Genomic DNA, 72089 nt, shown 5'->3' on the forward strand with positions numbered 1-72089 from the left:
TTTGCGGGACGAGTTGTACTTTTGAACGACATCATTGGTTTTAGCATGTCGTGTACTAGAAAACGGGAAAAAAATTCCAAGTGCGGTGAAATTGCAAAAAAAGTGCAATCCCACATTGGTTTTTTGTTTGGCTTTTTTGCTAGGTTCACTAAATGCTAAAAATGACCTGCCATTATGATTCTCCAGGTCATTACGAGTTCATAGACACCAAACATGACTAGGTTATTTTTTATCTAAGTGGTGAAAAAAAATTCCAAACTTTGCTAAAAAAAAAAAAATTGCGCCATTTTCCGATACTCGTAGCGTCTCCATTTTTCGTGATCTGGGGTCGGTTGAGGGCTTATTTTTTGCGTGCCGAGATGACGTTTTTAATGATAGCATTTCGGTGCAGATACGTTTTTTTGATCGCCCGTTATTGCATTTTAATGCAATGTCGCGGCGACCAAAAAAACGTAATTCTGGCGTTTCGAGTTTTTTTCCCGCTACGCTGTTTAGCGATCAGGTTAATACTTTTTTTTATTTGATAGATCGGGCAATTCTGAGCGCGGCGATACCAAATATGCATAGATTTGATATTTTTTTTATTGATTTATTTTGATTGGGGCGAAAGGGGGGTGATTTAAACTTTTATGTTTTTTTTATTTTTTTCACATTTTTTTAAACTTTTTTTTTTAACTTTTGCCATGCTTCAATAGCCTCCATGGGAGGCTAGAAGCAGGGACAGCACGATCGGCTCTGCTACATAGCAGCGATCTGCTGATCGCTGCTATGTAGCAGAATTGCACGTGTGCTGTGAGCGCCGACCACAGGGTGGCGCTCACAGCGACGGGCAATCAGTAACCATAGAAGTCTCAAGGACCTCTATGGCTACAATGGAGACGCATCGCCGACCCCCGGACATGTGACGGGGGTCGGCGATGACGTCATTTCCGGCCGCCCGGCCGGAAGCGGTAGTTAAATGCCGCTGTCTGCGTTTGACAGCGGCATTTAACTAGTTAATAGGTGCGGGCAGATCGCGATTCTGCCCGCGCCTATTACGGGCACATGTCAGCTGTTCAAAACAGCTGACATGTCCCGGCTTTGGTGCGGGCTCACCGCGGAGCCCTGCATCAAAGCAGGGGAGCCGGCATCGGACGGTATAGTACGTCCGATGCCGGTAAGGGGTTAAAGTACTATTTTTTCTCAAACTTTAAGTATTCCTGACATAATGGCACTAGCATTCCTATTTTAGATGTGCTTCTACACTAGTGCAGCAATACAACACAATACAATATTGAACCTTTTTCATCCCTAAGTGAAATGAGATGTTCACTTTGGACTTTATCCCTGGATAAGCATAAAATGGTTCTTTTTGGCTTGATATCTATTGTATTGGCTGTAATAGTCCTCCCTAATCGACTGTGCTAAACCATGTGATGTCATAGCTGCATGACATCATGCGTAATCCCACTTGGCAGCAACTGACGTCACTAGAACATTCTGTGACTATTCACAAATGCCACTAATCAATTTTATTTTTTTGCTGATCTCTGCAAACAGTTCAAATTTGTAGAGAATTATTACATCTAGGTTACTTGGATTAGTTACAATACTGGCTCATGAAAAAAGCTAATACCTCTAAAAATATTTTTATTCAATATTTTTTTAAAAAGCAAAACAAAATCACAGATTATAATGAAAAACAACCAAGTAGATAAAACTGAAAAATCTATTGCCGATCTGTGACCGATAGATGATATTACTGCAGGGAACTGAGGCCTATATGACCCTAATTCACCCTGACTGAACCCCTGCCTGACAGCGAAGGTTGGCACCCTCTTGAAATGCAAATGGCACCCCCACTCAATGGTGGCTTGCTTTATATTCCCTGGAAATCCCTATGATAGAGTAAATCACAACAACCATAGCGCATAATGATTACCCAACCAGCAAAAAAACTTTTTTTATTTACACTCTAGGGAATAAAAATATTGGCCTACCAGGTAGAAAGCCCCGATGATAGAAAAAACAAAAGGTTCCAAATAAAAACGAAACACCAGATAGACTTCTTCATAATGGTTAATTTGTTGCCAATTATTAGGTGGAGCCAAATAGAGTGGGGAGGGGATATGTATACGTCTTACCCTCCACAATCTCTATTTACAAAGTCCCTTTTCTGGCTGCGGAGGTTGGCACCCTATTCAATTACACTCAATGGTGCCCCTGCTCAACGAAGACTCAACCTTTATTACCCTAAAACTTTCCCTTTATAACCTACCCACAATGCGGGGATGCAAGGAAGGAAAAAGTAGGGGTTTAAGTCAAAATATCCAGGGTATGTGTCTCTTCCCGGACTCTCGGTTGATAGACCCCTTAGTCTCACTTAACTATTATAAATCTTTTTCTATGCTGTCAGGCAGGGGTTCATTCAGGATGAATTTGGGTCATATAGGCCACAGTACCCCTGCAGTAATATCATCTATCGGTCACAAGAGATTTTTCAGTTTTTTCTACTTGGTTGTTTTTCATTATAATCTGCGATTTTGTTTTGTTTTTAAAAAAATATATTGAATAAAAATATTTTTAGAGGTATTATTTTTTTTGATGAGTCAAATTTGTAGAGACAAGCCAGCCACATTAGATTCAATTGAAAATTGATTCTCCTTCAATCAATCATCTCTACTCGACAACTATCTCTTATATATACTTACATGAGCACCTTACCTAATCACTAGGACCTTCCTTTGAAGTCTGACATCCTCGGCATCACCTACTAGGATTGCTGGGCATTTATCTGGCCAGGTTGCCTGCTCCACTTAATAGCCTTCTTTCCCTGCCTCCTCATTTGGTCACAGGAAGATCTGCACCCTCAACTTTAGCAACGTCAAGGGTTAACAACAGCAGGCTGTTCTCAAAATCCTTGTCTTTGGAGTGTGGGAGGAAACCCATGCAAACATGGGGAGGAGATAAAAACTCTTTGCAGATGTTGTCCTTGGTTAGATTTTAACCCAGAAACCAAGCATTGCAAAGCTGCCATGCTAACCACTTAGTCACTGTGCTGCCCTGCCTATTCCACCTATACCACCACTTCCTCTTCCACTTGGACTTGTCCCTCCTGGTTCAAGATTATTATTTTTTATTTCTGTTATGCTTAGTGTAGGGACAGGATGCATCTGTAGAGAGGGACAGTGTTAAGTTTTGCATGTGCGCAGTTTTGCAAATATACTCTCTATGTGTACTCAGCACCCATGGCTGTGACAGTACTGTGCATAACCAAAAGTTATAATAATCTTCAATTGTATAGGTGGGAGTGAACATATTTTTCTACTCTTATGCAAATATGGCCGAGATAGTACTTTACCAAAAGCCACTGTGTGTATTCTTTAACCCATATCTGTAGCAGTACTTTGCCCAAAGCCGCTGTGTGTATTTGATTAAACCATATTCGTGTGATTATTTTGCTTTTAAGCCACTGTGTGTACTCTGCAAACCTGCCTGTTGGAAAACTGTGCCCCGTTGCCTGGGTGTGGAATTTTTAATCTGCTTTCTCAGGAAAATGTGGAAACATGCTCTGTGGGTGAAAGTTGTTTATAACTTCTGTGGGGTACTGTGCCCATTAGCCTTTGTGTACTCTGCAGGTGTTTCTGTACGAGTAGTGTTTTCTAACCTTGTGGCCAGGCCTAATGCTCATTAAACGATTTACCTACAGATTCCAATTAGAGAGCCTATAATTTATCATGGATGGCTATTTAGTTTTACAATATCTACTGCTGACTCAGCTGAGAAATGGTTAATATGCTTGACTGCTGCCTTTCTTTGATGTGGTACCAGTGTGTTAGGCTGTCTCTCTGGAATAGAAACTCAATTCTTTGTTACCAGTGTGTGCCCGGCAACCCCATCTATGGATAGTTTGAGATTGAATGGCTGAGAGTGCCTCCAGTTCCTTCACTTTGTGTTCCACCAGGTCCCCTCTTAACTATGGCCCCAGTTTGAACAAGCAAGAAAATAGAAAGGGAGTACAATTCTATTATCCCTAGCTGAAGTATCCAGGTGTGGTTTTCTGCTTTGATCAGTAGATTTTTCAAGGTAAAGTCTTCGGGATTCGGGACCTACTATATTTTCTTCAGAGCATTTACAGTACACACAGTACTGTAGCATACACTTTTGAACATTTAAGCTATTGTGTCCCATGCTCTTTGGCTGAATTATTTAAAGCTTCTTCTGTGGATGTGTTGTGCACCATGAGGTGTGGGTTAAATTTTAAGGCCCCCACTGAAAAAATGCAATAATTGTCTTATCCAGACTAGTGCTAATGGCCCTAATTCAGGTATGGTTGCCTGCTTTAGTAATTTAATAATTTTAAACAGTATGTTTTTCAAGGTAAACTCTACAGGATTCAGGACCTACTATGTTTTCATCAGACTCATTTGCAGTACCCACTGTAGAAACATTTTTGAACATTTGGGGTATCGTGCCCCAGGCTTTGTGGCTGAAAATTAGTGTAATCTTATGCTGAAGTATTGTTACCCATACTCTGAGGCTTAAATTTTAAATTTCTGTGGGGTATTATGAACCTTGTTCTGTGGCTTAACTTTTTAATAATTTTCAGTGGAGTATTGTTCTTCAAGCCTTTCGGTTGAAATTTGAATCAGCTTCTGTGGGGGTACTGTGCCTCATAGTCTGAAGGGGAAGTCTGTAAGCTGCTTCTGTGAGGATTCTCTCCTCGATGCTCTGTGGGTGAAATTTTTACCTGGAATGGCAGCGGCTAGTTTTAGTTTTTGAGGAGGCACTGTTAAAATTTTTATTCTAATCATTTACTTCTTATTTTAACATGATTGCTATGGTAAAATAACCCATTTAAGTCTTTTTCCTATCCAAATTTGTTTGCAGAGCAATTTTCCTTATATAAGTATTTTTGCAACGGATTATGTGATGGAACCACTGTGCCATGATCTGAGGAAAGTCTGGAGGGCGTGACTTGGTGCCTCATCAAGTCTGACTTCGGATGCATGCCATGATCCGAGGAGAACTGAAGGAGGCAAGACTAGGTGCTACACCAAGACTGACCTCAGGTAGATGGCAGCTGACCCTCAAGGGACAGGAAGCAGGAATGGCCAGCGATGGTAGACTTGGCAAGAAAAGGTGGACATGGCTGATAGATAGGCAGGCTGGCATGGCTGCTGGACAAGCAGGCAGTCATGGCTGCTAGACAGGCAGGCAGGCCTAGCTGCTAGACAGGCAGGCATAACTGCAAGACAGGCAAGTCGGCACAGCTAATAGAAAGGCAGGCACGAGTGAAAGACAGTCAGGTACACTAAGCACAGTTTATAGCAGTGTTTCTCAACTCCGGTCCTCGAGACCCACCAACAGGTCATGTTTTCAGGATTTCCTTAACATTACATTGGTGATGGAATTAATGCTTGAGCAGGTGATGAAATTCTCATTTGTGCAATACTAAGGATATCCTGAAAACATGACCCGTTGGTGGTTCTTGAGGACTGGAGTTGAGAAGCACTGGTATATAGGGATCTGAGTTTTGTGCGCGCACCTTGGGGATCAGTAGCCAGAGCAGTGTGGGACAGGGACGGCAGAAGTGAGTGAGTTGGTATCTCTGCCGTGGGAGTGAGGCAGAAGGCAGACACCGGGTCTACAATTTTAAAGTGGTGACATGTGAAACAGGCAAACTGATGAGTGGATTAGTTTGATGTTCAATATTGTCAGCTGTTGAAGGACACGTGTCGACTACTGAAGTCTTTTGAAAATGTGACAAAATGCATTTGTAGGGACAATTGTGGAATCAACAAGTTAATCCCCCTAATTTTTAGACTGGAAAAAACACTCAACAGAATGCAAGATTGGATAAATGAAGAACAGCAACATGCACCTTTCTATCAATGCATTCTATCACCTGTGGATTTTCAAGGTTCCAGTTACATGCTGCAGGATATAGAGGAAGTGGTGGAAGAAGAGGGGGAGCAGCACCAGGTTGAGGGGGAGATAGACATGGATCAGTCAGAATATGGAGCTCAGAGACAGAGGGAAAATGTGGGTGATGATAAAGCCGGATATGACAACCGTGTATCACAACAAGGTGATGAAAATAAAACAATGAGGCCCTGGTTCATGTTGTCAAGCTTGACAATCTGTATGCTAGTCTTTGGGAAAAGTGATGTATTTTTAACTTTATTCAAACGAGTAACTAATAGTCTCCATTTTAGACTTTTACTACTAAAGAAAAAAGGGTAAGTTAATTCAGATTCTAAAAAGGAGTCCAAATGTCCTTATTATCAGCATTAGGTGTGTTACCTGTTCTACCAAACTTTTGCTGGATGGATGTATTTTGACCACAGGACTAACCAGCAGACACAATGCCATTGTGAAAGTTCACATCAATAAAAACAGATGCAGATCCATTTTCAGACAGATACTCAGATCTGGATCATGGACTTATAGGTCCGTAAATTAAACTATGCACATCAATTGGCCTAGATTGCTCAAGTGGAATGACAGAAAGGAAGTTATTATTATTATTATTATTATTTATTGTTATAGCACCATTTATTCCATGCTGCTTTACATGTGAGGAGGGGTATGCATAATAAAAGCAAATACAATAATCTTAAACAATACAAGTCATAACTGGTACAGGAGGAGAGAGGACCCTGCCCGCGAAGGCTCACAATCTACAAGGGATGGGTAAGAATACAGTAGGTGAGGATAGAGCTGGTCATGCAGCGGTTTGGTCGATCGGTTGTTACTGTTACTGTTGTAGGCTTGTCGGAAGAGGTGGGTCTTTAGGTTCTTTTTGAAGGTTTCGATGGTAGGTGAGAGTCTGATATGTTGTGGTAGAGAGTTCCAGAGTAGGGGTGATACGCGAGAGAAATCTTGTATGCGATTGTGGGAAGAGGAGATAAGAGGGGAGTAGAGTAGGAGATCTTGTGATGATCGGAGGTTGCGTGCAGGTAAGTACGCAGAGACGAGGTCACAGATGTATGGAGGAGACAGGTTGTGGATGGCCTTGTATGTTATGTTTAATAGAAATTTTATATTTTGTATGTTTCCATATACAGATAAAATGCCCTTAATCATTGTTTGATAACTGTGAACATTTTCTTTTGGCACAAAAGATTCCAATATAAGATCCAGACTCTGAGACATGTAGCAAGCACAGGTGCAGCCAGTTCCAAATGCACTGACTTAGGTTACATTCAGAGGGCATGTCCCCTTTCTCAAGCATCATGTATTATGTACACTCTTTGCGGTACAAAAACCTTAAACCATGTCAAAAAATGCAGCTAATTTTGGAAAGGCTTGGAAAGAAGCCATTGATTCTTCAATTTGAAAAAGGCTGAATGGTTCCTGCTTTCTAAAAGAAGGTATAATTTCAATATGGATTCATACAAAGCCTTTGCAATTGCTTAATCATTTGAATTGAACAGTAAATATGTTGAACAATGAACAAACTTTTGATAATCTGCAAAAAGTGATCATTTTTGCACTCCCAGGCTTCTTCCTTTTGCATTGCTTTTTTAAAATTATCAGCAAGGCAGGCATCTTCCTCCCAAAAATGGATATTTTTTTAATACTTTTTATACAATTTTATCCTCTTGCAAATTCATCGGTTATCACCATTCACTGTCCATTTTCTTTGACAGATAGTATTGGGTTTACTTGAAAATTATGATTCTTTCTTGCATTACAGAGCTCGAAACAGGTTCAAACCACAACTAGGAGACCTCAATATATTGTAGGCATATTTCCCATGCAATTAGAGGTTTTTCAGTAAGGCAATTTGTGGAAGATTTATTCACTCTGAATCTAAATTTTAAAAGCTCAGGTGAATTTAAATAAATCTGCTCATCTCTCTTATTTCTAGTATCAATCATGGAGTACTATTAATTTTGACTATTTTTCTATCTAATATGTATGCATGTACTATATTTGCAGGGAAACAAAAAGTTGGGTGCTTTAATCTAAATTGGCTGACCTTTATCTCCTCCTACATCATCAGTCCAGTGAGTGACTGATAACTCGCACATATGAAAAGCACCATAGACTTTAATATGTATAAGTTCTATCCTTCAAAAGCATGTATAGAACATTTGTGTGATAAATGGGTGCCTGAATGTGACCCTTCAGATAAATTTACATATAGACATAATGTGTGATGGAGTACTATTTATCGGTTCTCGCAAGTCTTTTATTTCCTGAAGTGGCACCAGCAGACCATACGGAGCTCTAGAAACGCAGTCTCAGTATGATTCAAATATCAATGAAGTAATACATTTTAAAGTGCATTATTATGGTTTATTGCAATTATTGTAGCTGTACTAGAAATTGCAAACAAGCAGCAGATATAAATAATTTTAACAAGCAGAAAATATTTCTCATACTGTCACATTTATATTGATAAGAGGGAAATCTAAATATTAGCTTTCATGCTTTCCTTTTTAGATGTTGCCAAACCACATACATGCAAAATGACAAGGCGAATAGCGTCAGTGAACCTATTTCAAAAGTGTCATAAATATATGACTTAATTATTCTTACCAACAAAGTTGATATTCTGTTCTGTGCTTGACACATTTTGACACCTGGTATGATCTAACTGATATAGGATATTTTACAGTATGTGATATACAGATTTAGAATGAATAGAAATATGTATGAAATAGATTATTTTAAATCACTTATTATAACCTTCCCTCTTAGGCTTTGGTCACAAGTTGCATTTTTGCCTTTTTTTAATGTGTTTTATTGCAAATTAAAAGCTGCTTTTTGTAGTGCCAGCAAAAGCTATGAGATTTCAGAAATGTCATGCATGTGACTGTTTTTTTTCCAGACTGAATAGGAAAACCACTTCCTTGAAATTGAACAATAGCTGGCCAACTCAAAGGCCTGACCAATGTGTGAAAGTAAATCGTTTCTGGCCAACGCCTTAGATCAATTGCATATGAAAACCTTTCTGCACAAAAAAAAGAGTAAAAGTGGAAGAAGCCTTTTTTAAAACTCTTATTTATTAGACCAGCAAATGAGAGACAATAAAATATGCAAACATTTCAGCCAATCTAGCCTTTCTCATGCTTATGTATAGATTTTAACAAAGGGGACATATATCAAGTAATTACTTAGTGATGGATCCCTAGGAGACCTGAAACAAAAATAAAATGTTTGAATGGAGATAAGCACAAGTACAGAGGAAACCCTAAACAAATGTCTAGAGAAATTGATGCAATCCTATTAATTAAAAAATCTCACATTTCCTGTTTAGACCATAAGGTTCTAATGTTTGTCATTTATAAATCCAAAAGGCATCTCTTTCGGTTTGAGAACCCTGTTGTCACCTTGTCTGGTTATAGATATTGTTTCTAAAACTGGAAATCAAAGTTGAGCAACATTATGTCATGCGGAAATGAAATTTGATGGAATGGGTAACCTAGATTTATTGTATCTGATAGTTGATTTATGCTGGGAAATGCAGGCTCGGATATGCTGGGTAGTCTCCCCAACATATCCAAGAGAATAAATCAAAGCAGTCTTAGAGTTCCACAAATATATTAACATGCAAAATACTTTATCTAATAATCACAGGTAAAAAAACAGCAAGCGGGAAATAGCCTGCGCCAAACTCAGCACACACAAAAAGGGACAGGTAGTGGCATATGTGGCAATGCTACTCATCAAATAGCCATGCTAAAGTACAAAAGATGCAAACATAGAAATATAATCATAAAGTTACCATGAACAAACAGCATGGCTACTCGTGGCATACTATTAGAGGCAAGTGCAGCAAGTATACATACCAGGCAGCAAGATGTCAGGCCACACATGAACACACTCCCATCCTCCCCGAACCACGTTTCAGCAAGTACCTTCCTCAGGGGGTGTGATTTGATTTATTCTTAGTGAATACGCAGTTAGTCTGTTATGGTCCTATTTCTTTTCTTCTACCTTCCGATAATTATCTATAGCATGAAAAATATCTTGATATCATTGTAGACTGGTTATGTATTCCATATCTTTTTTGTGGTTAAACATATCCAAGAGAGCACGGACATTTGATTAAATAAATTACAGGTGAAGAATCTCAAGTAAAGTAACTTCTGATAGGAAACCTTTTCCCATACCTGGAATGTGTGAAAGAGTCATGTTTGGTTTTGCTAGAGATTTGTAAACAATGGAGGTAAGGAAGGTGCCTTTACCTTTGGGTGGACAAAAATGTGTGCATACTACTATGCAAATTGCCTCTTCTGAGAAAAAGAGGACTTAACTCTATAGCACCACCTGTTGGAAGTAGCGATCCTACAAGTCACAATCAACTCTTTAACGAGTCGTGCAATATGACTTAGGATAAAGGCTAAATCAGTATCTCAATTCACAGACACGGTGTTTCGGGCTGTTGGCCCTCGTCAGTGCGAAGCATGAGAACTAATTTGGCTAGGTGAGAGGCTCTGGACTGGGATCTAAGGAGTATTGTTTCTCCTTATGGAGAGTGACATACCATCTCTGGCTTGTCAAGGTAAGGAGGCTTATTCGCCGTGCAATGCTCCTCTGGGAAATATAATATGCAAATTGCCTCTTCTTAAGAAAAAGAGGACGTAACTCTATAGCGCCACCTGTTGGAAGTAGCAATCCTACAAGTCACAATCAACCCTTTAACGAGTCGTGCAATATGACTTAGGATAAAAGACAAATAAGTATCTCAATTTAGTTAATGCTTTTTTTAATATGATTCGGTGATAGCTGAAATTATGTAAGAGACTATTTTGGTCCATTGGTGTAGTATATAAATAAGTCATTAAAGAGCAATCATTATCCAAGATGACACATTACCATCCAGGAAATGTATGTTCCGTGAATGATGATGCATGGTGATAGTCAAATTAAGGACACTTTGATTAATGGTATTGAAAAAAGTTTCAAGCGTCAGCATGGCAAATCAAAAAGATGTCATCTATGCACCTTTTCCGGAACACAGAGTATTTTTGGAATAAGGTATTGGTGTAAACAAATGTAGTCTCAAATTAGGCCATAAAAGTACAGTTATATGAAAAAGTTTGGGCACCCCTATTAATCTTAAGCTTACTGTTTTATAAAAATTGTTTTTTTTGCAACAGTTATTTCAGTTTCATATATCTAATAACTGTTGGACACAGTAATGTTTCTGCCTTGAAATGAGGTTTATTGAACTAACAGAAAATGTGCAATCTGCATTCAAACAAAATTTGACAGGTGCATAAGTATGGGCACCCTTATCATTTTCTTGTTTTAAATACTCCTACCTACTTTTTACTGACTTACTAAAGCACTTTTTTTGGTTTTCTAACCTCATTGAGCTTTGACCTTCATAGCCAGGTGTATGCAATCATGAGAAAAGCTACTTAAAGTGGCCACTTGCAAGTTGTTCTCCTGTTTGAGTGTTATCACACAGGTCTCCGGCCGAAGAACCTCCACTTTTTTACCCCCTACTGTTGGGGTGATTGATAGCCTGTCAGCTGACACAGAATTGGGCATGCCTGCTGTTTTTGACTTATCTTACATACCGAGCACACCCCATCATTTTCAATCAACCGTAACATCCCCATCTGCACCCTTCTCAGAGTCCAGCAGCTTGTCGTGTTTACCCTACTCCAACCTGTGTTGGCACAGCAGCAAAACCTTGTTTGTGCAGTTGTGCTCACATAAAAGATTCTTCACTCCTACACATGGCACAGATAACAGTTTGAATTTCACCATATTCAATCTACTAATAATAATAAACTTTATTTATATATCATAAACACATTGCTCATAGCTTTACGAGTCAGCAGTTCATATAAAACAGTCAAAAGTTACCAAGTTTAAAATAATCAAACAATTCAAGCACAAATAACGATGACCCTTCTCTTCAGAACATACAATCTCTAATAAGTTGGTAGTGACACCAATTACAAGTGCTTATTTACAATGATTGTACAACCATCTCGAGGAAATGGGAGGAACATAAGGGCTGCATGAGCCTTTTGGGTACAGTTGAATTGGAAGGTGAATTATGTTCAGAGAAGTAGAGAATAAGATATAAATGCAGGACAGACCAAAAGTTTGGACACATCTTCTCATTTAAAGATTTTTCTGTATTTTCATGACTATGAAAATTGTAAATTCACACAGAAGGCATCAAAACTATGAATTAACACATGTGGAATTATATACTTAACAAGAAAGTGTGAAACAACTGAAATTATGTCTTATATTCTAGGTTCTTCAAAGTAGCCACCTTTTGCTTTGATGACTGCTTTGCGCACTCTTGGCATTCTCTTGATGAGATTAAACAGGTGTGCCCTGTCAGGTTTAATAAGTGTTGGGACCATCAGTTGTGTTGTGCAGAAGTATGGTGGATACACAGCTGATAGTCCTACTGAATAGACTTAGAATTTGTATTATGGCAAGAAAAAAGCAGCTAAGTAAAGAAAAACGAGTGGCCATCATTACATTAAGAAATGAAGGTCAGTCAGTCCGAAAAATTGGGAAAACTTTGAAAGTGTCCCCAAGTGCAGTGGCAAAAACCATCAAGCGCTACGAAAAAAACTGGCTCACATGAGGACCGCCCCAGGAAAGGAAGACCAAGAGTCACCTCTGCTTCTGAGGATAAGTTTATCCGAGTCACCAGCCTCAGAAATCGTAGGTTCAGATTAGAGACCAGGTCAATGCCACACAGAGTTCTAGCAGCAGACACATCTCTACAACAACTGTTAAGAGGAGATTTTGTACAGCAGGCCTTCATGGTAAAATAGCTGCTAGGAAACCACTGCTAAGGACAGGTAACAAGCAGAAGAGACTTGTTTGGGCTAAAGAACACAAGGAATGGACATTAGACCAGTGGAAATCTGTGCTTGGGTCTGATGAGTCCAAATTTGAGATCTTTGGTTCCAATCACTGTGTCTTTGTGTCTTTGTGCGACGCAGAAAAGGTGAACGGATGGACTCTATATGCCTGTTCCCATCGTGAAGCATGGAGGAGGAGGTGTGATGGTGTGGGGGTGCTTTGCTGGTGACACTGTTGGGGATTTATTCAAAATTGAAGGCATACTGAACCAGCATGGCTACCACAGCATCTTGCAGCGGCATGCTATTCCATCCTGTTTGCATTTAGTTGGACCATCATTTATTTTTCAACAGGAAAATGACCCCAAACACACCTCCAGGCTGTGTAAGGGCTATTAGACCAAGAAGGAGAGTGATGGGGTGCTACGCCAGATGACCTGGCCTCCACTGTCACCAGACCTGAACCCAATCGAGATGGTTTGGGGTGAGCTGGACCGCAGAGTGGAGGCAAAAAGGCCAACAAGTGCTAAGCATCTCTGGGAACTCCTTCAAGATTGATGGAAGACCATTCCCGGTGACTACCTCTTGAAGCTCATCAAGAGAATGCCAAGTGTGTGTAAAGCAGTCATCAAAGCAAAAGGTGGCTTCTTTGAAGAACCTAGAATATAAGACATATTTTCAGTTGCTTCACACATTTTTTTTAAGTATATAATTCCTCATGTGTTAATTCATTGTTTTGATGCCTTCAGTGTGAATGTACAATTTTCATAGTCATGAAAATACAGAAAAATCTTTAAATGAGAAGGTGTGTCCTAACTTTTGGTCTGTACTGTATACATATATAAAGGGCTTTGATTAGGGAACACGATAGGCTGCCCTAAACATATGTGTTTTTAGGGAGCACCTAAAAATGTCTAAGTTGTGGTTATACTCCTAATTTCATGGGGGACAAAGGGTAAGATGTGAGTCTCCTGGGTAGGAGATTGAGCTGGAACAGACAAAGCCCAGATTAGGGGCTTTCAGCCCAGGATGATGCTATAGCTCGAGCGGAGTGCGCTTTCACGCCTTCCGGTGGGTTCACCCCTTTCAATGAGTAAGCCAGACAAATTGAATCTCAAATCCACTGAGATAGCGTACCTTTTGTGATTCCAGATCCCTTCTTGTGGCCCTGGAAGGAGACAGAGAGCCCTGCTCTTCCTCCAGGGGCTAGTCTTATCTAAATAAGTTATTATAGCCCTTCTCATATTTAGTGTATGATATCTTTCTTCTACCTGATTTGTGGGGTTATTATATAAAGAACGAAGGAAACTTTCTTGTGATGAAAGGAATCTACTGGATACATTGGGCAAGTAAGAAAGTAAGAAGGGTCTATTTTGGGGACTATTTTATCTTGAAGCATTGTCATAAAGGGGTATCTATTGACAATGCCTGAATGTCACTTACCCTTCTTGCTGATACTAGGGCCACCAATAGGGCCTTTTTGAGGGAAACATATGTAGTGGCTGAAAGGGGACTTTTGTCAAAGCTTCAAAGACCAAGCTGAGATCCCAAGGAGGTATCTGGGGAATCTGTACTGGCTCTGCCCTTTGACATGCTGAAATGAAACGAGCTACCCATTTGTCCCCTGCAACATTGTGACTATATAAGGCCCCTAAAGCAGATATTTGCACTTTCAAGGTATTGACCTAAAGGCCTAATTCACGCCCCTTCTGTAGGAACTCTAAAAAAGCAAGAATCAGAACTTCTTTGGAAAGACCTGCTGAATGGAAACTAAGAAATTTCCTCCATACCCTTACGTAAATTTTTTTGGTGGCCGTTTTTCTGCTTTTTTAAAAGGGTATCAATAAGTTTCACTGAGAACCCTCTTAGTCTTAGCAATTGCCTCTCAAATTCCAGGCTGTCAGCTGCAAGCCATTCATGTGAGGGTGGTAGAAGGACCCCTGAGACAGCAGATCCTGATCTCTTCGGAGAATCCACCGTTCTGAGATTGACATGGCTCTAAGCCAGGATAACCATGGTCTCTTTTGCCAAAATGGTGCTATTAGAACCACATTCGCCCTTTCCTCCCTTATATTCCTGATGACTACTGGCGGGATTATCATTGGATGGAATGCATACGCCCGGTGAAATGTCCATGAGACTTGGAGGGAGTTGAGAATATCCGGGTTGTCTGTCATATATAATGAGGCAAACTTTTCGACTTGTCTGTTGTTCCTCATCGCAAAAAGATCTATTTCTGGTGTGTCCCACCTTTCTGTTATCATTTTGAAAATGCGACAGTTGAGTACCCATTCTAATTGGTGCAAGGTCGCATGGCTGAGGAAATCTGTGTTGGAGTTGTCTACTCCCCTGACATGCAGAGCTGACAAGGATAGTAGATGTTTCTCGGCTAATGTTAGGATTTTGTCCGCAATAGACATGAGAGCTCCTGATCTTGTTCCTCCTTGAGGATTTCTATATGCCACCGATGTCATGTTGTCTGATATTACTCTTGTGTGTGTTCTTTGCAACTGCGGAAGAAATTTACATATGGCATGATAGATGGCCTTCAACTCCCTTACATTTGAAGAATCATTTGCTTTGCTAATAGACCATTGCCCCTGAACTATCTGTTCTCCCATCTGGGCTCCCAAACCTCTAGGACTGGCATCTGCGAAAATTATCTTTGAAGGTTTAGTAACCCAAGGAATCCCTCCTAAGAGATGGTCTGGCTCTAGCCACCAGGTTAGAGGTTCAGTTACTTCTGCTGATAGGGACAAAAAACCTCCAGAACAACCCTGTAGTCTCTCTTCTTCCTGCAGTATGGTATACTGTAGCTGTCTTGTATGGAACTGAGCCCATGTTGTTGACCACTGACCGTACTTTTTTAAGTATTGTTAGTTGTTTTGCTTCTGGAAGGAGGCACCTCTGACTTACAGAGTTTAGAAGAAGGCCCAGGAATGTTCGGCAGGTTACCGGGCACAGTTTGGACTTTTCACAATTGACTAACCATCCCAACTCCTGTAAAGATGAGATTACATTAACTAGATGTTGCTGAAACTGTGAAGCAGAATTTCCAACCACCTGTAGGTCGCCTAGGTATGGGATCATAAGAGTGTCCTTTAACTTCAAAAATGACATAACCTCTGACATGAATTTGGTGAAGACTCTGGGAGCCACGGACAGCCCGAAGGGCATTGCTGTATACTGGAAGTGACAAACTTGACCTTCCATCATGACCGCCACGTGAAGGTATTGTTGATGCTCGATACATATTCGTAGATGGTATTACACATCTTTGAGGTCAAGGACCGACATAAAGCACCTGGGAAACATAAGTTGTATAGTTGATCAGATGGACTCCATCTTGAAGATCTGGTTTTCAAAAAAGACATTCAATTTCTTCAGATTTATTATGGTCCTATATGAACCATCTGGTTTAGATACCAGAAATAGAGGGGAGTAGAAAACCTTCCCCCTTTGATGTGCCGGAACTTCTATTAGAACCCGTTTGGACAATAGATTTCTTATTTCCAGCTCCAAAACCCCTTGTTGAGATTGGAATTTTAGAGAAGTCAATAGGAAGGTATCTGGGGGAACCTGGGCAAATTGTAACTTTAAGCCTGATGTTACAAGGCTAATGGCCCATGAGTTGGATGTTATCTCCCTTCATTGTTGGCAGAAAAAGGATAGTCTACCACCCACCGGCAGGTCAGATTTAACTTGGCTTATCTTCCATTCTGAATGGACGTTTGCTGAACAAGGCACCTTTTTGTTTTGTTTCTCTGTGGGCCCAACGGTCCTGGTTTCTAAAGTCCTTCCTCCTGTTAAATGCGGGTTTCCGGAAGGCTTTCCTATAGGTTGGAATGTAATTATTAGGAAACTCCTTCTTCCTTTCACCCCCTTTGGTGAGAATCTCATCCAGTTTTTTACCAAACAAGTATTCACCCTGGCATGGTAGGCTGCAGAGCTTGGATTTGGTCGGCGCATCTCCTTTCCAACCCTTTAACCATAGAGCCCGACATACTGCATTGGTCAGCCCTGCTGACTTGGCCACTAAGCGTATAGAATCGACTGAGGCATGCGCCAAGAAGGATGTGGTGCCTCTAATCAGAGGGATGGAAGACATTAATTTATCTCTGGATAGGCCGCCTTTTATGCCCTCTTCCAGATCGTTTAACCATACTAACATGGATCTTGCCGTACATGTAGCCGATATTGCCACTTAAATGCTCCTGTACATTATTCCCAAGATCTTTTTAGAAGGGAATCTGCTTTACCTAGGAAGTCCTGTAAGGTACCTGAGTCCTCTACTGGTAACAAGGATCATCTTGATGTGGACGCTACAGCCGCATCCACCTTTCAGGCTTTTGCCCATGTAGACAGATCTTCATCATCGAAGGGATAACGTGTTTTGGATGTTGAAGGAAGACCTTTTTGTCCTTGTTTCTCCCATTCCTTTTTGACTAACTCTTTAATTGCTGGAATCACAGGAAATGTTTGTCTCTTTCTCTCGGATAGACAGGCGAACATAATGTCCTGAGGGGTTTTGGGATCTCTAGTGTCCGTAAGACCCATGGTCCCTCGAACTGACCTGACAAGATTGTCAATACTTTCAGTTGGAAAACATGTATCTTGTTCTCCTTCTGAGGAGATTGATTCTCTGGCGAAATCTGAGCCTTTATCATCAATATCAAAGGAATGATCTGATCTCGGTGAGTCATATTTCTTATTGGATTTTGTTCTCGTAATGCTACCTGAACCCTTTTAAGGCCTGCAATTCCTTCCTAATCATTAGTCTGATATCCTCTGTTCTTATAGAGCACTCTTCTTGTAGGGTATTTTCAATGCATGTATGACATATCCTTTTGGGATAGCTGTCTGGAAGGGGCTGGGAACACAGGGTGCATTGTTTATGCTTAGACTTTTCTGCTCTTTTTGACTAGGTTATATAGAAGAAAAAAGGGGCTATCAGCTTAATAGGTGGGAATAACACTCACTCAATGAAGCTTCTGTCAATATGGTACCGCTTGTGGAGGAGAGGGCACAGTCTGTGATGTGGACTGGCCAGATCCTTTGTCTTTTACACTCTTAGTTGAGGACCTGCTCTGTTTGGAGCATCCACTGCTGCTTCTGTGGCTGCTGTGTACTGCAATTGCTGTATCTTCCAGGGGAAGTACAGAGGGGTTTTCAGGGGATGCCATTTTGCACACCAGTAGCCTTTTCGCCGGTGTTTTTATGCTGAAACTCCGGAAATAATCTCAATATTTTTTTCATTCCCTCCCGGAAATACTCACTACTTCCTTCTTCTTTGACATCAACTTCTTCTTCACCTTATTCATCTTCTTCTTCATCTTCTACCTATTATTTTTTTTGTTACATTCTTGATATTCTTTTTATTCAACTATTCTTCTTCTTCATATTCTACTTCTTCATCATATTCTTATTTGTGACAGGCATTCCTGTAGTTGTTATCTATAAAAGTTTGAAGATTACACCTTCCGTTCTGCCTGTCACAAATGAGTTACATTTGTCGGCGTTCTGTTTGGCCTGCAGCATCAGGCTTTATCCAGGGGCACCACGAGGAGGAACGGACTCACCCTCATACACTGCTTAGTCTTCTTCTGCTTATAATTTAGATAATATCTTTTGCTCTGAAATTTAGTGTTATGCTTAATGTTCTTCTGCTCTTTGTTCTGCAGCCTCTTGTTCTTCTGCTTCTCGGTATTCCAGTCAGTCCCGCTTCCACCCCCTACATTCGACAAAAACTGCACTCATCAAAGTGACCAATGACCTTCTGGCAGAAAAATGTAATAGTGACCACTCTATGCTCACTCTTCTCAACCTTTCTGCAGCTTTCGATACTGTTGATCACCATCTCCTACTCTCTTGGCTCCAGTCACTAGGTATTAATGCCACTGATCTCTCCTGGTTCACTTCCTATCTTTCTGACTGCTCCTTCATTGTTTTGTTTGCAGACTCCACTTCATCTCCTCTTCCTCTTGCTGTTGGGGTACCTCAGGGCTCAGTCCTTGGCCCCCTTCTCTTCTCCCTCTACACAGCCCCAATTGGACAGACCATCAGCAGATTTGGCTTTAAGTACCACCTTTATGCTGATGACACACAACAATACACGTCATCACCTGACCTTACCCCCGCTATACTACAGAACACTAGTGACTGTCTGTCTGCAGTCTCCAACATCATGTCCACTCTCTATCTGAAACTCAACCTCTCCATAACTGAACTTCTCCTGCTCCCGCTGTCTACTAACCTCCCTAAATCTGTGAATTCCCTCTCAGTGGGTGGCACCATAATAACACCCTGGCACCAGGTGCGCTGTTTGGGTGTTATGTTTGACTCTGAGATTTCCTTCACATCCCATATACAATCTCTTGCCCACTCTTGCTGCTTACACCTAAAGAACATCTCTAGGGTCTGCCCTTTTCTCACCATGGAAACAACAAAAACCCTCACTGTCGCCTTGATCCACCCTCACCTGAACTACTGCAATACTCTTTTAATTGACCTCCCCGTTACTTGGCTTTCTCCTCTCCAGCTTCCTAATGAAGCACTCAGGGTCATCCATTTAGCAAATCGGTATTCAGACGTGTCCACTCTTCGCCAGTCATTACACTGGTTGACCATTCATTAATGAATCCAATTCAAAGTACTTGTTCTCACCCACAAAGCTCTCCACAGTGCGGCACTCCCTTACATCTCCTCCCTCATTTCTGTCTATCGGCCTAACCAATCACTGCGCTCTGCAAATGACTTTTGACTAACCTATCCAGTCCCCCACTCCCGACTCCAAGACTTCTCCCATGCTGCGCCAATTCTCTGGAATGCTCTACCCCAACATATTAGGACCATCCACAATTTGCATAGTTTCAGGCGCTTCCTCAAAACATATTTGTTCAGAAGGCTTATCACGTTCCTTAATCAAAGTAATTTTATGTTTAAATGTGTGTGTGTGTAACCCATTCACTACTTCCAGCTATGCCCCACCCCCTGAAGATAGCTGGACCATCATTGTATCATTGTAAATACACACATCTACCTTGTATCTCCCCCACTTCATTGTAGATTGTAAGCTCTCACGAGCAGGGTCATCTTATTTTGCTTTAATTATTGTATTGTTAACATTGTTACTTATGACTGTTGTGTTTAAAACTGTTAAACTGTAAAGTGCTGCGGAATATGTTGGCCCTATATAAGGATTATTATTATTATTATTATTATTATTATTTTGTGATGAACTTAATTTGAAAATTCTCTACTATTTCCCAATTCTGCTAATCCCCATAACTGCATGCATAATCCCCCACCTATGAAACAGGATGTCATCAAGGGGCTTCTCTGCATTCACTTTCTACAGCTTCTGTCAACGCTGTACCCTAATGAAGTTCTGTTTCAGTAGCTTTGATGGAGAAGTGACTGCAGTTTCAGTCATTGACACCCGCATATTCTTTCTCCGCCTTCACAGTCATTACTTCTAATTCTGCCACCTTGTTCACTGCAACAAGATGTCAGCTTCTTTAACTGCTCTAAAATGAATTATCATCAGGGGATGGCACTGTTGTGGCTCCCCTTACTTCTATCATCATTCCCTAATGATGATTTGTTTCAGAAGCTGGGGTTGCTGACGTCTGAGCCATTCTATTATGTCCTGTTTTAGTGGGGTGATAGAAGCTGCAGAGAAGTGACTGCAGGGCCACCCTTCTATGACAGTCTGTTTGAGTTTCTTGTTAAGTGAAATAGAGAAAAAAAGATATAGAGATTTGCTTTATATGGAGAATAATAAGTAATTTTAAAACAAAGCTAATTACAAAAATTGTTAAGGTTTAAAGATAAATATTTATAAAAAGGCAATATAGGTATCTTACATTCCCTTTAAAAGGAGAACCAAAAGTATAATTTTAACATTAATTATAATGCATTCTAATAAATAAGAAATTATTTTTAGAACCCAAAAGAGGTGGCATGGTAGTCCTGTACATTCATAGGATAGTAAGCCAAGAATGTCAATTGATTTTTATATCTTGACATCTTCATTCCCTTGTGACTTAACATAAGGTATGAATTAACAAACAAACGATATGTAAATCCACACGTGACTCATAAAAATGCAAACTGATACCAATCCATCATCAATTAGTAGCTATGGAAACACAGTGAATAGCAATTATATGCATAGAATAGTCACACAAAGCTGCTGATTTATAAAGGAGAAAATATATACTCTAAATTATATAATTAATTAAAAATAATATGTATTAATATAGAAAATGTACTTATTCAAGTATGTACAGTATGCAAGAACATTTTTAAAATGAAATACAGAAATGAAAAACAATTCCATTGCACTATGCACTGCAAGGATTCACCAGTTTCTGAGCCGGGACCGGACAGTATGCATGAGTTATACATACTCCGGGCCATTATATCTTAAACATATCGGAACTCGGTATCGGAATTCCGATTCCAGATCAGAAGATCGCCGACCTCATGGCCGACCCCACACATGGGTCAGGTCGGGTTTCATGAAACCCGACTTTGCCAAAAGTCGGCGACTTCTGAATCTGACTGACCCGTTTCGCTCAACCCTAATCACAACAGGAGGTTAGGTGAGAGGCAGTTTGCAATGGTCAGGCAATTGGAGGGCATATTATGAAATATCTAGTAGCACTAGTCCACGTGTCTAAATTTTGCCACAACAAAGTACCTGCTAGAGCTACACGTTAGCTGGTTACTGATTCTTTCTCATTTCTACAGCATTTTACTCTACAGATACCCACATTATTGAAGTTCATCTTTTAGAGCACTTTCTTCAACATAGATACCTAATACACACAGATATTCAGATAAGTTCTTAGAGTATAGGTAGACTTCTGGTTACATCACAGGTCATTTTTTCTGCCCATACATATATATAAGGCATACATCTTTTCTGAGGGAGCATGTGTTTCATGTTTTCATAGTTTTTAAGATTGAAGGTAGACTTAAATCCATCGAGTTCAACCTGTAACTTTACATGTTTATCCAGAGGAAGGCAAAAACCTCATGGTACAGATGCTATTAACTCCATATTAGAGGAAAAATTCCTTACTGGCTTCACTTACGGCAAGAAGACTAGCTCCTTGGTTCACCAACCCATCACAAAATATAGTAGCCATAAATTGTAAAGATGAGCAAGCCTTTCAGCACTCTGTTTGGTTTGGAACGGCGAATTCCCCGATGTTTGACTAACATATCTGAACCACATTGAATTCAATAGGAGGCAAAACCAAAGACAACACCTTCAAGGGGTCCAAAAAAACTGCCAAAACACATCAAGTTAGAGGCAGACACCAGAAAAAGTGGTATCAATTGACCCAGAGTGCAAATAGTATAATTGCACAGCATGGATGCATAAAACAGAGTCTTGGACAAGGCTTGGACCAGCATATCTAGATTAAACATTGATCAGTAACAGGTGGATGAGTGACAGGTGTAGGCCTTGTGCTCTGAGAGCCCTGCCAATTCAGGCAACACACATGGAGGACACCTAACTTGGAGATTAGGGGCAGACACTAGAAAAACTGGTATCAATTGACCCACAGTAGAAATTTTATAATGGCACAGCAGCAGTCAGACAAGGGCCATGAGGTATCAGGGTCTGGGCCAGCATTTACATCTTTGATTTTAAGTTTAAATTAAGACAAGGTGGTTGAGGGACCGGTGTAAGCCCGCTGTGCTGAAAGCCCTGATATCTTATGCAACTGTTCAATCTAATTTTCTGCTCAGCCACACTCAGGTGCCACAAACATCAGTTTTGTAGACATCCATTGGTAGAAACATTCAAGGATAGTAGCACGTGTAGTTGACTGATCAATTGACCCACAGTAGAAATTTGATAATGGCACCACAGCAGTCAGCCATGGTCTATGCATGATGTTTCAGGGTCTGGGTCCACATTTACATCTTTGAATTTAACTTTAAATTAAGATGAGGTGGGTGAAGGACTGGTATAGGCATGATGTGCTGGTAGCCCTGATACCTCATACAACAGCTCAAAGTGCTTTTCTGCTCAGCCACACTCAGGTGCTACAAACATTAGTTTGTAGACTACTATTGGTAGAAAAATGTAAAAATAGAAACACAGGTAGTTGAGTGATCAATAATGCACAGTAGAAATTTGATAATGTCACAGAAGCAGTCAGCCATGGGCATACATGAGGTATCAGGGTCCGAGCCAACATTTATAGCTTTAGGATGTGGAGTTAAGGGACCACTGTAAGCCTGCTGTGCTAGGAGCCCTGATACCTCATGCAAAAGCTAAAACTGCTTTTCTGCTTAGTCACACTCAGGTGGCACAAATATCATCTTTGTAATGACTACTGTTATGGACATTTAAGGATAGTAACAAAGATAGTTGACTGAAAGTAAGTGCAGGCCTGCCATTCTAGGAGCCCTACTGCTACTGGCAACACACATGAAGATGACCCAACGTGGAGTCTTTACATATCCAAAAATTATTGCCACATACCACAAAAGTTGCATCATTTTCCCCAGAACATAAATAGTATAATGGGGCTCTGACACCCCTTCCACTACAGGCTATCCACTAGATGGAGACCCAAAATGGAGTCTCCACATTTCAAAAAAAATTGTAACATCAGCGGCAGTAGCATCAGCAGGCACAGAAATCACGATGAATGTGTCACAGACAGCGATAACACAAGATCAATGCAGTACACCAAAAGCTACATTGTTTAGTCTGCTGGTTAAAGAAGGGGAAGGGTATATCCAACATAAGTGTGAAAAACCAAGGTTGTGGTGGAAGGGGGAATAGGCTTGATGTTCAAGATGTAGACAGTTAGGTGGAAATGTTACTGAACTTCTACTAAATAAATACCATCTCCTCCTATCCAAAGATAACTGACAACTTGAGTTACTGAATGAGCTACTCAACTGACTTTCTTTGGCAGCCACTCAGCGGTATGCCTTATGCCTTGTAGATGAGGGCCCGAAGGAGCATGTGCTCCAGTGGATGGCAAGCACTACATCAAGTGGCCTCTCCTTCTCTTCCTACACCTTGACATCATACACAGTACAATCCTAAAAAGGTGACACCCCAATTACCCTTGTTTCTCCCTGATTTACAACTCGCCAAATGCCAACTGTAGGGAACTACAGGTGGGCGAGACTATAGAGCTGTTCCCACATTCTTTTTCATGGTTATCAGAGGTCGCTCCAAAGATTCACAGAATCAAGAGGAGAAAAGTATCTGCACTGACGCTTCAAATTTATTTCTGTTGGATCTGGGGCTAAACGAAGTCGGGTCCAAGCAGAATCCAGACCCTTGTCAGCAGGCAAACCCCTGCAGGTGGAGGTGATCCTGATGAGACTTAGATACCTAAGGCGACCGTGGATTGTACTGTGATGTCAGGGCATAAAGAGGAGGAGGGTGCCTCTCAGGGCGAGGAGGGGGAGAACAAAGAGGATGAGATTGTAGATCCCACTTTGTGTGAGCAAAGAGGCATGCAGCTGAGTAGCTCAGTGGAGGAGGAGGAAGACAAGGAGATTACATTGCAGCTGAGTGCACCGACTCAGAGTGATACAACCACGACAAGCACTGCATCCTCAGTTGGCTGTGGCCAGCAGTGGTGGAGGTTCTGCAGAATCTGCAGTTTGAAGGGGCAGCAAGGGTTACCTAGCCTGGTCCTTTTTTGAGACTGCAAAGGATGACCCAACTCAAGTTATCTGACAACTTTGCCAAAAAGCTAGTCAGTAGAGGCAAAAATCGCAATAATTTGACTACTATATGCATGATTCGGCACATGCACAATCAACATGTGTTAGTCTGGGAATCTCTCTGCAAACCTGTTGGCGTCCTTACTTTGGGGAAACCTCAAACACAAGCCTTGCATTGCTCACGTTCTCAACCTGGTGCAACAGCAATTTCTCCACCACTATCACGGCCTGGATGCACTGCTGCTGAAAGCACAGTCACTGTTTGAATACTTTTGACCATGTTGTATTTCAGTTTTTCTTTTATATTAAATTTGCAAAAATTCCTACATTTATTTTTTTTTCAGTCAAGGTGGGGTATAGAGTGTACATTAATGAGAAAACACCTGAACTTTTTGAATTTACCAAATGGCTGCAATGAAACAAAGAGGTACAAATTTAAAGGGGTCTGTTAGGTGTCAAGTTCCCGCCACTGCATAGGGGGAATCTTGAACCCCCTATGCTGCGGTCTCCCATTCTTCTCCAGCCACAGTAGAGTCTGCTCAGCGGAGACGTCGGTCCCTGCATCTGGCTCAGGCAGATACTCTGCTATTGGCTGCTGCTACTCTTCCAGGTTCAGCTGTTGTAGCCAGTAATGGTCAGCGGCGTGCCCACAGGAAGACTTCTCATTGGAGGTTGGGGGTCACACACTCAGGACCTGTAGCAACTCCCATTTGTCCTCTAGGAAGGTCTTGTCTGCTGCAGCTATAAATGGTTAGTATCAGCTTATGTTATGAGCTTTGATATTTGGTGGTCATGTCTGCTTGTGGTCAGGTTCGGCTGAAATAAGCCCCTAGAATACCGACACCTCTGGTGAGGAGTTCTGTGCGTTTGAATTCAGGGCAGGCGTATAGCCACTAGATTTCCGGCTCCACTGGAGAGGAGTTGTTTGTGTGTTAAGCTGACTGCATGACCATTAATTGTTTTCTGCTCTGTTAGGTAGCTGTGATCCTCTGTGAGGTTAACAGGGCACAGCGTTTTCCTATCTAGGTGACTCTGTGAAGTAACTGAGTTTGCTTATACCACCATATAGTGCCGCCAATTGCTAGCAGCAGGTTCCTCTCCTGCACGGTGGAAACCGGGCTGCGAACGCACCTTTAATAACATATATACTGTATATTTGATGTGCTCCGCCAGCCCTAACAGGGTCTGAATACTTTCTGTACCCACTGTACATTAAGAACGAGGCATTCAGGTGTTATACATCTTTGACATTACAAACCTCTATTTTTGTTCCAGAACACAGCACAGCCTTAGTTAAGTTTCAGTTCAAATTCAAACAGTTAAGTGGTTCGGACTACTGTAGAAGCAAAAACATCAAATTTCAACACTTCTCATACAATTTCATGCTTTGTGAGAACCTCTTGCAGCAAGCAATATAGCAACAATGAGCAAACAGACAAACACAAACAAAACAGAAGTAAACTAATCTAATTATTAGCCGCAATAAAGCAATTAACAGATATAATTCTCTACCTGAGGGTTTCTCATTTAATATCCTGAAGACTGACCCAAGAAAACCTCCTCTCGTAGAGAGAAAAATGTTTTAGAGAGTGAAATACTGACTTAACCGTGATTTTTTTGTTTTTTTGTTTGGGAAGGAGGCATTTATTCAGTCCAGGACGAAAGTCAAAGGGGAAAAATCATAATAATATCCCTATGAAGGACTCCAATGTGTTAGAGATGGAATATCCTCTCTCATAGAATTGACCGATCTAGGTACCCAAGCTTTTTGGAGACTTCATTGAAAGACCACAAGAGAGCATGTCTTTACTGTCTAGTCTTCAACAGAATGGGTACCGAGGCATTCCATTCTACCTGAGAGAGGAGATCCCATCTCTAACAGGCTCTTTGCAGTTCCGAAACATAACATCCAGCGACGTCCATTTTTCTGATTCCGCACAGAAGCAAATTACAAGAAATCTGCATTTTGGTGAATGCAGAGTTTTGCAAAATTCAAATAGAATTATCTTCCACTCTAATATTCTAAATAAAACAATAGAAATTCATAGATTTACTGTGCACTATCATGCCTAGTGATGAATGCTGAAACAACATGTACTACAGATTGAAATTTAAATGTTTGAACATTTCTTTCAAATTAAAAAAGAAAATAAAAAATTCCTTTAAAGTAAGTAACCTCTTTGATAACCAGTCACAAAGTTATCAAATCTAAACAAGTAGAAATGTAGTTGAATCAGTAGAAATAGAAAACAGTGACTCAATAGTGTAGGTCAATGATAAAATGAAAATGTTTGAAGTGGCTTCAAAGTTTTGCAAGAAGACATAACCCCTCGACAACGCTCAGTACAGAACACATCTGTAATGTGAACATGGCCTAAGACAAGAGCTTTGGAATCAGATTCAAACAGAGAAGAAAATGCCTTGGAGATAGGAAACGCTAGTTATTTATTTTCCAGAGTGCAAAACGCCGTGGGGATACTAACAGCAACAAAATGCTACAGTAAATGTTTTGAGAATATTGAGTCAGGAGAACACTGATGATTATGAAGATTTGGTTGTACATAAGACTCTTTATAACTACTATGTTTTCCATTAAAAATACTATAGTTACACTTTAACCACTTCACATCATGGACATTTTTCTGTTTTTTTTCTGTCAATATAGCCACATGAAGGCTTGATTTCATGGGATGAATTGTACTTTGGAATGACACCATTGATTTTACCATATAATGTACTGGAAAATGGGAAAAAAAATTCAAGTGCAGAAAAATTGCAAAAAAGTTCTATTCCACAATTGTTTTATTTTTTTTTACCATGTTTGCTATATGATAAAAGTGAACTGACAATTTAATTCACCAGGTAAGTATGAGTATACAGATATCAAACATAAAAAAAACCACAAGCAAAATTTCAGTGGAACAAAGTCCAAAAATAGATCTATGACTCCTGAGGAAGGAAGGAAACTTCCAAAATGTGCGTCGGGGAGGGTGGGAGATTGCGTGAGTCCCTGCTGCATATTACTAGGTATGTTACTTCTACTAAGATATTGATATATGAACTGTTAGTAACACTATCTGGGGATCTATAACCTGTATTGTTGAACAATACAGACATCATGGACATCATGTTGTCTATCACCGCCTACAACTATGTGGCATTGCCTGTCACTTTATAGCCATGTTTGATGTCAATTGTAGGGTTGAGCGAAACGGATCGTTCATTTTCAAAAGTCGCCGACTTTTGGCAAAGTCGGGTTTCATGAAACCCGACCCGATCCCTGTGTGGGGTCGGCCATGCGGTACGCGACTTTCGCGCCAAAGTCGCGTTTCGTATGACGCGCTTGGCGCCATTTTTTTCAGCCAATGAAGGGGCGTGGGCAGAGTGATGACATAGGTCTTAGGGGCGTGGACGCCTATCGCCATGTTGTCGCTTGTGCGCTGTAGCGATTTGCAATGTGTAACACCAGCTTTTCAGTTCAGGGACGGACGGAGGGGAGAGAGAGAGAGAGAGAGAGAGAGAGAGAGAGAGAGAGAGAAAAAAAAAATCCCATTGCCTTTGCATTGGGTTTCGTGTTTCGGTCGATCCTCGACTTTTCGCCATAATCGGCCGATTTCACTCGACTCGACTTTTGAGATAGTCGGGTTTCGCGAAACCCGGCTCGACCCTAAAAAAGTCAAGGTCGCTCAACCCTAGTCAATTGATCTTTTTTGTACCAATAAATGTATTTTTTGCAATATATTTGTGATCTATTTTTGGACTTTGTTCCACTGAAATTTTGCTTGTGGTGGTCTCATATTGATCTCAGTGGGTCCTTTATTAGTCCGAATGGAATGTACCTTCATGGATAAATATACAGTGGGGCAAAAAAGTATTTAGTCAGTCAGCAATAGTGCAAGTTCCACCACTTAAAAAGATGAGAGGCGTCTGTAATTTACATCATAGGTAGACCTCAACTATGGGAGACAAACTGAGAAAAAAAAATCCAGAAAATCAGATTGTCTGTTTCTTTTACATTTTATTTGCATATTATGGTGGAAAATAAGTATTTGGTCAGAAACAAACAATCAAGATTTCTGGCTCTCACAGACCTGTAACTTCTTCTTTAAGAGTCTCCTCTTTCCTCCACTCATTACCTGTAGTAAACATTACCTGTTTAAACTTGTTATCAGTATAAAAAGACACCTGTGCATACCCTCAAACAGTCTGACTCCAAACTCCACTATGGTGAAGACCAAAGAGCTGTCAAAGGACACCAGAAACAAAATTGTAGCCCTGCACCAGGCTGGGAAGACTGAATCTGTAATAGCCAACCAGCTTGGAGTGAAGAAATCAACAGTGGGAGCAATAATTAGAAAATGGAAGACATACAAGACCACTGATAATCTCCCTCGATCTAGGGCTCCACGCAAAATCCCACCCCGTGGGGTCAGAATGATCACAAGAACGGTGAGCAAAAATCCCAGAACCACGCGGGGGGACCTAGTGAATGAACTGCAGAGAGCTGGGACCAATGTAACAAGGCCTACCATAAGTAACACACTACGCCACCATGGACTCAGATCCTGCAGTGCCAGACGTGTCCCACTGCTTAAGCCAGTACATGTCCGGGCCCATCTGAAGTTTGCTAGAGAGCATTTGGATGATCCAGAGGAGTTTTGGGAGAATGTCCTATGATCTGATGAAACCAAACTGGAACTGTTTGGTAGAAACACAACTTGTCGTGTTTGGAGGAAAAAGAATACTGAGTTGCATCCATCAAACACCATACCTACTGTAAAGCATGGTGGTGGAAACATCATGCTTTGGGGCTGTTTCTCTGCAAAGGGGCCAGGACGACTGATCTGGGTACATGAAAGAATGAATGGGGCCATATATCATGAGATTTTGAGTGCAAACCTCCTTCCATCAGCAAGGGCATTGAAGATGAAACGTGGCTGGGTCTTTCAACATGACAATGATCCAAAGCACACCGCCAGGGCAACGAAGGAGTGGCTTCGTAAGAAGCATTTCAAGGTCCTGGAGTGGCCTAGCCAGTCTCCAGATCTCAACCCTATAGAAAACCTTTGGAGGGAGTTGAAAGTCCGTGTTGCCAAGCGAAAAGCCAAAAACATCACTGCTCTAGAGGAGATCTGCATGGAGGAATGGGCCAACATACCAACAACAGTGTGTGGCAACCTTGTGAAGACTTACAGAAAACGTTTGACCTCTGTCATTGCCAACAAAAGATACATTACAAAGTATTGAGATGAAATTTTGTTTATGACCAAATACTTATTTTCCACCATAATATGCAAATAAAATGTTAAAAAAACAGACAATGTGATTTTCTGGATTTTTTTTTCTCAGTTTGTCTCCCATAGTTGAGGTCTACCTATGATGTAAATTACAGACGCCTCTCATCTTTTTAAGTGGTGGAACTTGCACTATTGCTGACTGACTAAATACTTTTTTGCCCCACTGTATATATATATATATATATATATATATATTCAACACTGTATTGACTATGTTGTGTTCCAGTGGCCGTATGTGTATATCTGCTTGTTATTAGATATCAAACATATCACAACAGGAGGAAAAAAGAAGGAAAAAACCTCCACTATTCTGGAGAAAACACCACAGAAAAAAACATGCAAAGATGCTTACATGTCCAGGCCTCAAATCAAGTGCACTCTCATGGTGCAGTGGGCCCAAGTAAAGATGGTGACTGCACAGGTGCCGTAATACCAAATGAGAAAGCCAACCTGGATTGGCCGCTTGGCACAACAGTGTAAATAAATAATCTGCAGCAGTGTTCACACAGTGTATGCAAAGCATCTGGATCATAGCCTATAAGTAACGCCTTGTGGCGGGCTGCCCAGTGCTAAGGCTAGGTTCAAATTGCGTTAGTGCAATCCGTTTAGCGGATACGCTAAAGGAATGCGCTAACGCAATGTCCAAAAAGGGATTGCGTTTGGCAATCCCACTAGCACAGATGCCCGATCTGCGCTAGCGAGGAATGGACCCTGAACGCTGCAAGCAGCGTTCGAGGTCCATCTGAAAATAACAGGACATCGCTGACGCATGCCAAAAATGGCATACGATAGCGATGCGTTAGCGATCCGTTAGCACATTGCAGTCAATGGGTGCGCTAACGGATCCGTTACATAGCGTTATTGCGACAATTGCGCCATGTCACGGATTCCATTAGTGGACACTCACTAACGCAATGTGAACCTAGCCTAACTGTAATGCGTCCCGTGTGAACAAAGGCCACAACTTACAAAGCCATCAGGGCCCAACTGCACCTCAAAAAGTAAAAAAAAGTGCACAAGAACATATCAAAATATGTAAGGTATTAGTTAATATTATGGCCACTATACGTAAGCTGGCAACCCACGTCACGGGTCCTTATGCTTGCCAGTCCTAGTCTAACAGGAAAAACCACAACAGGAAGAAAAAAAGGAGGACAAAACCTCCACTATTCTAGAGAAAACACCACAGAAAAAACAACAGGCAAAAGGTGCTTACCTGTCCAGGCCTCAAAACAAATGCACTATCATGGTGCAGCGGGCCCAAATATAGATGGCTACACCATGATAGTGCATTTGATTTGAGGCAAGCACAGGTAAGCATCTTTACTTGTTTTTTTCTGTGGTGTTTTCTCTAGATACCAAACATATATATTATGAAAAAAATTCCGAAATTTGCATGAAAAAAGTTTTTGCATTCGTCGACATTTTCTGAGACAAATAACGCTTACATTTCTCAGGATCTAGGCCTGGGTGTTGGCTTATTTTTTGCACACTGAACTGATGTTTTTATTGATACTATTTTAGGCTAAATGCAATGTTTTGGTCGCCTCTTAGTACAAATTATTTCAATTTTGCTGTGACCAAAAAAAATTAATTCTGGTGTTTTGGATTTACATAAAAATGCTTCATAACTGCTATATGTTAGGGCTGGCAGAAAGCAACACATAATATTAAGGGATAATATATAAGTTGTGTTTGCAGCCCGGGGTCCACCGTGCATATATGGAACCTGCTGCTAAGTAATAGCGGAACAAGATGGAGGATGAACGCTTGTGCACACGTGGGTTAAACTTCACCTGGTGTGAATGGAAGCAAACTCTGTTGCTTCACAGAGTCACTAAAGGTATGCTCTGTTAGCAGTCACAGGGTGCAGCCGGTAGACGCTAGTGGGATCCCTATGATTCACTCCCACTATACTGGTGATTGGACTCGCCTGAGCATGCTCTGAGTCAGATGCTGAGTCCAAGCAGTAATTCCCACCCTACACTGACCGGTGGTATTAACATGGCTGTGGCACCTAGATATGGCGCTGATGGTTTGATCCACTCACCCTAATGCCCAAACAACAGCCAAAGGGATGGGGATCACTTAAGAGCTTTCACCAGTCTCAAACACAGCACTCACACACCTAGTCAGGTTTATTCTAGTGCATGGCCGCTCGGCCATGCAAACCTTTTATAGATGCTGCCTTCTTGGACCTTCCAAGTGGTCCAATCAGAGCCGCTACAGGACCTGACATGTGACCTCCGGCCTCCAATGAGAGGTAGTCCCACGGGCATGCTAAGTAGATGAAAAGCAGGACTGATCAATGTTGGTTACAGTGGCTTAACCTGGGATGGCAGTAGTAACCAGATGCACAGTATCAGCTTGAGCCAGACGCTGGGACCGACATCTCTGCTGAGCAGGCTCTTCTGCGGCTGATGAAGAATGGGAGACCACAAAGGATATGGTTTGAGATTCCCCCTGTGCAGCGGCAGGAACTCAACACCTAACTATATATAGTATAGTAAAAATCACTAGCCAGCATTCACAGGAGATTAACAATGATAGACAAGGGGGTCTCCTGCAGACCCTCAGCTGTCATGACCACCCATTGGCGCCCTCTGATCATATGACATGAATGCCGATGGGTGGGATTTGTGAGGCACTTCCGGCTGGCCTGTGTTAAATCCTGCTGTCAGAGATTGACAGCAGGATTTGACTAGTTAACAGTTCAGGGCAGTGCTCCAGTCCTCTGACAGAGTTTGAGCTGAGTGTCATCGACCCTGTTCTCTTGCATTAGAGAATTGACAGACATGTGACCCAGGCCTAAGACAACAAATGGCATAAAAATTCATACTTGTTTGCTATAGATACACTTAATGATCCTGTGAGAACAAATCAATCTAATATTTCATTTTCAAAAAAACAATTGATTGTATGCATGAGTAAAAAAAAGTCAGAAAATTGTAATGTAGATATAGATTTCTTAGAAGTACATTATTTTTATATAAGAAAAACAAGTGAGGCTGATCAAATAGTTTGTAAATATTTTAAGCAGCAGAATGTACTTATCAATGTCATAATATGTAAGTCATACTGTATATAAATAAATCAATTAAGTACTAAAAAGAATAATTAAGTAAAAGTTACCTTTTGGAATTAAGTGCAATGCTTGTAGAGCACTCTGATGCAGTGGGAAAGAGCGAAGTGTTCTCAAGTATTGTCATATTTGCATCAGCACTTGCATCAAAACGAGTGAAAAACTAACGCTCCTGTCAGCACATAAATGAATATGTATGCATTGCATCTTCAGTGGTCATGAAAACCAAGTAATGCAGGGGGACAATGTCAACTTTAGTAGTGTGCCTGTTCACCATGGCCCCTTCCCTACCTGAACTAAGCCCTATTGAGAACTTGTGGTATATTCTTAAATGGGAGATTTATAGAAAGGAAAACAGGATACCTCTCTAAACAGTCTCTGGGAGACTTTGGTCAGTGCTGCTCAGTTAGTTGATCATCAACTAATTAAAAAACTGCCAGACTCCATGGATGGAAGGCTTATCACAGATTGAAAAGAATGCTGGCTATATTGGTCACTGATAAATTTTTAAAATGTGAAAAATGTATTTTTGTGAATTTTGAGTTGTTTGATTATAATTCTTAACAGATAAAAAAAACAATTAAGATGGAAAATATCCATTCAATTAGTTGCATAATAATAATTGCCCAATATTTTTGCATACATAGATATTCTCTAAAAAAGATGCTTTCATCAAACAGTGGCAGAGGAAAACGTTTTTAGGCTGAGTGCACACGTCGCAGAATTGCCGCTGAAATTTTCAAGGCAATTCTGAAACTCCTGCCGCGGGTATATCGCATGCGGAATTGGCATGCATATTCCTGCTAAAAGCTATCGTTTTGCAAGCATAATTAGCCTGCAGAATGCTATCGTTTTCCAAGCGATCTGTAGCATCGCTTGGAAAACTGATTGACAGGTTGGTCACACTTGTCAAACATAGTGTTTGACAAGTGTGACCTACTTTTTACTATTGATGCTGCCTATGCAGTATCAATAGTAAAACGATATAATGTTAAAAATAAAAAATAAAAAAAATGGTTATTCTCACCTTCCGAAGGCAACCGATCTCCTCAGCGGTGCACGCGGCGGCTTCCGTTCCTATAGATGCTTTGTGTGCAGGACCTGCAATGACATCACGGTCACGTGACCGCGACATCATTGCAGGTCCTTCACACAAAGCATCCATGGGAACGGAGGTGGCCGCATGCACCGCTAAGAGGCGGGAGGACTCCGGGGCCATCAGAAGGTGAGTATATCACTATTTTTTATTTTAATTCTTTTTTTTTAACAATTGTATGGTGCCCAGTCCATGGAGGAGAGTCTCCACCCTGGGTACCAACCGCACATGATCTGCTTACTTCCCGCATGATGGGCATAGCCCCATGCGGGAAGTAAGCAGATCAATGCATTCATATGTGTGCGGAATCGCCGTGATCCCACAAATTTATTGAACAAGCTGCGTTTTTTTCTGGAATGCGATTCCACTCAGGAAAACAACGCAGCATGTGCACAAAAAATGCGGATTGCATTCTATTAAATAGGATGCTTAATGTGAGCGTTATTTTCGCAGTTTTATAGCGTTTTTATAGCGAAAAACCGCAAACAAAACGCAAATAATCTGCTACGTGTGCACACAGCCTTAATCTTTCAAGAAAGTCATGATATTTATGCAGTTAAGTAAATAAGGCAGCACACTGCAGCGCTAGAACATGCAAACTTGAAATACGAAATTTGAACTGCATTACTGCACTAGAAATATGAAAAATGAGAGCGTTTAGTGCATAAAAATGGCCAATTTTATGTGTACCTGGTAGCCCCTTTACGGCATCTCTCTTATACCAGGTCCTACACTTGCCTTACCTTGCTGAGAATAAACGCCTCCGTCTGAATGGGTACATGTGAAACCTCTTCCTAGACTAAAATTCTCTCTCTCTGTGGAGGGGTATTGGACCTGCTGTAATAAAACACCTGTGGCTAGGAGGCGGAGTGCACGATCAGAAGGCTAAAGAATACATTTCAAAAACCTGACCGGCACATCCAAACATAGACTAAGTGTGAACAGGTGCTGAACCTAGAGTCGCCAACTCGTATATAGTTAAGGAAATAAGGCAGCGCACTGCAGCGCTAGAACATGCAAACTTGAAATACGAAATTTGAACTGCATTACTGCACTAGAAATATGAAAGAGGCTACCAGGTACACATAAAATTGGACATTTTTATGCGCTAAACGCTCTCATTTTTCATATTTGATTGAGCACTCCGCCTCCTAGCCACATGTGTTTTAATTACAGCAGGTCCAATACCCCTCCACAGAGAGAGAGAATTTTAGTCTAGGAAGAGGTTTCACATGTACCCATTCAGATGGAGACGTTTACTCTCAGCAAGGTAAGGCAAGTGTAGGACCTGGTATAAGAGAGATGCCGTAAAGGGGCTACCAGGTACACATAAAATTGGCCATTTTTATGCGCTAAACGCTCTCATTTTTCATATTTCTAGTGCAGTAATGCAGTTCAAACTTCATATTTCAAGTTTGTATGTTCTAGCGCTGCAGTGTGCTGCCTTATTTACTTAACTATATACGAGTTGGTGACTCTAGGTTCAGCACCTGTTCACACTTAGTCTATGTTTGGATGTGCTGGTCAGGTTTTTGAAATGATATTTATGCAGGACCATGGCGATTCAATGCATTAGAGTATTCCACTGCTTGGCAAGCCTGTAAATGCCTTAAAACCTTTTTCCCCAAAATTTGTTTTCACCTTCATTAGCAAGCCAAATTTTACTATTCTGACACCTGTAGAGGTTTATACTCACTCAGCTGCATTTGAGGTAGACACAGGAAACGGTATTGCTGCAATATCCAAGCAAGTTTATTTAAAGTTCATAAACCGGATGGCAAAGCAAAACACAGCCTTTTCTGGCACAAAGTGAAAGCTTACTGAAAATAAGTAGTCCATATAGTACTGTGAGTCCGCGCACTCTGGTCAGTGCCTTTAGCAACACACTGGAAATCTCCACACCTCCAGCCACAGACCCTGAATGAGAGACCCAGCCTCTATTTTGTCTGCCAAACCCCTCCCCTGGGGGTGGGCTATGTGAGCAATCATTGCCACCCATATTTTATGACTGCTTGTGAAACCCAGCCCTGAAATGGCTTGATAACTCCCTCAGCACTATATGTGCTGGAGCATGCTTCCAAGCTTACGTCACCCCAGCTAATAGCCGCAAAGACATATATCTCCCCTCAAGGACTCATCTGGTGGCCATCTTACACCTCTGTCATTTTATATGATAATAACTCTGGAATACTTCAATGAATCCCACTGAGATAGTTTTTTTCAAGATATATTGTACTTCATGACAGTGGTACAATTTATTCACTAAGTCTTGCATTTATTTGTGAAAATAATGGAAAATTGGAAAACATTTTGAAAATTTAGCAATTTTTAAATTTTTAATCCAAATGCCCTCAAATCAGAGAGATATATCACAAAAAACAGTTAATATATAACATTTCCTACATATCTACTTTACAAAAAAAACAGCATGGGGACCCCTCTATTCTTAATGACCAGCCTTGCTAATGCTGACAGCTGAGGGTTGCAGCCTGCCGCTGTCAGTTTTCCTGGCTGGTTATCAAAAATATAGGTAAACCTATGCTGTTTTTTCATTAAAAAAATTATTTAGAGCTCAGATGCTGGATGATTAATACTCCCTTCAGCCTCTGCCTGCTCTCACTGTAATTAGCGGCAGTAGGTGTAGGTTGATGGGAGCAGTACTTCCATCAGCTCAAGCCAGTGACTGGAGGTAGGCTTTATACCTCTGATCACAGCTAAGGCCTCACACTGTCATTTGACAGAGTGGAACCGCGGCTGCCTGACAGGCAGTAATGATTTTACTGCCGATTAGATGTAGTGTTTGCCATGCTGTCATGCACATGACAGTGTGGCAAACATAGTAGCAAAGTAACATAGTTAGCAAGGCCGAAAAAAGGCATTTGTTTATCCAGTTCAGCCTATATTCCGTCAGAATAAATCCCCCGATATACATCCTTCTAAAGAGCCTAATAACTGTATGATACAATATTGTTCTGCTCCAGGAAGACTTCCAGGCCTCTCTTGAACCCCTCGACTGAGTTTGCCATCACCACCTCCTCAGGCAAGATTCTCACTGCCCTAACAGTAAAGAATCCTTTTCTACGTTGGTGGAAAAACCTTCTCTCCTCCAGATGTAGAGAATGCCCCCTTGTGACCGTCAACTTCCTTGGTATAAACAGATCCTCGGAGAGATATTTGTATTGTCCCCTTATATACTTATACATGGTTATTAGATCGCCCCTCAAAATTGGATATTTATGATAAATAAAAACTGTACCAGAGTACACCTTTCTGAACAATGTCTGGGAGATTCTTGTTGGTGCTGCCCAAAAAGTTAATCGTCAACAGTTTAAGAAACTGTCAGTCCCATTGGATGGAAGTTTTATGACTGTGACTGTTATTGAAATGAAGGCTGACTATATTGGTCACTAAATATATTTCATTTAATTTTTTTTAAATGTTCAAAATATTTCTTTGTACATTTTTAGATGATTGGCCATTATTCTCACTTTAACAGTTGAAAATAAAGAATTGAGATGGAAAAATATTCATTTTTCACTTAGTTCAATAATAATTCACCCTAATAATTGCCCAATAACTCTGCACATAGATATTCTCCAAATAAAGACAAAGCCTCACATTTACAGTGGGTATGGAAAGTATTGAGACCCCTTTAAATTTTTCACTGTTTGTTTCATTGCAGCCATTTGGTAAATTCGAAAAAGTTCATTTTTTTCTCATTAATGCACGCTCTGCACCCTCTCTTGACTGAAAACAAATGTAGAAACGTTTGCAAATTTATGAAAAAAGAAAAAGTGAAATATCACATGGTCATAAGTATTCAGACCCTTTGCTCAGTATTGAGTACAAGCACCTTTTTGAGCTAGTACAGCCATGAGTCTTCTTGGGAATGATGCAACAAGTTTTTAACACATGGATTTGGGGATCCTATGCCATTCTTCCTTGCCAGCTCTATCAGGTTGGATGGTGATCGTTTTTGGACAACCATTTTCAGGTCACTCCAGAGATGCTCAATTGGGTTTAAGTCAGGGCTCTGGCTGGGCCAGTCAAGAATGGTCACAGAGCTGTTCTGAAGCCACTCCTTTATTATTTTAGCTGTGTGCTTAGGGCATTGTCTTGTTGGAAGGAGAACCTTCAGCCAAGTCTGAGATCCAGAGATACCTGGAAGAGGTTTTCATCCAGGATATCTCTGTACTTGGCAGCATTCATGTTTTCTTCAATGGCAACCAGTCATACTGTTCCTGCAGCTGAAAAGCACCTCAATAGCATGATGCTGCTACCATCATGTTTCACTGTTGGGATTATATTGGGCAGGTAATGAGCAGGTGATGAGCAGGTGATGAACAGTGCCTGATTTTCTCCACACATACTACTTAGACTTATCATCAAAAAGGTCTATCTTCGTCTCATCAGAGCAGAGAATCTCATTTCTCATAGTTTGGGAGTCCTTCATGTGTTTTTTAACAAACTTTGTTTGGGTTTTCATATGTCTTGCACTGAGGAGAGGCTTCCGTTGGGCCACTCTGCAGTAAAGGCCAGAGTGGTGGAGGGCTACAATGATAGTTGACTTTGTGGAACTTTCTCCCATCTACCTACTGCATCTCTGGAGCTCAGCCACAGTGATCCTGGGGTTCTTCTTTACCTCTCTCACCAAGGCTCTTCGCCCATGATTGCTCAGTTTGACTGAATGGCCAGGTCTAGGAAGACTTCTGGTTGTCCCAAACTTCTTCCATTTAAGGATTATGGAGGCCACTGTTCACTTAGGAACCTTGAGTACTGCAGAAATTCTTTTGTAACCTTGGCCATATCTGTGCCTTGCCACAATTCTGTCTCTGAGCTCCTTGGCAAGTTCCTTTGACCTCATGATTCTCATTTGGTCTCATATGCACTGTTAGCTGTGAGGTCTTATGTAGACAGATGGGTGCCTTTCCAAATCAAGTCCTATCAGTTTACTTAAACACAGTTATACTTGAATAAAGGAGCAGAACCATCTCATGGAGGATTACAAGGAAATTAATAGCATGTGACTTAAATATGAATGTATGAGCAAAGGGTCTGAATACTTATAACCATGTGATATTTCAGTTTTTCTTTTTTAATACATTTGGAAAAAATTCTACATTTCTGTTTTTTTTCAGTCAAGATGGGATGCAGAGTGTACATTAATGAGAAAAAAATTGACTTTTTTTAATTTACCTAATGGTTGCAATTAAACAAACAGTGAAACATTTAAAGGGGTCTGAATACTTCCCGTACCCACTGTACTTTCTTAAATTCAGTTTCTATTCAGGTTTCTGGTTTATTAGCCTTTTGGATTTACATGACCACACTGTAGTCACTTGATGTTGTAATCTTAAAAGAACACGGAGGGCCTGAATGCTTTTCTTTAAAAATATATTATTGTTACAGGTTAGGGGCACTAGATTCTGTGATGGGACATTGATCCATGAACCTAACCTAATTACTGTATGCGGAATAAAAAAAAAAATCTTTCCCTAATATGGGCAATTAGCACCTGCATCTTTACATTTTTGCCTTTCTCTGTACTAATGTGTTAGGTTATAGATTGAACCTTAAAAGCTATGAAAACATCAAACTATGAAATTTTGCAATAAAACTCTAAGGCTTTTTGCTAAATAGTTGAATGTAGGAAGGAATTTTCCCTTTCAGCACTGCAATGATCCTACGCATACTTTCAACTTAAAAAAAGAATATCTAAGCCATAAGAAGATCAATGTTTTGGAATGGCCCAGCAACAGCAAAGACTTAAGTCCAAATAAAAATCTGTGGATTGCTCTGAACAGGGATGTATACAAGCGATGTCCTCACAATCTGACACATTTGAAACAATACTGCAAGGAAGAGTGGGCACAGACTGCCAATTCTAGATTTCCATGCTGATATACTGCTACCGAAATGGCTGATGGCTGTCATAAATTCAAAAGGTACATCTACAAAGTTTTAGTTTAAGGGTGCACATATTTCTGGGGCGACATTTTTTTTCCACAATAACATTTTCAGCTTAGTAAACACAAAGACCTCAGTGACATCTTAATGTCATCAAAATAGGGCTGTAAGTAACCCTTCCAAACAAAGGACAAAAACAAATACCCACTCCAAATTACATGTATGAAAGGAGAAAATAGGAGCCACCAGGTAAAATAGAGAAACTATATCTTTTATTGATAGTTTCAAAGTAAACCATATATACCAAAAAGTACCATCAGAGCAATCTAAATATAAAACATATGCAGGAAGGAAAACAGGGAAACCAGGGAACCAACAATTGCAACTGCCCGACTGTGCATATAATGTAAAGTGCCTAGTGCAATAGAATACCAGAACGGCAGGCCAAACCCTCTCAAAATAAGTGCCAAATACATAAATCCAGAGTGGAGCTAAAGGAGGGACATAGGCTTACCACGGGCAGAAGCTGAAGGACCCTGGGCCAGGTGTAGATGACCCCGATGTGCGTTTTGCATGTCTAATGCACCGCTATCTCAAGGGGAATACACAAATGCAGCTGCAAGGACCTTTTATGATCATGTGGTAGAGCACATGGTACAGAAATGACCAATAGCAGTGGTTGAAACCGGCGCATGCACACCGCTAACCCATGGTCCCGGCAGATACACTGAATCGTCACACATCACTGCCCACGCGTGGGGAGGAGAGAGGGCAGTCCTCACATGTGAGGGAGGCACAGAGATGTGCCGATGTACGCCGGGAATCAAGGGCGGCAGCATGCATGCGCATACCCACTGCATCACCAACGAAATGTATTTATAAGAGGAAAAAGCATTGCTTCGAATCTATTCTGAAGGTAATGCTCACACTATGTTATATAACCCAGAGCAATCACAAATATATCTGAGAGGGCAGGAAATGTCATAACAAACAATGGATTTGCATCATTATATTATATTATGTTGTGAATTCTGCTCTTGGGCTCCCTCCGGTGGTTATAAGTGGTAGTGCTGCTGTCTGTGGATCACAGCATTCATCAGGTGTGTTCAATTTGGACTCAGCTATTTAGTCCTGCTTGATCCTTTAGTCAGTGCCAGTTGTCCATTGTTTTTTGGAGGATTCTAAAATTCTCTCTCTCTGTGGAGGGGTATTGGACCTGCTGTAATTAAAACACCCGAAGCGAGGAGGCGGAGTGCACGATCAGAAAGCTAAAGAATACATTTCAAAAACCTGACCGGCACATCCAGAGAGAGAGAGAATTTTAGTCTAAGAAGAGGTTTCACATGTACCCATTAAGATGGAGACGTTTATTCTCAGCGAGGTAAGGCAAGCGTAGGACCTGGTATAAGAGAGATGCCGTAAAAGGGCTACCAGGTACACATAAAATTGGCCATTTTTATGCGCTAAAAGCTCTCATTTTTCATATTTCTAGTGCAGTAATGCAGTTCAAATTTCGTGTTTTCAAGTTTGCATGTTTTAGCACTGCAGTGTGCTGCCTTATTTACTTAACTATATACGAGTTGGTGACTCTGGGTTCAGCACCTGTTCACACTTAGTCTATGTTTGGATGTGCCGGTCAGGTTTTTGAAATGTATTCTTTAGCCTTCTGATCGTGCACTCCGCCTCCTAGCTTCAGGTGTTTTAAATACAGCAGGTCCAATACCCCTCCAAAGAGAGAGAGAATTTTAGTCTAAGAAGAGGTTTCACATGTACCCATTCAGATGGAGACGTTTATTCTCAGCGAGGTAAGGCAAGCGTAGGACCTGGTATAAGAGAGATGCCGTAAAGGGGCTACCAGGTACACATAAAATTGGCCATTTTTATGCGCTAAAAGCTCTCATTTTTCATATTTCTAGTGCAGTAATGCAGTTCAAATTTCGTGTTTTCAAGTTTGCATGTTTTAGCGCTGCAGTGTGCTGCCTTATTTACTTAACTATATACGAGTTGGCGACTCTGGGTTCAGCACCTGTTCACACTTAGTCTATGTTTGGATGTGCCGGTCAGGTTTTTGAAATGTATTCTTTAGCCTTCTGATCGTGCACTCTGCCTCCTAGCTTCAGGTGTTTTAATTACAGCAGGTCCAATACCCCTCCACAGAGAGAGAGAATTTTAGTCTAAGAAGAGGTTTCACATGTACCCATTCAGATGGAGACTTTTATTCTCAGCGAGGTAAGGCAAGCGTAGGATCTGGAATAAGAGAGATGCCGTAAAGGGGCTACCAGGTACACATAAAATTGGCCATTTTTATGCGCTAAAAGCTCTCATTTTTCATATTTCTAGTGCATTAATGCAGCTCAAATTTCGTGTTTTCAAGTTTGCATGTTTTAGTGCTGCAGTGTGCTGCCTTATTTACTTAACTATATACGAGTTGGCGACTCTGGGTTCAGCACCTGTTCACACTTAGTCTATGTTTGGATGTGCCGGTCAGGTTTTTGAAATGTATTCTTTAGCCTTCTGATCGTGCACTCCGCCTCCTAGCTTCAGGTGTTTTAATTACAGCAGTTCCAATACCCCTCCACAGAGAGAGAGAATTTTAGTCTAAGAACAGGTTTCACATGTACCAATTCAAATGGAGACGTTTATTCTCAGCGAGGTAAGGCAAGCGTAGGACCTGGTATAAGACAGATGCCGTAAAGGGGCTACCAGGTACACATAAAATTGGCCATTTTTATGCGCTAAAAGCTCTCATTTTTCATATTTCTAGTGCAGTAATGCAGTTCAAATTTCGTATTTTCAAGTTTGCATGTTTTAGCGCTGCAGTGTGCTGCCTTATTTACTTAACTATATACGAGTTGGTGACTCTGGGTTCAGCACCTGTTCACACTTAGTCTATGTTTGGATGTGCCGGTCAGGTTTTTGAAATGTATTCTTTAGCCTTCTGATCGTGCACTCCGCCTCCTAGCTTCAGGTGTTTTAATTACAGCAGGTCCAATACCCCTCCACAGAGAGAGAGAATTTTAGTCTAAGAAGAGGTTTCACATGTACCCATTCAGATGGAGACGTTTATTCTCAGCGAGGTAAGGCAAGCGTAGGACCTGGTATAAGAGAGATGCCGTAAAGGGGCTACCAGGTACACATAAAATTGGCCATTTTTATGCGCTAAAAGCTCTCATTTTTCATATTTCTAGTGCAGTAATGCAGTTCAAATTTCGTGTTTTCAAGTTTGCATGTTTTAGCGCTGCAGTGTGCTGCCTTATTTACTTAACTATATACGAGTTGGCGACTCTGGGTTCAGCACCTGTTCACACTTAGTCTATGTTTGGATGTGCTGGTCAGGTTTTTGAAATGTATTCTTTAGCCTTCTAATCGTGCACTCCGCCTCCTAGCTTCAGGTGTTTTAATTACAGCAGGTCCAATACCCCTCCACAGAGAGAGAGAATTTTAGTCTAAGAAGAGGTTTCACATGTACCCATTCAGATGGAGACGTTTATTCTCAGCGAGGTAAGGCAAGCGTAGGACCTGGTATAAGAGAGATGCCGTAAAGGGGCTACCAGGTACACATAAAATTGGCCATTTTTATGCGCTAAAAGCTCTCATTTTTCATATTTCTAGTGCAGTAATGCAGCTCAAATTTCGTGTTTTCAAGTTTGCATGTTTTAGCGCTGCAGTGTGCTGCCTTATTTACTTAACTATATACGAGTTGGCGACTCTGGGTTCAGCACCTGTTCACACTTAGTCTATGTTTGGATGTGCCGGTCAGGTTTTTGAAATGTATTCTTTAGCCTTCTGATCGTGAACTCCGCCTCCTAGCTTCAGGTGTTTTAAATACAGCAGGTCCAATACCCTTCCAAAGAGAGAGATAATTTTAGTCTAAGAAGAGGTTTCACATGTACCCATTCAGATGGAGACGTTTATTCTCAGCGAGGTAAGGCAATCGTAGGACCTGGTATAAGAGAGACGCCGTAAAGGGGCTACCAGGTACACATAAAATTGGCCATTTTTATGCACTAAAAGCTCTCATTTTTCATATTTCTAGTGCAGTAATGCAGTTCAAATTTCGTGTTTTCAAGTTTGCATGTTTTAACGCTGCAGTGTGCTGCCTTATTTACTTAACTATATACGAGTTGGCGACTCTGGGTTCAGCACCTGTTCACACTTAGTCTATGTTTGGATGTGCCGGTCAGGTTTTTGAAATGTATTATTTAGCCTTCTGATCGTGCACTCCGCCTCCTAGCTTCAGGTGTTTTTAATTACAGCAGGTCCAATACCCCTCCACAGAGATAGAGAATTTTAGTCTAAGAAGAGGTTTCACATGTACCCATTCAGATGGAGACGTTTATTCTCAGCGAGGTAAGGCAAGCGTAGGATCTGGTATTAGAGAGATGCCGTAAAGGGGCTACCAGGTACACATAAAATTGGCCATTTTTATGCGCTAAAAGCTCTCATTTTTCATATTTCTAGTGCAGTAATGCAGTTCAAATTTCGTGTTTTCAAGTTTGCATGTTTTAGCGCTGCAGTGTGCTGCCTTATTTACTTAACTTTATACGAGTTGGCGACTCTGGGTTCAGCACCTGTTCACACTTAGTCTATGTTTGGATGTGCCGGTCAGGTTTTTGAAATGTATTCTTTAGCCTTCTGATCGTGCACTCCGCCTCCTAGCTTCAGGTGTTTTAATTACAGCAGGTCCAATACCCCTCCACAGAGAGAGAGAATTTTAGTCTAAGAAGAGGTTTCACATGTACCCATTCAGATGGAGACGTTTATTCTCAGCGAGGTAAGGCAAGCGTAGGACCTGGTATAAGAGAGATGCCGTAAAGGGGCTACCAGGTACACATAAAATTGGCCATTTTTATGCGCTAAAAGCTCTCATTTTTCATATTTCTAGTGCAGTAATGCAGTTCAAATTTCGTGTTTTCAAGTTTGCATGTTTTAGCGCTGCAGTGTGCTGCCTTATTTACTTAACTATATACGAGTTGGCGACTCTGGGTTCAGCACCTGTTCACACTTAGTCTATGTTTGGATGTGCTGGTCAGGTTTTTGAAATGTATTCTTTAGCCTTCTAATCGTGCACTCCGCCTCCTAGCTTCAGGTGTTTTAATTACAGCAGGTCCAATACCCCTCCACAGAGAGAGAGAATTTTAGTCTAAGAAGAGGTTTCACATGTACCCATTCAGATGGAGACGTTTATTCTCAGCGAGGTAAGGCAAGCGTAGGACCTGGTATAAGAGAGATGCCGTAAAGGGGCTACCAGGTACACATAAAATTGGCCATTTTTATGCGCTAAAAGCTCTCATTTTTCATATTTCTAGTGCAGTAATGCAGCTCAAATTTCGTGTTTTCAAGTTTGCATGTTTTAGCGCTGCAGTGTGCTGCCTTATTTACTTAACTATATACGAGTTGGCGACTCTGGGTTCAGCACCTGTTCACACTTAGTCTATGTTTGGATGTGCCGGTCAGGTTTTTGAAATGTATTCTTTAGCCTTCTGATCGTGAACTCCGCCTCCTAGCTTCAGGTGTTTTAAATACAGCAGGTCCAATACCCTTCCAAAGAGAGAGATAATTTTAGTCTAAGAAGAGGTTTCACATGTACCCATTCAGATGGAGACGTTTATTCTCAGCGAGGTAAGGCAATCGTAGGACCTGGTATAAGAGAGACGCCGTAAAGGGGCTACCAGGTACACATAAAATTGGCCATTTTTATGCGCTAAAAGCTCTCATTTTTCATATTTCTAGTGCAGTAATGCAGTTCAAATTTCGTGTTTTCAAGTTTGCATGTTTTAACGCTGCAAAGTGCTGCCTTATTTACTTAACTATATACGAGTTGGCGACTCTGGGTTCAGCACCTGTTCACACTTAGTCTATGTTTGGATGTGCCGTTCAGGTTTTTGAAATGTATTCTTTAGCCTTCTGATCGTGCACTCCGCCTCCTAGCTTCAGGTGTTTTTAATTACAGCAGGTCCAATACCCCTCCACAGAGAGAGAGAATTTTAGTCTAAGAAGAGGTTTCACATGTACCCATTCAGATGGAGACGTTTATTCTCAGCGAGGTAAGGCAAGCGTAGGATCTGGTATTAGAGAGATGCCGTAAAGGGGCTACCAGGTACACATAAAATTGGCCATTTTTATGCGCTAAAAGCTCTCATTTTTCATATTTCTAGTGCAGTAATGCAGTTCAAATTTCGTGTTTTCAAGTTTGCATGTTTTAGCGCTGCATTGTGCTGCCTCATTTACTTAACTTTATACGAGTTGGCGACTCTGGGTTCAGCACCTGTTCACACTTAGTCTATGTTTGGATGTGCCGGTCAGGTTTTTGAAATGTATTCTTTAGCCTTCTGATCGTGCACTCCGCCTCCTAGCTTCAGGTGTTTTAATTACAGCAGGTCCAATACCCCTCCACAGAGAGAGAGAATTTTAGTCTAAGAAGAGGTTTCACATGTACCCATTCAGATGGAGACGTTTATTCTCAGCGAGGTAAGGCAAACGTAGGACCTGGTATAAGAGAGATGCCGTAAAGGGGCTACCAGGTACACATAAAATTGGCCATTTTTATGCGCTAAAAGCTCTCATTTTTCATATTTTTAGTGCAGTAATGCAGTTCAAATTTCGTGTTTTCAAGTTTGCATGTTTTAGCGCTGCAGTGTGCTGCCTTATTTACTTAACTATATACGAGTTGGCGACTCTGGGTTCAGCACCTGTTCACACTTAGTCTATGTGTGGATGTGCCGGTCAGGTTTTTGAAATGTATTCTTTAGCCTTCTGATCGTGCACTCCGCCTCCTATCTTCAGGTGTTTTAGATACAGCAGGTCCAATACCCTTCCAAAGAGAGAGATAATTTTAGTCTAAGAAGAGGTTTCACATGTACCCATTCAGATGGAGACGTTTATTCTCAGCGAGGTAAGGCAATCGTAGGACCTGGTATAAGAGAGACGCCGTAAAGGGGCTACCAGGTACACATAAAATTGGCCATTTTTATGCGCTAAAAGCTCTCATTTTTCATATTTCTAGTGCAGTAATGCAGTTCAAATTTCGTGTTTTCAAGTTTGCATGTTTTAGCGCTGCAGTGTGCTGCCTTATTTACTTAACTATATACGAGTTGGCGACTCTGGGTTCAGCACCTGTTCACACTTAGTCTATGTTTGGATGTGCCGGTCAGGTTTTTGAAATGTATTCTTTAGCCTTCTGATCGTGCAGTCTGCCTCCTAGCTTCAGGTGTTTTAATTACAGCAGGTCCAATACCCCTCCACAGAGAGAGAGAATTTTAGTCTAAGATGAGGTTTCACATGTACCCATTCAGATGGAGACGTTTATTCTCAGTGAGGTAAGGCAAGCGTAGGACCTGGTATAAGAGAGATGCCGTAAAGGGGCTACCAGGTACACATAAAATTGGCCATTTTTATGCGCTAAAAGCTCTCATTTTTCATATTTCTAGTGCAGTAATGCAACTCAAATTTCGTGTTTTCAAGTTTGCATGTTTTAGCGCTGCAGTGTCCTGCCTTATTTACTTAATTATATACGAGTTGGCGACTCTGGTTCAACACCTGTTCACACTTAGTCTATGTTTGGATGTGCCGGTCAGGTTTTTGAAATGTATTCTTTAGCCTTCTGATCGTGCACTCCGCCTCCTAGCTTCAGGTGTTTTTAATTACAGCAGGTCCAATACCCCTCCACAGAGAGAGAGAATTTTAGTCTAAGAAGAGGTTTCACATGTACCCATTCAGATGGAGACGATTATTCTCAGCGAGGTAAGGCAAGCGTAGGACCTGGTATAAGAGAGATGCCGTAAAGGGGCTACCAGGTACGCATAAAATTGGCCATTTTTATGCGCTAAAAGCTCTCATTTTTCATATTTCTAGTGCAGTAATGCAGTTCAAATTTCGTGTTTTCAAGTTTGCATGTTTTAGCGCTGCAGTGTGCTGCCTTATTTACTTAACTATATACGAGTTGGCGACTCTGGGTTCAGCACCTGTTCACACTTAGTCTATGTTTGGATGTGCCGGTCAGGTTTTTGAAATGTATTCTTTAGCCTTCTGATCGTGCACTCCGCCTCCTAGCTTCAGGCGTTTTAATTACAGCAGGTCCAATACCCCTCCACAGAGAGAGAGAATTTTAGTCTAAGAAGAGGTTTCACATGTACCCATTCAGATGGAGACGTTTATTCTCAGCGAGGTAAGGCAAGCGTAGGACCTGGTATAAGAGAGACGCCGTAAAGGGGCTACCAGGTACACATAAAATTGGCCATTTTTATGCGCTAAAAGCTCTCATTTTTCATATTTCTAGTGCAGTAATGCAGTTCAAATTTCGTGTTTTCAAGTTTGCATGTTTTAGCGCTGCAGTGTGCTGCCTTATTTACTTAACTATATATGAGTTGGCGACTCTGGGTTCAGCACCTGTTCACACTTAGTCTATGTTTGGATGTGCCGGTCAGGTTTTTGAAATGTATTCTTTAGCCTTCTGATCGTGCAGTCTGCCTCCTAGCTTCAGGTGTTTTAATTACAGCAGGTCCAATACCCCTCCACAGAGAGAGAGAATTTTAGTCTAAGATGAGGTTTCACATGTACCCATTCAGATGGAGACGTTTATTCTCAGCGAGGTAAGGCAAGCGTAGGACCTGGTATAAGAGAGATGCCGTAAAGGGGCTACCAGGTACACATAAAATTGGCCATTTTTATGCGCTAAAAGCTCTCATTTTTCATATTTCTAGTGCAGTAATGCAACTCAAATTTCGTGTTTTCAAGTTTGCATGTTTTAGCGCTGCAGTGTCCTGCCTTATTTACTTAATTATATACGAGTTGGCGACTCTGGTTCAACACCTGTTCACACTTAGTCTATGTTTGGATGTGCCGGTCAGGTTTTTGAAATGTATTCTTTAGCCTTCTGATCGTGCACTCCGCCTCCTAGCTTCAGGTGTTTTTAATTACAGCAGGTCCAATACCCCTCCACAGAGAGAGAGAATTTTAGTCTAAGAAGAGGTTTCACATGTACCCATTCAGATGGAGACGATTATTCTCAGCGAGGTAAGGCAAGCGTAGGACCTGGTATAAGAGAGATGCCGTAAAGGGGCTACCAGGTACGCATAAAATTGGCCATTTTTATGCGCTAAAAGCTCTCATTTTTCATATTTCTAGTGCAGTAATGCAGTTCAAATTTCGTGTTTTCAAGTTTGCATGTTTTAGCGCTGCAGTGTGCTGCCTTATTTACTTAACTATATACGAGTTGGCGACTCTGGGTTCAGCACCTGTTCACACTTAGTCTATGTTTGGATGTGCCGGTCAGGTTTTTGAAATGTATTCTTTAGCCTTCTGATCGTGCACTCCGCCTCCTAGCTTCAGGTGTTTTAATTACAGCAGGTCCAATACCCCTCCACAGAGAGAGAGAATTTTAGTCTAAGAAGAGGTTTCACATGTACCCATTCAGATGGAGACGTTCATTCTCAGCGAGGTAAGGCAAGGGTAGGACCTGGTATAAGAGAGATGCCGTAAAGGGTCTACCAGGTACACATAAAATTGGCCATTTTTATGCGCTAAAAGCTCTCATTTTTCATATTTTTAGTGCTGTAATGCAGTTCAAGTTTCGTGTTTTCAAGTTTGCATGTTTTAGCGCTGCAGTGTGCTGCCTTATTTACTTAACTATATACGAGTTGGCGACTCTGGTTTCAGCACCTGTTCACACTTAGTCTATGTTTGGATGTGCCGGTCAGGTTTTTGAAATGTATTCTTTAGCCTTCTGATCGTGCACTCCGCCTCCTAGCTTCAGGTGTTTTAAATACAGCAGGTCCAATACCCTTCCAAAGAGAGAGATAATTTTAGTCTAAGAAGAGGTTTCACATGCACCCATTCAGATGGAGACGTTTATTCTCAGCGAGGTAAGGCAATCGTAGGACCTGGTATAAGAGAGACGCCGTAAAGGGGCTACCAGGTACACATAAAATTGGCCATTTTTATGCGCTAAAAGCTCTCATTTTTCATATTTCTAGTGCAGTAATGCAGTTCAAATTTCGTGTTTTCAAGTTTGCATGTTTTAGCGCTGCAGTGTGCTGCCTTATTTACTTAACTATATACGAGTTGGCGACTCTGGGTTCAGCACCTGTTCACACTTAGTCTATGTTTGGATGTGCCGGTCAGGTTTTTGAAATGTATTCTTTAGCTTTCTGATCGTGCAGTCTGCCTCCTAGCTTCAGGTGTTTTTATTACAGCAGGTCCAATACCCCTCCACAGAGAGAGAGAATTTTAGTCTAAGAAGAGGTTTCACATGTACCCATTCAGATGGAGACGTTTATTCTAAGCGAGGTAAGGCAAGCGTAGGACCTGGTATAAGAGAGATGCCGTAAAGGGGCTACCAGGTACACATAAAATTGGCCATTTTTATGCGCTAAATGCTCTCATTTTTCATATTTCTAGTGCAGTAATGCAGTTCAAATTTCGTGTTTTCAAGTTTGCATGTTTTAGCGCTGCAGTGTGCTGCCTTATTTACTTAACTATATACGAGTTGGTGACTCTGGGTTCAGCACCTGTTTACACTTAGTCTATGTTTGGATGTGCCGGTCAGGTTTTTGAAATGTATTCTTTAGCCTTCTGATCGTGCACTCCGCCTCCTAGCTTCAGGTGTTTTAATTACAGCAGGTCCAATACCCCTCCACAGAGAGAGAGAATTTTAGTCTAAGAAGAGGTTTCACATGTTCCCATTCAGATGGAGACGTTTATTCTAAGCGAGGTAAGGCAAGCGTAGGACCTGGTATAAGAGAGATGCCGTAAAGGGGCTACCAGGTACACATAAAATTGGCCATTTTTATGCGCTAAAAGCTCTCATTTTTCATATTTCTAGTGCAGTAATGCAGTTCAAATTTCGTGTTTTCAAGTTTGCATGTTTTAGCGCTGCAGTGTGCTGCCTTATTTACTTAACTATATACGAGTTGGCGACTCTGTGTTCAGCACCTGTTCACACTTAGTCTATGTTTGGATGTGCCGGTCAGGTTTTTGAAATGTATTATTTAGCCTTCTGATCGTGTACTCCGCCTCCTAGCTTCAGGTGTTTTAATTACAGCAGGTCCAATACCCCTCCACAGAGAGAGAGAATTTTAGTCTAAGAAGAGGTTTCACATGTACCCATTCAGATGGAGACGTTCATTCTCAGCGAGGTAAGGCAAGGGTAGGACCTGGTATAAGAGAGATGCCGTAAAGGGGCTACCAGGTACACATAAAATTGGCCATTTTTATGCGCTAAAAGCTCTCATTTTTCATATTTCTAGTGCAGTAATGCAGTTCAAATTTCGTGTTTTCAAGTTTGCATGTTTTAGCGCTGCAGTGTGCTGCCTTATTTACTTAACTATATACGAGTTGGCGACTCTGGGTTCAGCACCTGTTCACACTTAGTCTATGTTTGGATGTGCCGGTCAGGTTTTTGAAATGTATTCTTTAGCCTTCTGATCGTGCACTCCGCCTCCTAGCTTCAGGTGTTTTAAATACAGCAGGTCCAATACCCTTCCAAAGAGAGAGATAATTTTAGTCTAAGAAGAGGTTTCACATGTACCCATTCAGATGGAGACGTTTATTCTCAGCGAGGTAAGGCAATCGTAGGACCTGGTATAAGAGAGACGCCGTAAAGGGGCTACCAGGTACACATAAAATTGGCCATTTTTATGCGCTAAAAGCTCTCATTTTTCATATTTCTAGTGCAGTAATGCAGTTCAAATTTCGTGTTTTCAAGTTTGCATGTTTTAGCGCTGCATTGTGCTGCCTTATTTACTTAACTTTATACGAGTTGGCGACTCTGGGTTCAGCACCTGTTCACACTTAGTCTATGTTTGGATGTGCCGGTCAGGTTTTTGAAATGTATTCTTTAGCCTTCTGATCGTGCACTCCGCCTCCTAGCTTCAGGTGTTTTAATTACAGCAGGTCCAATACCCCTCCACAGAGAGAGAGAATTTTAGTCTAAGAAGAGGTTTCACATGTACCCATTCAGATGGAGACGTTTATTCTCAGCGAGGTAAGGCAAACGTAGGACCTGGTATAAGAGAGATGCCGTAAAGGGGCTACCAGGTACACATAAAATTGGCCATTTTTATGCGCTAAAAGCTCTCATTTTTCATATTTTTAGTGCAGTAATGCAGTTCAAATTTCGTGTTTTCAAGTTTGCATGTTTTAGCGCTGCAGTGTGCTGCCTTATTTACTTAACTATATACGAGTTGGCGACTCTGGGTTCAGCACCTGTTCACACTTAGTCTATGTTTGGATGTGCCGGTCAGGTTTTTGAAATGTATTCTTTAGCCTTCTGATCGTGCACTCCGCCTCCTATCTTCAGGTGTTTTAGATACAGCAGGTCCAATACCCTTCCAAAGAGAGAGATAATTTTAGTCTAAGAAGAGGTTTCACATGTACCCATTCAGATGGAGACGTTTATTCTCAGCAAGGTAAGGCAATCGTAGGACCTGGTATAAGAGAGACGCCGTAAAGGGGCTACCAGGTACACATAAAATTGGCCATTTTTATGCGCTAAAAGCTCTCATTTTTCATATTTCTAGTGCAGTAATGCAGTTCAAATTTCGTGTTTTCAAGTTTGCATGTTTTAGCGCTGCAGTGTGCTGCCTTATTTACTTAACTATATACGAGTTGGCGACTCTGGTTTCAGCACCTGTTCACACTTAGTCTATGTTTGGATGTGCCGGTCAGGTTTTTGAAATGTATTCTTTAGCCTTCTGATCGTGCACTCCGCCTCCTAGCTTCAGGTGTTTTAAATACAGCAGGTCCAATACCCTTCCAAAGAGAGAGATAATTTTAGTCTAAGAAGAGGTTTCACATGCACCCATTCAGATGGAGACGTTTATTCTCAGCGAGGTAAGGCAATCGTAGGACCTGGTATAAGAGAGACGCCGTAAAGGGGCTACCAGGTACACATAAAATTGGCCATTTTTATGCGCTAAAAGCTCTCATTTTTCATATTTCTAGTGCAGTAATGCAGTTCAAATTTCGTGTTTTCAAGTTTGCATGTTTTAGCGCTGCAGTGTGCTGCCTTATTTACTTAACTATATACGAGTTGGCGACTCTGGGTTCAGCACCTGTTCACACTTAGTCTATGTTTGGATGTGCCGGTCAGGTTTTTGAAATGTATTCTTTAGCTTTCTGATCGTGCAGTCTGCCTCCTAGCTTCAGGTGTTTTTATTACAGCAGGTCCAATACCCCTCCACAGAGAGAGAGAATTTTAGTCTAAGAAGAGGTTTCACATGTACCCATTCAGATGGAGACGTTTATTCTAAGCGAGGTAAGGCAAGCGTAGGACCTGGTATAAGAGAGATGCCGTAAAGGGGCTACCAGGTACACATAAAATTGGCCATTTTTATGCGCTAAATGCTCTCATTTTTCATATTTCTAGTGCAGTAATGCAGTTCAAATTTCGTGTTTTCAAGTTTGCATGTTTTAGCGCTGCAGTGTGCTGCCTTATTTACTTAACTATATACGAGTTGGTGACTCTGGGTTCAGCACCTGTTTACACTTAGTCTATGTTTGGATGTGCCGGTCAGGTTTTTGAAATGTATTCTTTAGCCTTCTGATCGTGCACTCCGCCTCCTAGCTTCAGGTGTTTTAATTACAGCAGGTCCAATACCCCTCCACAGAGAGAGAGAATTTTAGTCTAAGAAGAGGTTTCACATGTTCCCATTCAGATGGAGACGTTTATTCTAAGCGAGGTAAGGCAAGCGTAGGACCTGGTATAAGAGAGATGCCGTAAAGGGGCTACCAGGTACACATAAAATTGGCCATTTTTATGCGCTAAAAGCTCTCATTTTTCATATTTCTAGTGCAGTAATGCAGTTCAAATTTCGTGTTTTCAAGTTTGCATGTTTTAGCGCTGCAGTGTGCTGCCTTATTTACTTAACTATATACGAGTTGGCGACTCTGTGTTCAGCACCTGTTCACACTTAGTCTATGTTTGGATGTGCCGGTCAGGTTTTTGAAATGTATTATTTAGCCTTCTGATCGTGTACTCCGCCTCCTAGCTTCAGGTGTTTTAATTACAGCAGGTCCAATACCCCTCCACAGAGAGAGAGAATTTTAGTCTAAGAAGAGGTTTCACATGTACCCATTCAGATGGAGACGTTCATTCTCAGCGAGGTAAGGCAAGGGTAGGACCTGGTATAAGAGAGATGCCGTAATGGGGCTACCAGGTACACATAAAATTGGCCATTTTTATGCGCTAAAAGCTCTCATTTTTCATATTTCTAGTGCAGTAATGCAGTTCAAATTTCGTGTTTTCAAGTTTGCATGTTTTAGCGCTGCAGTGTGCTGCCTTATTTACTTAACTATATACGAGTTGGCGACTCTGGGTTCAGCACCTGTTCACACTTAGTCTATGTTTGGATGTGCCGGTCAGGTTTTTGAAATGTATTCTTTAGCCTTCTGATCGTGCACTCCGCCTCCTAGCTTCAGGTGTTTTAAATACAGCAGGTCCAATACCCTTCCAAAGAGAGAGATAATTTTAGTCTAAGAAGAGGTTTCACATGTACCCATTCAGATGGAGACGTTTATTCTCAGCGAGGTAAGGCAATCGTAGGACCTGGTATAAGAGAGACGCCGTAAAGGGGCCACCAGGTACACATAAAATTGGCCATTTTTATGCGCTAAAAGCTCTCATTTTTCATATTTCTAGTGCAGTAATGCAGTTCAAATTTCGTGTTTTCAAGTTTGCATGTTTTAGCGCTGCAGTGTGCTGCCTTATTTACTTAACTATATACGAGTTGGCGATTCTGGGTTCAGCACCTGTTCACACTTAGTCTATGTTTGGATGTGCCGGTCAGGTTTTTGTAATGTATTCTTTAGCCTTCTGATCGTGCACTCCGCCTCCTAGCTTCAGGTGTTTTTAATTACAGCAGGTCCAATACCCCTCCACAGAGAGAGAGAATTTTAGTCTAAGAAGAGGTTTCACATGTACCCATTCAGATGGAGACGTTTATTCTCAGCAAGGTAAGGCAAGCGTAGGATCTGGTATAAGAGAGATGCCGTAAAGGGGCTACCAGGTACACATAAAATTGGCCATTTTTATGCGCCAAAAGCTCTCATTTTTCATATTTCTAGTGCAGTAATGCAGTTCAAATTTCGTGTTTTCAAGTTTGCATGTTTTAGCGCTGCAGTGTGCTGCCTTGTTTACTTAACTATATACGAGTTGGCGACTCTGGGTTCAACACCTGTTCACACTTAGTCTATGTTTGGATGTGCCGGTCAGGTTTTTGAAATGTATTATTTAGCCTTCTGATCGTGCACTCCGCCTCCTAGCTTCAGGTGTTTTAATTACAGCAGGTCCAATACCCCTCCACAGAGAGAGAGAATTTTAGTCTAAGATGAGGTTTCACATGTACCCATTCAGATGGAGACGTTTATTCTCAGCGAGGTAAGGCAATCGTAGGACCTGGTATAAGAGAGACGCCGTAAAGGGGCTACCAGGTACACATAAAATTGGCCATTTTTATGTGCTAAAAGGTCTCATTTTTCATATTTCTAGTGCAGTAATGCAGTTCAAATTTCGTGTTTTCAAGTTTGCATGTTTTAGCGCTGCAGTGTGCTGCCTTATTTACTTAACTATATACGAGTTGGTGACTCTGGGTTCAGCACCTGTTCACACTTAGTCTATGTTTGGGTGTGCCGGTCAGGTTTTTGAAATGTATTCTTTAGCCTTCTGATCGTGCACTCCGCCTCCTAGCTTCAGGTGTTTTAATTACAGCAGGTCCAATACCCCTCCACAGAGAGAGAGAATTTTAGTCTAAGAAGAGGTTTCACATGTACCCATTCAGATGGAGACGTTCATTCTCAGCGAGGTAAGGCAAGGGTAGGACCTGGTATAAGAGAGATGCCGTAAAGGGGCTACCAGGTACACATAAAATTGGCCATTTTTATGCGCTAAAAGCTCTCATTTTTCATATTTCTAGTGCAGTATTGCAGTTCAAATTTCGTGTTTTCAAGTTTGCATGTTTTAGCGCTGCAGTGTGCTGCCTTATTTACTTAACTATATACGAGTTGGCGATTCTGGGTTCAGCACCTGTTCACACTTAGTCTATGTTTGGATGTGCCGGTCAGGTTTTTGAAATGTATTCTTTAGCCTTCTGATCGTGCACTCCGCCTCCTAGCTTCAGGTGTTTTAAATACAGCAGGTCCAATACCCCTCCAAAGAGAGAGAGAATTTTAGTCTAAGAAGAGGTTTCACATGTACCCATTCAGATGGAGACGTTTATTCTCAGCGAGGTAAGGCAAGCGTAGGACCTGGTATAAGAGAGATGCCGTAAAGGGGCTACCAGGTACACATAAAATTGGCCATTTTTATGCGCTAAAAGCTCTCATTTTTCATATTTCTAGTGCAGTAATGCAGTTCAAATTTCATTTTTTCAAGTCTGCATGTTTTAGCGCAGCAGTGTGCTGCCTTATTTACTTAACTATATACGAGTTGGCGACTCTGGGTTCAGCACCTGTTCACACTTAGTCTATGTTTGGATGTGCCGGTCAGGTTTTTGTAATGTATTCTTTAGCCTTCTGATCGTGCACTCCGCCTCCTAGCTTCAGGTGTTTTTAATTACAGCAGGTCCAATACCCCTCCACAGAGAGAGAGAATTTTAGTCTAAGAAGAGGTTTCACATGTACCCATTCAGATGGAGACGTTTATTCTCAGCGAGGTAAGGCAAGCGTAGGATCTGGTATAAGAGAGATGCCGTAAAGGGGCTACCAGGTACACATAAAATTGGCCATTTTTATGCGCCAAAAGCTCTCATTTTTCATATTTCTAGTGCAGTAATGCAGTTCAAATTTCGTGTTTTCAAGTTTGCATGTTTTAGCGCTGCAGTGTGCTGCCTTGTTTACTTAACTATATACGAGTTGGCGACTCTGGGTTCAACACCTGTTCACACTTAGTCTATGTTTGGATGTGCCGGTCAGGTTTTTGAAATGTATTCTTTAGCCTTCTGATCGTGCACTCCGCCTCCTAGCTTCAGGTGTTTTAATTACAGCAGGTCCAATACCCCTCCACAGAGAGAGAGAATTTTAGTCTAAGAAGAGGTTTCACATGTACCCATTCAGATGGAGACGTTTATTCTCAGCGAGGTAAGGCAAGCGTAGGACCTGGTATAAGAGAGATGCCGTAAAGGGGCTACCAGGTACACATAAAATTGGCCATTTTTATGCGCTAAAAGCTCTCATTTTTCATATTTCTAGTGCAGTAATGCAGTTCAAATTTCGTGTTTTCAAGTTTGCATGTTTTAGCGCTGCAGTGTGCTGCCTTATTTACTTAACTATATACGAGTTGGCGACTCTGGGTTCAGCACCTGTTCACACTTAGTCTATGTTTGGATGTGCCGGTCAGGTTTTTGAAATGTATTCTTTAGCCTTCTGATCGTGCACTCCGCCTCCTAGCTTCAGGTGTTTTAATTACAGCAGGTCCAATACCCCTCCACAGAGAGAGAGAATTTTAGTCTAAGAAGAGGTTTCACATGTACCCATTCAGATGGAGACGTTTATTCTCAGCGAGGTAAGGCAAGCGTAGGACCTGGTATAAGAGAGATGCCGTAAAGGGGCTACCAGGTACACATAAAATTGGCCATTTTTATGCGCTAAAAGCTCTCATTTTTCATATTTCTAGTGCAGTAATGCAGCTCAAATTTCGTGTTTTCAAGTTTGCATGTTTTAGCGCTGCAGTGTGCTGCCTTATTTACTTAACTATATACGAGTTGGCGACTCTGGGTTCAGCACCTGTTCACACTTAGTCTATGTTTGGATGTGCCGGTCAGGTTTTTGAAATGTATTCTTTAGCCTTCTGATCGTGCACTCCGCCTCCTAGCTTCAGGTGTTTTAATTACAGCAGGTCCAATACCCCTCCACAGAGAGAGAGAATTTTAGTCCAAGAAGAGGTTTCACATGTACCCATTCAGATGGAGACGTTTATTCTCAGAGAGGTAAGGCAAGCGTAGGACCTGGTATAAGAGAGATGCCGTAAAAGGGCTACCAGGTACACATAAAATTGGCCATTTTTATGCGCTAAAAGCTCTCGTTTTTCATATTTCTAGTGCAGTAATGCAGTTCAAATTTCGTGTTTTCAAGTTTGCATGTTTTAGCGCTGCAGTGTGCTGCCTTATTTACTTAACTATATACGAGTTGGCGACTCTGGGTTCAGCACCTGTTCACACTTAATCTATGTTTGGATGTGCCGGTCAGGTTTTTGAAATGTATTCTTTAGCCTTCTGATCGTGCACTCCGCCTCCTAGCTTCAGGTGTTTTAATTACAGCAGGTCCAATACCCCTCCACAGAGAGAGAGAATTTTAGTCTAAGAAGAGGTTTCACATGTACCCATTCAGATGGAGACGTTTATTCTCAGAGAGGTAAGGCAAGCGTAGGACCTGGTATAAGAGAGATGCCGTAAAAGGGCTACCAGGTACACATAAAATTGGCCATTTTTATGCGCTAAAAGCTCTCGTTTTTCATATTTCTAGTGCAGTAATGCAGTTCAAATTTCGTGTTTTCAAGTTTGCATGTTTTAGCGCTGCAGTGTGCTGCCTTATTTACTTAACTATATACGAGTTGGCGACTCTGGGTTCAGCACCTGGTCACACTTAGTCTATGTTTGGATGTGCCGGTCAGGTTTTTGAAATGTATTCTTTAGCTTTCTGATCGTGCAGTCTGCCTCCTAGCTTCAGGTGTTTCAATTACAGCAGGTCCAATACCCCTCCACAGAGAGAGAGAATTTTAGTCTAAGAAGAGGTTTCACATGTACCCATTCAGATGGAGACGTTTATTCTAAGCGAGGTAAGGCAAGCGTAGGACCTGGTATAAGAGAGATGCCGTAAAGGGGCTACCAGGTACACATAAAATTGGCCATTTTTATGCGCTAAAAGCTCTCATTTTTCATATTTCTAGTGCAGTAATGCAGTTCAAATTTCGTGTTTTCAAGTTTGCATGTTTTAGCGCTGCAGTGTGCTGCCTTATTTACTTAACTATATACGAGTTGGCGACTCTGTGTTCAGCACCTGTTCACACTTAGTCTATGTTTGGATGTGCTGGTCAGGTTTTTGAAATGTATTATTTAGCCTTCTGATCGTGCACTCCGCCTCCTAGCTTCAGGTGTTTTAATTACAGCAGGTCCAATACCCCTCCACAGAGAGAGAGAATTTTAGTCTAAGATGAGGTTTCACATGTACCCATTCAGATGGAGACGTTTATTCTCAGCGAGGTAAGGCAATCGTAGGACCTGGTATAAGAGAGACGCCGTAAAGGGGCTACCAGGTACACATAAAATTGGCCATTTTTATGCGCTAAAAGCTCTCATTTTTCATATTTCTAGTGCAGTAATGCAGTTCAAATTTCGTGTTTTCAAGTTTGCATGTTTTAGCGCTGCAGTGTGCTGCCTTATTTACTTAACTATATACGAGTTGGCGACTCTGTGTTCAGCACCTGTTCACACTTAGTCTATGTTTGGATGTGCTGGTCAGGTTTTTGAAATGTATTATTTAGCCTTCTGATCGTGCACTCCGCCTCCTAGCTTCAGGTGTTTTAATTACAGCAGGTCCAATACCCCTCCACAGAGAGAGAGAATTTTAGTCTAAGATGAGGTTTCACATGTACCCATTCAGATGGAGACGTTTATTCTCAGCGAGGTAAGGCAATCGTAGGACCTGGTATAAGAGAGACGCCGTAAAGGGGCTACCAGGTACACATAAAATTGGCCATTTTTATGCGCTAAAAGCTCTCATTTTTCATATTTCTAGTGCAGTAATGCAGTTCAAATTTCGTGTTTTCAAGTTTGCATGTTTTAGCGCTGCATTGTGCTGCCTTATTTACTTAATTAGAATTTGCCAGACGTTGTGGTTTCCCCTTGCAGCCTTTGCAGAACCCTATTCCTTTAAGGGGCATTGATGCTACACCGTTGGCTAAAAATAAACCTCAGTTTTGGACACAGCTGACCATGCGCATGGCGCCAGCCCATCAGGAAGATTGTCGTTTTCTGGTGTTGCATAATTTGCATGATGATATTGTGCTGGGTTTTCCATAGTTACAGGTACATAATCCGGTTTTAGATTGGAGATCTATGTCTGTGACTAGTTGGGGTTGTCAGAGGGTTCATGGTCACGTTCCTTTGATGTCAATTTCCTCTTCCCCCTCTTCTGAAATTCCTGAGTTTTTGTCTGATTTCCAGGACGTATTCGATGAGCCCAAATCCAGTTCCCTTCCACCGCATAGGGACTGTGATTGTGCTATTGACTTGATTCCAGGTTGTAAGTTCCCTAAGGGCCAACTTTTCAACCTGTCTGTGCCAGAACATGCCGCCATGCGGAGCTATATTAAGGAGTCTTTGGAGAAGGGGCATATTCGGCCATCTTCTTCACCATTGGGAGCAGGTTTTTTTTGTTGCCAAGAAGGATGGCTCCTTGAGGCCCTGTATTGATTATCGCCTCTTGAATAAGATCACGGTCAAATTTCAATACCCTTTGCCTTTGCTTACTGATTTGTTTGCTAGGATTAAGGGGGCTAGCTGGTTTACTAAGATTGACCTTCGAGGGGCATATAATCTTATTCGTATTAAGCAGGGTGATGAATGGAAAACTGCATTTAATACGCCCGAAGGCCATTTTGAATACCTTGTGATGCCATTCGGACTCTCTAATGCCCCATCTGTGTTCCAATCCTAGATGCACAATATCTTTCGGACTTATCTTGATAAATTCATGGTTGTACATTTGGATGATATTTTGATTTTTTCCAATGATTGTGAGTCTCATGTGAAACAGGTCAGGATGGTATTTCAGATTCTCCGTAATAATGCTTTATTTGTGAAGGGGTCAAAGTGCCTCTTTGGAGTGCAGAAGGTTTCCTTTTTGGGTTTCATTTTTTCTCCCTCATCTATAGAAATGGATCCGGTTAAGGTTCAGGCCATTCATGATTTGATTCAGCCCACATCTGTGAAGAGCTTTCAGAAATTCTTGGGCTTTGCTAATTTTTATCGTCGTTTCATTGCCAACTTCTCCAGTGTGGTTAAACCTCTGACCGATTTGACAAAGAAAGGCGCTGATGTGACGAATTGGTCCTCCATGGCTGTTTCTGCCTTTCAGGAGCTTAAACGCCGATTTACTTCTGCCCCTGTGTTGCTTCAGCCAGATGTTTCTCTTCCATTTCAGGTTGAGGTTGACGCGTCTGAGATTGGGGCAGGGGCCGTTTTGTCTCAGAGGAATTCTGATGGATCCTTGATGAAACTGTGTGCCTTCTTTTCTCGGAAGTTTTCGACTGCGGAACGCAATTATGATGTCGGCAATTGGGAGTTGTTGGCTATGAAGTGGGCATTTGAGGACTGGCATCATTGGCTTGAGGGGGCCAAGCACCGTATTGTGGTTCTGACCGATCATAAGAATCTGATTTGCCTCGAGTCTGCCAAACGGCTGAATCCTAGACAGGCTCGATGGTCCCTGTTTTTCTCCCATTTTGATTTTGTGGTCTCGTACATTCCTGGTACTAAGAATGTTAAGGCAGATGCCCTCTCTAGGAGTTTTTTTCCTGATTTCCCTGGGATTCTTGAGCCGGTCGGCATTCCGACCGGGGTGATTCTTTCTGCCCCGGAAGGGGTGATTCTTTCTGCCATCTCCCCTGATTTACGACGGGTTCTTCAGGAATTTCAGGCTAATAAACCTGATTGATATCCAGTGGGGAAGCTGTTTGTTCCTGATAGATGGACTAGTAAAGTGATTTCTGAGGTTCATTGTTCTGTGTTGGCTGGCCATCCTGGGATTTTTGGTACCAGAGATTTGGTTGGTAGGTCCTTTTGGTGGCCTTCTTTGTCGCGGGATGTGCGTTCTTTTGTGCAGTCCTGTGGGATTTGTGCGCGGGCTAAGCCTTGCTGTTCCCTCTCTAGTGGGTTGCTTCTGCCTTTGCCGGTCCCTGAGAGACCTTGGACGCATATTTCTATGGATTTTATTTCAGAGCTTCCGGTTTCCCAGAGGATGTCTATTATCTGGGTGGTTTGTGACTGGTTTTCTAAGATGGTTCATTTGGTACCTTTGCCTAAATTGCCTTCCTCTTCTGATTTGGTTCCGTTGTTTTTTCAGCATGTGGTTCGTTTGCATGACATTCCGGAGAATATTGTGTCCGATAGAGGTTCCCAGTTTGTTTCTAGGTTTTGGCGGGCCTTTTGTGCTAGGCTAGGCATTGATTTGTCTTTTTCTTCCGCATTTCATCCTCAGACAAATGGCCAAACCGAGCGAACTAATCTGACTTTGGAAACTTATTTGAGATGCTTTGTGTCTGCTGATCAGGATGATTGGGTGGCTTTCTTGCCATTGGCCGAGTTTGCCCTTAATAATCGGGCTAGTTCTGCTACCTTGGTTTCGCCTTTTTTTTGTAATTTTGGTTTTCATCCTCATTTTTCTTCAGGGCAGGTTGAGCCTTCTGATTGTCCTGGTGTGGATTCTGTGGTTGACAGGCTGCAGCAGATTTGGGCTCATGTGGTGGACAATTTGGTGTTGTCTCAGGAGGTGGCTCAGCGTTTTGCTAACCGTCGTCGGTGTGTTGGTTCCCGGCTTCGGGTTGGGGATTTGGTCTGGTTGTCTTCCCGTCATGTTCCTATGAAGGTTTCTTCCCCTAAGTTCAAGCCTCGGTTTATTGGTCCTTATAGGATTTCTGAGATTATCAATCCAGTGTCTTTTCGTTTGCCCTTTCGGGCCTCTTTTTCCATCCATAATGTTTTCCATAGATCTTTGCTGCGGAAGTATGTGGTGCCCGTTGTTCCCTCTGTTGATCCTCCGGCTCCGGTGTTGATTGATGGGGAGTTGGAGTATGTGGTTGAGAAGATTTTGGATTCTCGTATTTCGAGGCGGAAGCTTCAGTATCTGGTCAAATGGAAGGGTTATGTGTTATGAACAGGTAATTCAGAACCACAATGGACATAGAGGTTCAGAGCACACAAAGTGACCTGACATTTACCAAAAACATAAGACGAGCTCTGAGACGTGGAAACTCTGCTGACCGCAATCCCTAATCCTATCACACCACACTAGAGGTAGCCGTGGATTGCGCCTAACGCTCCCTATGCAACTCGGCACAGCCTGAGAAACTAACTAGCCCTGAAGATAGAAAAATAGGCCTACCTTGCCTCAGAGAAATTCCCCAAAGGAAAAGGCAGCCCCCCACATATAATGACTGTGAGTAAGATGAAAATACAAACACAGAGATGAAATAGATTTAGCAAAGTGAGACCCGACTTACTGAATAGACCGAGGATAGGAAAAATAGCTTTGCGGTCAACACAAAAACCTACAAACAACCACGCAGAGGGGCAAAAAGACCCTCCGCACCGACTAACGGTATGGAGGTGCTCCCTCTGCGTCTCAGAGCTTCCAGCAAGCAAGAAAAACCAATAAAGCAAGCTGGACAGAAAAAATAGCAAACAAAAAACAACACAAGCAAAACTTAGCTTATGCAGGATAGACAGGCCACAGGAACGATCCAGGAGGAAGCAAGACCAATACTAGAACATTGACTGGAGGCCAGGATCAAAGCACCAGGTGGAGTTAAATAGAGCAGCACCTAACGACTTAACCTCATCACCTGAGGAAGGAAACTCAGAAGCCGCAGTACCACTCTCATCCACCAAAGGAAGCTCACAGACAGAACCAGCAGAAGTACCACTCTCGACCACAGGAGGTAGCTTGGCCACAGAATTCACAACAGTACCCCCCCTTGAGGAGGGGTCACCGAACCCTCACCAGAGCCCCCAGGCCGACCAGGAAGAGCCACATGAAAGGCACGAACCAGATCGGCAGCATGGACATCAGAGGCAAAGACCCAGGAATTATCTTCCTGACCATAACCTTTCCACTTAACCAGATACTGGAGTTTCCGTCTCGAAACACGAGAATCCAAAATCTTCTCCACTATATACTCCAATTCCCCTTCAACCAAAACCGGAGCAGGAGGATCAATAGATGGAACCACAGGTGCCACGTATCTCCGCAACAATGACCTATGGAACACGTTATGGATGGAAAAAGAAGCTGGAAGAGTCAAACGAAAAGACACAGGATTAAGAACCTCAGAAATCCTATATGGACCAATGAAACAAGGCTTAAATTTAGGAGAGGAAACCTTCATAGGAATATAATGAGATGACAACCAAACCAAATCCCCAACACGAAGTCGGGGACCCACACAGCGCCTGTGGTTAGCGAAACATTGAGCCTTCTCCTGGGACAAAGTCAGATTGTCCACTACATGAGTCCAAATCCGCTGCAACCTATCCACCACAGTATCCACACCAGGACAGTCCGAAGACTCAACCTGCCCTGAAGAGAAACGAGGGTGGAACCCAGAATTGCAGAAAAAACGGCGAAACCAAAGTAGCCGAGCTGGCCCGATTATAGAGGGCGAACTCAGCCAAAGGTAAAAAGGACACCCAATTATCCTGATCAGCAGAAACAAAACATCTCAGATATGTTTCCAAGGTCTGATTGGTTCGTTCAGTCTGGCCATTAGTCTGAGGATGGAAAGCCGAGGAAAAAGACAAATCAATGCCCATCCTAGCACAAAAGGCTCGCCAAAACCTCGAAACAAACTGGGAACCTCTGTCAGAAACGATGTTCTCTGGAATGCCATGTAAACGAACCACATGCTGGAAAAACAACGGCACCAAATCAGAGGAGGAAGGCAATTTAGACAAGGGCACCAAATGGACCATCTTAGAGAAGCGATCACAAACCACCCAAATGACCGACATTCTTTGAGAGACGGGGAGATCCGAAATAAAATCCATAGAGATATGTGTCCAAGGCCTCCTCGGGAACGGCAAGGGCAAAAGCAACCCACTGGCATGAGAACAGCAGGGCTTAGCCCGAGCACAAATCCCACAGGACTGCACAAAAGAACGCACATCCTGCGACAGAGACGGCCACCAAAAGCATCTAGCCACCAAATCTCTGGTACCAAAGATTCCAGGATGACCAGCCAACACAGAACAATGAACCTCAGAGATAACTTTATTCGTCCACCTATCAGGGACAAACAGTTTCTCCGCTGGGCAACGGTCAGGTCTATTAGCCTGAAATTTTTGCAGCACCCGCCGCAAATCAGGGGAGATGGCAAACAAAATTACCCCCTCTTTGAGAATACCCGCCGGCTAAGACAAACCCGGAGAATCGGGCACAAAACTCCTAGACAGGGCATCCGCCTTCACATTTTTAGGGCCCGGAAGGTACGAAACCACAAAGTCAAAACGGGAGAAAAACAGCGACCAACGAGCCTGTCTAGGATTCAACCGTTTGGCGGACTCGAGATAAGTCAAGTTTTTGTGATCAGTCAAGACCACCACGCGATGCTTAGTTCCTTCAAGCCAATGACGCCACTCCTCGAATGCCCACTTCATGGCTAGCAACTCTCGATTGCCAACATCATAATTACGCTCAGCAGGCGAAAATTTCCTGGAAAAGAAGGCGCATGGTTTCATCACCGAGCAATCAGAACTTCTCTGCGACAAAACAGCCCCTGCTCCAATTTCGGAAGCATCAACCTCGACCTGGAACGGAAGCGAAACATCTGGTTGGCACAACACAGGGGCAGAAGAAAAACGACGCTTCAACTCCTGAAAAGCTTCCACAGCAGCAGAAGACCAATTGACCACATCAGCACCCTTCTTGGTTAAATCAGTCAACGGTTTAGCAATGCTAGAAAAATTAGCGATGAAGCGACGATAAAAATTAGCAAAGCCCAGGAACTTCTACAGACTCTTCAGAGATGTTGGCTGAGTCCAATCATAAATGGCCTGAACTTTAACAGGATCCATCTCGATAGTAGAAGCAGAAAAAATGAACCCCAAAAATGAAATCTTCTGAACACCAAAGAGACACTTTGACCCCTTCACAAACAAAGAATTAGCACGCAGGACCTGGAACACCATTCTGACCTGCTTCACATGAGACTCCCAATCATCCGAGAAGACCAAAATATCATCCAAGTATACAATCAGGAATTTATCCAGGTACTCTCGGAAGATGTCATGCATAAAGGACTGAAACACTGATGGAGCATTAGAAAGTCCGAATGGCATAACCAGGTACTCAAAATGGCCTTCGGGCATATTAAATTCTGTTTTCCATTCATCGCCCCGTTTGATATGCACAAGATTATACACACCACGAAGATCTATCTTGGTGAACCAACTAGCCCCCTTAATCCGAGCAAACAAATCAGACAGCAGCGGCAAGGGGTACTGAAATTTGACCGTAATTTTATTTAGAAGGCGGTAATCAATACAAGGTCTCAGCGAACCATCCTTCTTGGCCACAAAAAAGAAACCCGCTCACAATGGCGACGATGACGGGCGAATATGACCCTTCTCCAAAGACTCCTTCACGTAACTCCGCATAGCGGCGTGCTCAGGTATAGATAAATTAAACAGTCGACCCTTAGGAAACTTACTACCAGGAATCAAATCGATAGCACAATCACAATCCCTATGCGGAGGTAGGGCATTGGACTTGGGCTCATCGAATACATCCCGGTAATCAGACAAGAACTCTGGGACCTCAGAAGGGGTGGACGATGAGATAGACAGAAATGGAACATCACCATGTACCCCCTGACAACCCCTGCTGGACACAGACATTGATTTCCAATCTAATACTGGGTTATGGACTTGTAGCCATGGCAACCCCAACACGACCACATCATGCAGATTATGCAACACCAGAAAGCGAATATCCTCCTGGTGCGCAGGAGCCATGCACATGGTCAGCTGGGTCCAATACTGAGGCTTATTCTTGGCCAAAGGCGTAGCATCAATTCCTCTCAAAGGAATAGGACACTGCAAGGGCTCCAAGACAAACCCACAGCGCCTAGCAAACTCCAAGTCCATCAAATTCAGGGCAGCGCCTGAATCCACAAATGCCATGACAGAATAGGATGACAAAGAGCAGATCAAAGTAACGGACAAAAGAAATTTCGACTGTACCGTACCAATGGTGGCAGACCTAGCGAACCGCTTAGTGCGCTTAGGACAATCGGAGATAGCATGAGTGGAATCACCACAGTAGAAACACAGCCCATTCTGACGTCTGTGTTCTTGCCTTTCAGCTCTGGTCAAAGTCCTATCGCACTGCATAGGCTCAGGTTTTTGCTCAGATAATACCGCCAAATGGTGCACAGATTTACGCTCGCGCAAGCGTCGACCGATCTGAATGACCAAAGACATAGACTCATTCAGACCAGCCGGCATAGGAAATCCCACCATGACATCCTTAAGGGCTTCAGAGAGACCATTTCTGAAAATAGCTGCCAGCGCACATTCATTCCATTGAGTGAGCACGGACCACTTTCTAAACTTCTGACAATAAATCTCTATCTCATCCTGACCCTGACACAGAGCCAGCAAATTTTTCTCTGCCTGATCCACTGAATTCAGTTCGTCATACAGCAATCCGAGCGCCAGAAAAAACGCATCAATATTACATAATGCAGGATCTCCTGGCGCAAGGGAAAATGCCCAGTCTTGAGGGTCGCCACGTAAATAAGAAATAATGATCTTAACTTGTTGAACTGGGTCACCAGAGGAGCGGGGTTTCAAAGCCAGAAATAGTTTACAATTATTTTTAAAATTCAAAAACTTTGCTCTATCTCCAGAAAATAACTCAGGAATAGGAATCTTAGGTTCTAACATAGGATTCTGAACCACTAAATCTTGAATATTCTGTACATTTATAGCGAGATTATCCATCAAAGAGATCAGACCTTGAATGTCCATGTCCACACCTGTGTTCTGAACCACCCTGACCACCCCTAAGTTCAAGCCTCGGTTTATTGGTCCTTATAGGATTTCTGAGATTATCAATCCAGTGTCTTTTCATTTGCCCTTTCCGGCCTCTTTTTCCATCCATAATGTTTTCCATAGATCTTTGCTGCGGAAGTATGTGGTGCCCGTTGTTCCCTCTGTTGATCCTCCGGCTCCGGTGTTGATTGATGGGGAGTTGGAGTATGTGGTTGAGAAGATTTTGGATTCTCGTATTTCGAGGCGGAAGCTTCAGTATCTGGTCAAATGGAAGGGTTATGTGTTATGAACAGGTAATTCAGAACCACAATGGACATAGAGGTTCAGAGCACACAAAGTGACCTGACATTTACCAAAAACATAAGACGAGCTCTGAGACGTGGAAACTCTGCTGACCGCAATCCCTAATCCTATCACACCACACTAGAGGTAGCCGTGGATTGCGCCTAACGCTCCCTATGCAACTCGGCACAGCCTGAGAAACTAACTAGCCCTGAAGATAGAAAAATAGGCCTACCTTGCCTCAGAGAAATTCCCCAAAGGAAAAGGCAGCCCCCCACATATAATGACTGTGAGTAAGATGAGAATACAAACACAGAGATGAAATAGATTTAGCAAAGTGAAGCCCGACTTACTGAATAGACCGAGGATAGGAAAGATAGCTTTGCGGTCAACACAAAAACCTACAAACAACCACGCAGAGGGGCAAAAAGACCCTCCGCACCGACTAACGGTATGGAGGTGCTCCCTCTGCGTCTCAGAGCTTCCAGCAAGCAAGAAAAACCAATAAAGCAAGCTGGACAGAAAAAATAGCAAACAAAAAACAACACAAGCAAAACTTAGCTTATGCAGGATAGACAGGCCACAGGAATGATCCAGGAGGAAGCAAGACCAATACTAGAACATTGACTGGAGGCCAGGATCAAAGCACCAGGTGGAGTTAAATAGAGCAGCACCTAACGACTTAACCTCATCACCTGAGTAAGGAAACTCAGAAGCCGCAGTACCACTCTCATCCACCAAAGGAAGCTCACAGACAGAACCAGCCGAAGTACCACTCTCGACCACAGGAGGGAGCTTGGCCACATAATTCACAACAGTTATGGCCAGGAGGATAATTCTTGGGTTGTTGCCTCCGATGTTCATGCTGACGATTTGGTTCGTGCCTTTCATTTGGCTCGTCCTGATCGGCCTGGGGGCTCTGGTGAGGGCTCGGTGACCCCTCCTCAAGGGGGGGTACTGTTTTGATTTCTGCTCTTGGGCTCCCTCAGGGGGTTATGAGTGGTAGTGCTGCGGTAGTTGGATCGCAGCATTTATCAGGTGTATCTATTTTTTGCAATTTGGATTGGGCTATTTGAGTCCTGCTTTATCCTTTAGTCAGTGCCAGTTTTCCATTGTTTTTGGAGGATTCACTTCCCTTCTGGTCTCTCCTGTTTGCTGTGCTTTTCTACAAAGATAAGTCCTGGCTTTGTTTTTGCTGTCCACCTGCTGTGGACCTTATAGTTCTGTGCATTTTCATGTTTGTCTTGTCCTGCTTTGTCTGTGAAGGATTTTTTGCAGCCAAGCTGTGTCTCTGGAGATGCAGATATACCCTCCATGTCTTTAGTCAGATGTGGTGATTTGTATTTTCTGTGGTGGATATTTTCTAGTGTTTTTTACTGAACGCATAGTACTCTGTTCTATTCTTTCTTTTTAGCTAGTATGGCCTCCTATGCTAAATTCTGATTTCATGTCTGCGTATGTTATTTCCCTCTCCTCTCACCGTCATTATTTGTGGGGGGCTTTCTATCCTTTGGGGATTTTCTCTGAGGCAAGATAGGTTTCCTGTTTCTGTTATTAGGGGAAGTTAGTTCCGAGGCTGTGCCGAGGGGTCTAGTGAATGTTAAGTACCCCCAACGGCTACTTCTAGTTGAGCTGCTAGGTTCAGGGTTTGCGGTCAGTACAGGGACCACCTTCTCCAGAGTCCGTTTCATGCTGATCCTAGGCCACCAGATCATAACACAGATGCTTAGAGTGCGGAAAATAGTCTCTGATGACTCGCGCCTTGACTCCAGATTGGAGGAGATGTGCAATAAGTTTCTATATAGGGGTTACCCTGACGGTGGAGTTAGAAAACATATGAGAAAGGTAAAAGAGACATCGAGAGCTGATGTGAGGAAAAAGAAAGCAGGGGTGAGAGATAAGCGTATCCCCTTTGTGGCTACTTTCAGTACGGCTAGTGGACAGATGAGGAGTATGATTTTGAAACATTGGCACATTTTGCATCAGGGTTTACCGGAGATTGAAGAATTTATTCTTCCTCCGATTTTGTCTTACAAGAGAGGGCGTAATCTGAAGGACAAACTTGTCAAATCGGATATTGGTCCTACGAATATGAGTGTACAGAGGACTTTAGGTCACCCAAGATTGGGGAATTTTCCATGCTTGGGTTGTGCGTGCTGTGGAAATATGATCAAGGAAGAATTCTTTAATCACCCTTACACATGGAAGAAGATACATATCAGGGAAAGGTACACATGCACCTCAAACTTTGTTATATATCTTATCATATGTCCTTGTGGACTGACTTATGTGAGTGAGACCACTATGGAAATCAAGGAACGCATCAGCAAACACAAAAGTACCATCAGGACTAAAATGGTGGATCTACCGATACCTAAGCACTTTATTGAGAGTGGTCACTTTGTTAGCCAATTAAGGTTCAGGGTTATTGATGGTGTGCCCCACTTGCGAAGGGGTGGAGACAGGGTAAAGTTATTAAAACAGATAGAACTTAGATGGATTTCGAGGCTGGGTTCCCGTCAGCCTGGTGGACTAAATGTTGACTACAATTTACAGTTATGTGTAACTTGAAATATATTTAATGGTTCGTGGGGGTGATATTTGTGTAGTATTGTTTTTAACCCCTTCCCGACCCATGACGCCACGTAGGCGTCATGAAAGTCGGTGCCAATCCGACCCATGACGCCTATGTGGCGTCATGGAAAGATCGCGTCCCTGTAGATCGGGTGAAAGGGTTAACTCCCATTTCACCCGATCTGCAGGGACAGGGGGAGTGGTAGTTTAGCCCAAGGGGGTTGGCTTCACCCCCTCGTGGCTACGATCACTCTGATTGGCTGTTGAAAGTGAAACTGCCAATCAGAGCGATTTGTAATATTTCACCTATTATAACGGGTGAAATATTACAATCCAGCCATGGCCGATGCTGAAATATCATCGGCCATGGCTGGAAATACTAATGTGCCCCCACCCCAGCCCCCCGATCGCCCCCCCAGCCCCCCGATCTGGCCGGTACACTGCTCCGGCTCCCCTACGTCCAGTGCTCCGCTCCCCCCGTGCTCTTGTCCGCTCCCCCCGTGCTCCAATCACCCCCCCGTGCTCCAATCACCCCCCCTGCACTCCGATCCACCCCCCCCCGGTGCTCCGTTCCACCCCCCCGTGCTCCATTCCAGCCCCCCCGTGCTCCGTTCCACGCCCCCCGTGCTCCGTTCCACCCCTCCCGCGCTCCGATTCCCCCCCCCGTGCTCCGATCCCCCCCCCGTGGTCCCCCCCCACCCCATCATACTTACCGATCCAGCCGGGGTCCCGTCCGTCTTCTCCCTGGGCGCCGCCATCTTCCAAAATGGCGGGCGCATGCGCAGTGCGCCCGCCGAATCTGCCAGCCGGCAGATTCGTTCCAAAGTGCATTTTGATCACTGAGATAGATTATATCTCAGTGATCAAAATAAAAAAAATAATATATGACCCCCACCCCTTTGTCACCCCCATAGGTAGGGACAATAAAAAAATAAAGAAATTTTTTTTTCCACTAATGTTAGAATAGGGTTAGGGTTAGGGGTAGGGTTAGGGTTAGGGTTAGGGGTAGGGTTAGGGTTAGGGGTAGGGTTAGGGTTAGGGGTAGGGTTAGGGGTAGGGTTAGGGGTAGGGTTAGGGGTAGGGTTAGGGCTAGGGGTAGGGTTAGGGGTAGGGTTAGGGTTAGGGCTAGGGTTAGGGTTTCGGTATGTGCACACGTATTCTGGTCCTCTGCGGATTTTTCCGCTGCGGATTTGATAAATCCGCAGTGCTAAACCGCTGCGGATTTATGGCGGATTTACCGCGGTTTTTCTGCGCATTTCACTGCGGTTTTACAACTGCGATTTTCTATTGGAGCAGTTGTAAAACCGCTGCGGAATCCGCACAAAGAAGTGACATGCTGCGGAATGTAAACCGCTGCGTTTCCGTGCAGTTTTTCCGCAGCATGGGCACAGCGATTTTTGTTTCCCGTAGGTTTACATTGAACTGTAAACTCATGGGAAACTGCTGCGGATCCGCAGCGTTTTCCGCAGCGTGTGCACATACCTTTAGAATTAGGCTATGTGCACACTGTGCGGATTTGGCTGCGGATTGGCCGCTGCGGATTCGCAGCAGTGTTCCATCAGGTTTACAGTACCATGTAAACATATGAAAAAC

This window comes from Ranitomeya imitator, chromosome 6, assembly GCF_032444005.1.
Source record: "Ranitomeya imitator isolate aRanImi1 chromosome 6, aRanImi1.pri, whole genome shotgun sequence".
Lineage (NCBI taxonomy): Eukaryota > Metazoa > Chordata > Amphibia > Anura > Dendrobatidae > Ranitomeya > Ranitomeya imitator.